General features: G+C 36.7%; 1 long non-coding RNA gene across 2 annotated transcripts; it reads right to left on the bottom strand.

Annotated features, from left to right (window-relative positions):
* Positions 1 to 51,217: 51,217 nt before the first annotated feature.
* On the bottom strand, positions 51,218 to 71,386 carry LOC106558121. Of its 2 annotated transcripts, XR_005382847.1 has the most exons (7): positions 71,330 to 71,386; positions 68,129 to 68,188; positions 66,454 to 66,536; positions 65,612 to 65,824; positions 55,437 to 56,032; positions 52,765 to 52,938; positions 51,218 to 51,577 (listed from the first exon to the last, which is right to left on the bottom strand). It is a non-coding gene; the product is annotated as an uncharacterized LOC106558121 (long non-coding RNA). The 2 variants fall into 2 exon arrangements; XR_005382846.1 differs by having other exon boundaries at positions 51,218 to 52,938.
* Positions 71,387 to 72,089: the final 703 nt, after the last annotated feature.

Here is a 72,089-nt window from a genome sequence, read left to right as displayed (position 1 = left end):
GTTATACTTCAGGGCTTTTTCTTCCCCCTAAGCTCATGTGCCCATTCTCATTGCTTCACTGACCACTGATAGCTCCAGTCCAACTATTTCTAGTATATTCCAGAAGTACTTCAAGCTCAATATTTCCAAACCAACCTCATAAGCCCCATTTTTCTCCTGCATCCCTCCTCTATCAGGGAATGGCATGGTTATCCACGCAGTTACTCCAACTAGGAATCTGGGAGTCCTCCTTGATTCTTCCCTCTCCCTCATTCGTCACATGAATGGCATTAAATTCTTACTGCACAAACTCCTAAACAGTCCGCTTAGCTTTCATTTAGTGCCCAGTGCTGCCACACTACAGTTCTTCCTTCAAAAATCTCTCACCCAGATTATTTCCACATTCTCCTACTGGCGTCTCTCTGCCACCTCTCTTTTTCCCTCTTATAATTATTATAGTGACTGTTTCAAAGTCTTTGCACTGCTCAATACATTTAGATGGCTCTGCATTGCCCTCAGGACAAAAGTCTCTCTCTCTTTTTTTAGATTTTATTTATTTATCTCAGAGAGAGAAAGAGAGAGAGAGAGAGTGCAAGCATGAGCAGGGGAGAGGCAAAGGGAGAAGCAGACTCCCTGCTGAGCAGGGAGCCCATGTGGGGCTCCATCCCAGGACCTGAACCAAAGGCAGATGCTTAAAGAACTGAGCCACTCGGGTGCCCCCAAAGTTCTAACTCTTTAACACAAATGACAAATCCGCTGATTCACTCCCCAAGGTCCAGGGAAACAGATATATTCCTTTTTCTTGATTCATGAGTTCTTCATCTTCATCCTTCCCAGAGACCATCTGTTCTTCTATTTGCCTAGGACACTTCCGTCTATTCTCCCCAGCCCCCATGATTTTCCAACTTGTCTTTATGGGTCTTTGTTCAGCTATTAATCCTCTAAGACAGCCTTTGCTGGGTGCTCACCACCACCACTGTCAAGGCTGAGCTAGGCTCTTCTCTTCCCATAGCAGTTGCTGTGCTGAATTGGACTTGCTGCTCTTGAATCTGTCTTCCTTGTATGTAGGAAGATGTGAGGAAGCTTCACAAGGGCGGAAAGAGTGTCTCTCTCATTCCCTTGTAACCCCACTGCCCAGCATATTGCCCAATATACAAATACAGGAATGCCGATAACCTCTCATCAACCAGCAGGCAGAAGTGCCATTGATTATATAGACTACAGAATTCTTCTATGATGCCTATAAGCATCAAGAAGTTCTAGGTTGATTTCAATTAAAAATTTCCTTTCTTCTCAGTGGTTTCGTCCCTGCTTAACCATGAGACTCATTGAGTCAAAAGCATATACCCAGGGAATTCTCTAGGAAACAGAGCTACATCCATAGAAAATCTTTGCCTTTCAGATCAGTAATTCTGAGTGCTAGAGAGTGTTAGGAAGTTCTCAGTTCTCAGTCTGAAAACAAAGTACTGTGTTCCCAAGTGTTCAGATCTATGATAGTCCCCTTTACTCTGCTGGTTGTCTTAAATGCTTGACCCAGGGCCAGGCATGTAGTAGGTACTTGGTAAATATTTCTTTAAAAGAATGATTTAAGGGATCCCTGGGTGGCGCAGCGGTTTGGCGCCTGCCTTTGGCCCAGGGCGCGATCCTGGAGACCCGGGATCGAATCCCACGTCGGGCTCCCGGTGCATGGAGCCTGCTTCTCCCTCTGCCTGTGTCTCTGCCTCTCTCTCTCTCTCTCTCTCTCTGTGACTATCATAAATAAATTAAAAAAAAAACAAAAAAAAACCAAAAACATCCTCTATAAAAAAAAAAAAAAGAATGACTTAAGACTCAGAACAGATTCACACTTCTTCAGAAAAATCTTAGAGATATTTATTCACATATTCAAAGCCACAATGTATAGAAGTTACAGTTTCTCATCAGATTTTATATGACATTTCCAAAGTTCTCAGCTATTTTGATAGTAAATTAATTTGAAATATTGTAAGAATATAATCAATAGCATATGCAAATTTAAGATGCTTAATCTTTAAATTTATTGCACTAGATTCGTAGTAAAAAATTCAAGATCACTATGCATTATTAGATTTGTTTGTTTTTCTTCTGAGGTCAATAAACATAACTATACATGATAAAGTTGTCATCTATGAATAAGTACTGATCTACATATACACAGAAGTGACTTCTGAACTCTTTTAACCTTGGAAGAATGTGCGTCCTTATACAAAGGAAACAGTGAAAAAAGGGATAATACACATGTAAAAGTTAATTCTACATTTAAAGCAGAAGTTTATCATTCAATTACAATCATCTTCTATTTAAGTGGAAAGTAAAAGATTAGAAACTTTATCTTTGTTTACCTTCAAGAAAATAAATTTTTAAAAAAGCATGATCATAGTTTGAGCATTTTATTTTACAAAACACTCTCTTATTTGTTTATCTTATTCATTGCCTCATTCTAGACATTTAATATGAACATAGTTTCTTATGAACATAATTCCTTATTAACCAAAATCGAACCAATGTATTATTTAAAACACCTTTCTTTTTTGTTTTTAAGGATAAGCCTATGAGTTTGATGGAGTCAACATGAAATGTGTGGTGAAATATGGTGCTTAATATTCCAAAGAAATATGTAATTAAAACTGATAAGATTAAAATCATTTTCCATCGTGGCTGCTCACATGCCATATGTTAAGGAGTTCCCTTTCTGGAAACACTGAGGTCTAAAAGAAATGTGTATCTTGTCACAACCCTCTTAAAGTTTTCATTTAACAAACAAAAAGATACCTGATGCTTGAATTAAAGGTCAATGAAACAGTGAAGGCCCGTGGGTCAAGCGTAAAGAAGTCACAGTGAAGATGAACTTCACTGGTCCCTGACCCCAACTCGCTGTACATAGCCATAGTTAGCATACGCTTTCCACACAGTTGGTAGCAATCAGATACATATTTAATGTGGTTTCATTATATCCTATAAATGCTGGCAATAGAATAATCTCCCCAGGGTATTCAGTGAATAATAGAAAAGAGAAAATGATGAGCACATTTAACACATGCACCCACAACCTCATGATAAAAGGCACCATTTCCCCCATCCAGCACCTGTTGTCATAGCTGCTTTAATTACTTTTCATTGTAGTTGGCAGCCTGAAATATTTATCATGGAGCCTATAATTTCCCTAATCCAAAATTGACATCTACCCAAGTGACTACAGAATTGAAATTTTACTCACTGCTCCTACTGCTGTGCTTCACTGGAAACATCACAAGTGCTAAAGAAAATATCTTCCATGGAAGCTTCATCTGGTGAGCAGAATAGGTGCATCAAAGGATTGTAGGATGTCCACACAGCATTCAAAAGGCAATATATCACATCAAATTTGGACTCAAATAGGGACAGAAAGAATTTCATTATTAAATATTATGGTGTTCAATGTGCTAAAGTAAAAGATACAAGTGGATTTAAAGGTTTTTTTCCAGAGGCACCAACTGAGAACACATTCAGTCCACGCCTAGGACCAGTTCTCCCAACCATTTAATGTGAAGTTAGGTTTGACTTTTGCACTTCTTTCTCCAGTAAGTTATTAGTTATAATTCCCTTGCTTTGACTATGCTCTTTTGTTATTGAATGTCTTGTGACCCAGAGTAAAGTTTGGCTGTTTATTTGAATGAAGGTCCAAATGAATTACTTTTATCTTGTTTACTTAATAAAGATGTATTTATATTTATATATTACTGTACTGTACTGTTGTAATGCTATCCAAATTTGTTTAATCCTCATAACAATCCCATCAGGTAAGCAACTATCATTTTCTCTGCTTTACTGTTGAAGAAATTGAGGTCAGAGAGGTTGAGGAATTTGCCCACAGTCACTAAGGTCAGTTAGTGGCAGATATGATATTTAAACTCAGTTGAGCTTCAGAATCTGTGTTCTTAACCTCTATGCACTAAAAGTCCATTTAGTTTCATTTGAAGGTCCTTATGAATAGAAAATTAATTTTATATAAACTTCATTAATTCATCTTGTGAGAAGACAAGTTCCAATGATTAGCATATTCCAAAGTCAAAAACATATTTTATATAGCAACCAAGTAGATATTCATGTCCACACATTGACACAAACATAGTTGACACAAAATTCTCATAAATTAAGATTATCCTTATTGCAAACATACTGTATTTCATTTTTAAATGCTGCTTATGACCAAGTAATTTGCTTCACAATTTACTAACATAATGTTCTCAGACCCATTAAAACCATCTGGGGAGATCTTAAAACTAAGAAATATGTAAGTCTCCCTTCCACCATCTAAATTAGAATCTCAGGAAAATAGCTCCTTAAAAGTGATTGCAGTCATACCAAGAAGCTGCCATGGTTGTGAATCTCTGCACTATTGAATCTAATACATTTGGTGTGTAAACATGTTGGAGTAGATGAAACTGACAAGATGCATTGCTGTTGTTTTCAGTTGCTAAGGACTTTGGTGTGCAAGACTTTTTTGTTCTTTTCAACAGGCATATCAGTTTTGTATGCTAGAAAGACCTATTGAATTCACAAATAAACATTCATTCTGTAATCTTATTTATACTGGTAACTGCCTTAACAAACCTTTCTTCATTGACACCTTAAAGATATTTAAATCCAGTACATATCTGAACATTACCAGTTAATGGATCTTGACTCAACAAAATCTTTTTAAGAGGCACCTGGCTGGCTCAGTGGGAGGAGCATGTGACGCTTGATCTTGAGGTTCTGAGTTCAAGCCCCACATTGGGTGTAGAGATTACTTAAATGAACAAATAAAAACTTAAAAAATAAATAAATAAAGAGGCAGTTAAGGGACACCTGGGTGGCTCAGTGGTTGAGCGTTTGTCTGCCTTTGGCTCAGGACGTGATCCGGAGTCCTGAGATCAAGTCCTTCATTGGGCTCCCCATAGGGATCCCTCTTTCCCTTTGTCTGTATCTCTGCCTCTCTCTGTATGTCTTTCATAAATAAATAAATAAATAAATAAATAAATAAATAAATAAAATCTTTAAAAAAATAAATGGGCAGTTAAATTGTAGAAAGTAAACAATGGCCCTTTGACCAAGATCAGATTAAAATGAATGCTTTTTTTGCTCACACAAGACACCTTGTCTGGTTAATTTTACACCTGTATTTTCCTCCTTTTATTCATATCTTTCCCCTTAGCCTCCATCTTGTGATTGTCCAATCACAGCTAATCACAAACTATTTTTTAGTTCATTAAGAACTAATTTCAGGTTTGGAGTCTGAACAATGAACTGCCTTATCAAACAAAGGCTATGGCTGCCAAGATTACTGTAACCAGTTCTTGGAAGACAAGACTCAGGTCTGCTGCTGACCACTGAAAGGTGATAGGACTGAAACAGGGGTCACCTCACCTAACATGCTGAAATAGAAGGAAGCCACTGACTAGATGTATGCAGAAGTTGCTAAAATGGGACAGATAGAACAAGATTTAGGTCAGGTGATCGCCTTCAGGGATACAGGTCCCAGATATGTTAACATGACTTTTGTTTGTTTTGATTTCTTATCATTGGTTCTCTTTTGCTGTTGTGACCTTATGGTTTTCAACCTCAAATGGCAACACTTTAATTTCCCCCCAACCAGCTCTCTTCCAAGTTCTCTGCAGAAAATAACTTCCAGACTTTGACCATTTTCATAAAATTTAAGTTAGTTGCATAGCTTCATGGCTACCATTGACCAACATCTTCAGTCTCTATCTCAGAACTCACTATTACTCACCTCCCTGGTTTCCTCTCCCTTAAATCCCACTCACTCACTGTAGATTGGTCTTTCTTTCTCCTCAAGTTACCCTAACTTCTGACTTGCCAAATTCAATGTCCTATTTCCAGTGGAAACTCTCCTTTGCATAATATATCTCACTAATTTACAACTCTTCTAATTTGTAAGTTTTATCAATTATCTTATCCTGAACTAAAAGTTCCTTCATCCAATCTACAAAAAAAGGTTTTGCTGAGCAAATTAGTAGTAAAAATACACATCTGAGGACATTTTAAACCTACTTAATTACCACAAACTATTCTAATGACTTCAAAACATAACTTTTTAAATTACCATAATGCTGGCAGCAGCTCTTTCCACCCACAGGTCCTTTCCCTGTGCTTTAATAAAATCATTTTTTTTGCACACACACAAAATTAATTAATTAATTAATTAATTAATTAAGATAATACTGCTGATTATACCTCAAAACACCAAAACAATTTTCTAGAGCAATCCTTTTTTAGGAGGAGTTTATTAGCATGATTACAGATTACTGTAAGTACTTAAAAGTTCGAGTGCTATTTTTCTTCTAAGTATTTCTTTAATTTATTACAGTCCTTGTCTATAATTAGTGCATGTCAGTGATGCTTAACTGCATTTACACATGTTAAGCTTTTAAATAGAACCGCTTAGTTTTTAAAGAAGTATTCCAAGTAGGAATAAATTAATTTTATGTTTCTTCTTTCCTCGTCCTTCAGATCAGCCATCTCACACATAGTCCTCGAATGTGAGTTCCATTGGAAAGTGGTTCCAACCAACCTTTTTTCCTGGTTGACAAGTCTCAATCACCTCCCAAAACTTGAATACACTTCAGCGAAGGGGAAAAAAAAACACACACACACCCCGGGTGATCCAAGATGTTTTTGGGTTTTTTGTTTGCTGTGTGTGAGAGAATAGGGTGAGGTCCTATAAAGTCAAAGAGTGTACGTTAAGGCAGCAAGAAAGTATATGTTGTACCTTCCTTACATTGTGAGTTTACACTTTCACATATAAGAGAACATTCTGTTCTCTGATCCCAGAGTAGCTCTGAGGAAAACTGTGGATGTGTGGGACTTCTAGTCATTACCTAGCACCTCCAAAATAGCTGTGAATGCTTGGCAAGACCGCAGGACACCAAGACATTTTGGCTTTCTTCCTACCCATCCCTGTCATCATGTGTGCTTATCATCACTCCTGCCCTTCAGATTCCATGTTCATGCATACGTTCAGGGGATTTTCCTTTGCTAGAAGCAGATTCCTGCATTCACCTCACTCTTGATAATGAAGACTATGAGGATGTGCAAACCTGAGAGACAGCTGGTATTAGATGCTGCATTCTAGAAATCAAGAAAACCAAAACTAAGACTATATAGTTGTTCAAAACAATTGTAAAAATTAGGTTGGCGTTACGATTTCAACAGATAACATACATAGGAGAGTGTTAGATCTCTTTCATGGCATTTTGATATCAGGAATAGTATTACTGCAAATTGACGGTTAGGTTTGTTATATTTCCCCTATGTGGTTTTAGTTATTTTATTTTGGTTTGCTTTGGTTTAGGTTTTAACTACAAATTAAGCTACATTAAAGAAGGAAGCTTAAAATACCATCACCTGGGGGTTCCTGGGTGGTTCAGTCCATTAAGCATCCCGACTCTTGGTTTTAGGTCAGGTCACGATCTCAGAGTTGTGAGATGGAACCCCTGCATAGGGCTCTGTTCTCAGTGCCGAGTGTGCTTGTCTCTCTCCCTCCTCCTAATACCATGTTGCCCCCTCCTGTGTGCTCGCTACAATAAAAATAATAAAATCTCTAAAAAAATATCATCACCTAGGTCAGAGTTCCCCAACACTGTTGATACTTCAGACTGAATTGTTGAATGTCTCCTGGGTATAAATTTGCCTCAGTTGAGAAGCACTGGTCTAAGGCATAGAGAAATCAATTGTATAGAAGAATAATCACTTTTTACCCCCACATTCCTTCAAAATCAAAGCTGCCTATTAAAACTGCTTAGGAACATAATTTAGTATATGCAGTACATACATTATTTTATTTTGCATGCATTACATCACCATTATAAATGAAATTGAACTTTCCTCTTTATGTGGATATGGACTTCTTGAATAACATCCCCCACCGAAGTCAGGAGGCATTTATGCTTTCACTTTGCACAAAGCACAGCAGAGCACTCTGAGGTGTGGCACATGGTTATGACTGCCTTTGTTGATAATGATGGTGATGATAATTCTGGGGTAAACTGCAAGCAATGAGCTGTAGCTTGATTTGCTAATATTCTGGGAAATTGCAACTGGCCTCTAGCTTGAAGAATTAGACTTGCATTTTTTATCTCAGGGAAGGGATGGGCTGTACTAGTTCAGTTTAATCACTGCTCTAGACTCCCACAATTGCCTTGGTTTTCCATCAGAATAGCTACAGCAATGGTTTGTGTGTCATTGAGCCCATTAGCTGCTGTTGCTATTGTCAGGCCTTTGGACTGAGATGAGGGCCAGCTAGCAGAAAGAATCACCACTGCTGCCTGGCAGATCTGTGGGGCTTCTAGCTTTCCTAGTAAGAGCCTGCAAAAGCCAGGCGCTGCAACCAGAAGCTCAGGGTAGTAAATACCCAAGGAGACTTTGCCCAGTGGGAGACAGGAGACAGGAGACAGGAAGGAACTCTTCCTCCCTCTGAACAGAGTGTTCAGCCTTGCAGCAGTTTGCACAGCCTCTCTGACTGTGTCCATTGGGACAAGCGATCATTGAGCTAAAATCTGCTGTAGCATCCAGCTTCCTCTTTTCCCTCTTTCCCTGTGTTTTCTGTTCCCATCTTTCACTCTTCTCCATTTCTCCTCCTGTTCCCTTCCCTCTCCCTTTCTTCTCTTTCTAAACAATTCAGTCCCAAATCCATTCCTTGGGGCTGAGCAAGATATGCATTTACACTGGGAAAGATGGGGGATGGGCTGAGGAGGAGGAAGAGGATCTGTGAGGTCCAGAGCAGGGTGCTGGGGCCTGCAGTGAGGAAAGCACAGGGGCGCGGGGCAGGGGGTGGGTGCAGTAACAGAAGACTGCTTACAGACAAGTAGATTGCTCAAATATATTAAGATGATGGGAGCCGGGTTTCTCACTGTCAGAGACAGGAGTTATAAATACAAAAAAATAGATTAAACTCTGTGGTGTCGGATTGAAATTGGAAATATAGAGATGAAATCATGGCTTTGAAGCTTATACATAAATATAGAAATAAATATAGATGTGAACATGTGTATGTATGTCTATATGTGTGTATGTGTGTGTATGTGCATGTGTGCCTTTCCTAGCTCTGGCCACTGAAAGAGCCAAGGAGCTATAGCCCTCTGATAGGGAGAAATACACCTAGCGCTTTTTATTTTTTTACTTTTTTTTTTTTTTTAATGGCTAATTCTCAGGCAGTGGCCAAGAAAGTTCAAGGTGAATCTAGAACGTTTTATTGTGCCAAAAAGTAAAGAAGTTATTTAAAAGTGATGATGTGTCACCAAGACACAGAAGCCAGCTTGAAGACACATAACACTGGCTAAATCTAGCACAAGTTTAGCAACAAAATAAATAACAGTAACGAATTATGACCCTTTGAATAAAATAAATCTAGAGTCCATACTGATAGAACACAAAAATGAAAACATTTTTAATTTGATAAGGCACAGAATAATTACATAATCTCAAAGTCACTGACACCAAAATACTGGCGTTAAGGAGTATAAAAATGTGGACTTTACATTTGGAGAAGATTGACAGGCACCATTTTAATCAGGTGATCAAAATTAACCTCATCAATAAAATTGTGCACCATTTAAAAAATAAAAAAATAAAAAATAAATAAAATGAAGAAGCATTATACAAAAAACAAACAAAAATCCCCACAACAAATAAACAAACAAAAATGTGCACCCTATGTTGACCCTATGACCCGATTTGACTCAAATAGAGTCAAATAGGGTCACTTTTGAGATATTCCTCCAGAAGATGCGTAATCTGAATCTATTCACAAAGAAATATCAGATGAAGATTAAGTAATATTCTACTGGATAACTGGCCTGTAGTCTTCAAAAAGGTTATGGCAGCCCTGGTGGCTCAGGGGTTTAGCATCACCTTCAGCCCGGGGTGTGATCCTGGAGTCCCGGGATCGAGTCCCACGTTGGGCTCCCTGCATGGAGCCTGCTTCTCCCTCTGCCTATGTCTCTGTCTCTCTCTCTCTCTCTCGGTCTCTCATGAATAAATAAATAAAATCTAAAAAAAAAAAAAAAAAAGGTTATGGCCAGAAAACTTAAGGAAAGACTGGAGAACTAGTCCACACTGAAGGAGGACAGAAGCATGGACTTAATGGCAACAGGAGATGACAGGCGAGATCCTTAGGCTCTACAGGATATAGCAGCTGGAGCTGCTGGCATCATGGAAGGGTGTCTCAGGATTAGATGGCAGGGATTATGTACCTGCAACGACTCATTTTGGGGTTTGATGGTTACGTTACAGTTATATAGAACTGCTTGTTGTTTGGAAGTACGCATTAAATCATTTAAGAGTAACAGACATTATACTGGCAATTTACTTGCAGCTAATTCAGGGAGAAGAACGTCCCTTGTTCTGGTCATGTAATCTTTCTATAACTTGGAAATTGATTCAGGATTAATAAAATGCAGAACAGCACAAACAGCAGAAGTAGTAGAAGCAGAAACTGTGACCAGGCTGATAATACTCCCTTACATTTGTTCTCCTTTCCTTTCTGATTCATTTTCTCTTTCTCTTGTTTCTCTCAGGCTCTATCTTCTAGGGAATCTTTTCTAAGTTTCTAGGTGATTCACAGAATCTATACTGGGATGAGATCTCATAATACAAAGTCCAATTGGAAGTCTCTATATTTAAGTATTTGTAACAAAAATAACAACAAAATAAAAATTCAAAGACATACCTTTTCCCTGACAAATTGCAAGCTGTAGTGTCACCAACAAAAAAAACCTGAAAAATGTAGGAATGATGATTCTTATCACTTCCTCCATTTAACTTTCCTGCTTGGCCTATGCAGAAGACATGGGGTTTTGGAGAATGAGAATGGGTTGTTCTTGATCCAATAATAATTTGGAAAATGTGTTTTTTCAGTTCTACAATAACAGAGATAACCCAAAGCAACTTGCATTCACTTGACACAGAAGCCAGTGCATTTTAGTTCCCTAACTCTGGCCTTTGTCACCTTTGAAGATCTTTGTCAAAAAGAGAACTGGATCATCTGATTGTCACGTTGAACAGAACAGAGTCACAATGTGATGATGCCATACTCGGACATGCTAGGTCAGAAGCAGCTTGCAGCCTCTGCCGTGGTCTATAAGGAATCCAGCCACCACTCCAACCACCCTGAGACTCTCATGCTGTGAAGGAAACAATACATACAATATTATAGCAGAGATATTTACTACAAATACTATTTATGCCAAATATTTGTGTGTTCCACCACATTCCCCAGCCAGCACATATGCTCATGGGAGTATGAGACTACTTTTGGCCAGTGAGCTCTAAGTGGAATTAATGCTTGCCAGTCCTGAGCTGAAGCGTTCTGAGTCAGCACATGGCCCTCAATCTCATTCTTCCCTTGCATCAGAAACCTGGAAACTGTGTCTTCCAGATGACATAGCTGCATGATGGCAGCCTTAATCTACGCATCACTGCGGAAAAGCACAGCTGTGCACAGTAAAGAATATACTTTTATATGTGAAACCAAGGAGACTTGGGTGGTGGTTTGTTAGCCAGAGAATAAGTTGGTCAACCTGACTAATATATACGTATATATATTATATATATATTATATCTCACTGATATATGTATATATGTATATGTGTGTGTGTGTGTATATATATATAATCCACTGAACATAAAAAATGCTCAAAGCCAAACAATATATTTTTCCATTTACATAGGAATTTCAGTGAAAGCGACTTGTAAGAAAATACAGTAACAATCATTGTACTTTACTGAAAATGGGGCTAAAGTGGAGTAGAAGAACTTCTGTCTTTTCTGCATCATTTGAGTGCACTTTGACAATTTAATATGTTTAGATAATACTTATGTGATTTACTTTTGAAGAACAATGTGAATGAATAAATAATACTAAAAACAATGAGTTAACAGCTGGCATATTAAGAGATGCTGATCCACAGTGCTGAAGGTTTTTGCCAATTCACATCTCCACAAGTGGTGGGAAGGTCTGTGTCTTACCCCATTCTTACTAATGTTGTTTGTTTTTTATAATTTATAATCACATAAATGATCAATATAATCAAAGAAAAAAGTATCTGGTTTAATTTGTGTATCTCTGAGTCTTGGTAAAGTCAAATACACCTTCATATACCCATTAGCCATTTTAATTTTATTATTTTATGAGTTACATTGACATCTCTTTGCTCATTTACACATGTTAGATTTCTGGTAGCTCTGCTGCTTCATTACAATTATTTTCCTAGAGGCATCTGCCTTTGGCTCAGGCTGTGATCCTGGGGTCCTGGGACTGAGTCCCGCATCTGGCTCCCCATTTGCCTATGTCTCTGCCTCTCTCTCTCCGTGTCTTTCACGAATAAATAAATAAAATCTTTTTAAAAACCTGAAAAACAGATGATTTTCTAATTTTGTACTTTGTCTTCTATTTTTATTTTATTTTCAAATTCAAAGATTTTAAATTATTGCAGTGAAATTACTTTTCTGCCTTCACAAAATCTTCTTTGCTTTAGGTTTTAAGAAGGGCTTCCCAATCCAAGCATCACAGAGATACATCTACTCTACTTTGGCAGGGGGTGTTTTTCACGTGTTTTTACAGTTAACATTTGATTGATCTGAAACGCATTGGGAGTATGACATAATAAAGAAAGTTAATATTATACTTTCCAATCATCTCAGCTCCATTTCTTTTCCTGCTAATTCACAATCTTACTGCTATATAAATTATTGGGTCATCAATTCTGTTCCATTGACCTATCAATTGATTCTTGTGCCCGCCTAACATATAAATTGCTTTAACTTCATAATATGCCATATAGCTTATGGAGTAAGCCCTTCCTCTCTGCTTCAGTTACTCACAGATCCTCCAGATAATCTTCTTTTTCCAAAATTTCAGAGCTATCACTACCTAATTATTTTCTCAGATAAATTTTAGAATTTTATTGTTAAAATCCAAAAACAAACTTCCATGGAAATTTTGAGATTCTGTTAACTGTTTTTCTATTTTTAATTTGTTCATCTTTATTTTCATATCTCTCAATTATATTTGCTAGAAGTTTCTTTTGTTCTTTTTCTTCTTTCAACAGAAGATCATGAATATGTTTTCACATCTATACTCCACCCTTTTCAGTTCATTCAGTCATTCAACCATATTTATAAAGCCCCTGTTATAGGTATGGGAAAATATTGAAATGACAAAGCCTCTGCCTTCTGAAGATTATATGCTAGTGAGAGGAGACAGACAGTAATAGAGGGATAAAATGTATCATATTATATAAGGTAGTAACAAACTATTCCATCATATGGTAGTCTATAATGCATTACTTTCCACTGATAATTGTTACTTGAAAATACTCTGTTTTATTGAATGCTGCAATCAAGCTTCTTCAGCATATATCTTTTTGAACTTGCACAATTATCACCTTAATATGAATTTCTAGAAGTGAGATGCTAGTTCAAATGATACACACAATTTCTGTTTTGATACATGTTGCCTAATTTCCCTCCATATTGTTTATGGTAATTTATACATCCAACAACAGGCATATTTTTATCTCTCTTGCAAAATCTGGGGATAGCACTTTAACCGCCAGTCTGGTGGGCAAAAGAAGGATATCATATTGTTTTCATTGAACTTCTTTATGCTTTAGTGAGGCAGAATGTATTTCCCTGTGTCTCTTTTCTCAGTTGTAAAAGAGCTATTCATGTTGTTCATCCACTTTGCTATTAAAATTCTTGACTATATATATTTTCAGTTGCATGCAGCAACCCCTCTGCACCCCAGTTTAAATACAGAAAACACTTTAAAGGAAGGATCAGTTGGTTTATGGACCTGAGGGCAGGAAGGGTGTACTGGTCTCCTGAATCTTGGACAAGTGTCTCCATCTGTATCTTACAGGTGTCTTCTTTCTCCTGGGTGGAAAAATAGAAGACTACTTGCCTGGTATCATGTATATTTTCTACTTTTCCTCAAAGATCATAATAGTTCTGGACTCTGGGAAGAAATCTGTCCAGGCCAGCAAGAGTTAAGTGCATCCAGAGCATTATGTTTCTTTATGACAGCCTGTCATCTCATATGACCTTATTGTTCCCATACTCACCCTCTCTCCTGATGAGATACAAATACAAAATAGGAGGTGGGCAGAATTAGAAAATCACACAGCTGAATGGAATTTAAAGATCAGCTATCCCATTTCCCAAATTTCCACAATAAAGAAATTACCTTAAAGAGGTGAAATAATTGTCTCAAGGTTTAATTCCCAGTAAGCATATCCAAAAACCTCAGTTCCTCTACTTTCAAGTCTTGTGCTCTTTTCCAAACATACCAGGACTTCTGTCTACATGTATGTCAATCTATTCAAATTTTTTATTTCACAGATTATATTCAGTAAGACTGGCACAATTATCTGAATTTATGTAACTCTTCATAGAATCATATACTTAATATCATGTTCTATTTATATTAATAAGTATCTACTTGCATAACTTAAAATTAGAGCTCATTTACTAGCCTAAGATCTAAAAAATAATATTACCTGGAAGACTGCAGGTTTTTAGGTCTCTTAGCCTAATTTCAAAATTACAGTCATTCAATAACCTATATAGCTGGAATTAAAATTCACCATACAATTATTTAATTATAATAACATAAAATTTCTTGAGTGACACTTATTGCACATAAATCAATTGTCTGAATTGTTCGGTTTTGCTTCATCCCACAGTTTTTTGTATGTACTTGTTAGTAGTTCTGCTAGCCATATGGAATGCCTAAAAAGTTGCTGCAGGGTATGACACAGAGAGCATCTGTAGTTCGATAGTATAAAACACGCCTAGTGATTTGGCCTCTTCAATTTCAACAATTAAATCTCACATCAACAAAGATGATTTTCTTCTGAATAATTGCCATACTCTGATAATATTTAGTTCTGTGACATAGGTAGTTAAGCAGAGAACAGCAACTTAACTTCATCGTTGTAACTAATATATCTGCAGTTTAGAAGAAACCACTCTCATGAGACTAAGATTATACCATTCTGATTAAAGAAATATACTGATATTTTATAATATATTTATTAAAATAAAGGTACACATTCTCATGGATTTAGATTTACATTATTTACTTGGATGAAAGATAAGCATTTTAGACTTCCAACAAGCAATGTTTTTTTTATATTTGTTTTACTTGTTTGATTTACCAACATATAGTAGAACAGCCAATGCTCATCCCATCAAGTGCCCTCCTCAGCGCACATCACCCCATACTCTCGCCCACCTCCCCTTCCTCACAACCCTTTGTTAGTTTCCCAGAGTTAGTAGTCTCTCATGGTTTGTCTCCCTCTCTAATTTTTCCCACTCAGTTCCCTTCCTTTCCCTTATAATCTCTTTCACTATTTCTTATATTCCACATATGAGTGAAACCATATGATGATTGTCCTTCTCCGATTGACTTATTTCACTCTGCATAATACCCTCCAGTTCCATTCATGTAGAAGCAAATGGTGGGTATTCGCCCTTTCTGATGGCTAATTCCCCACTGTATATACATACCACATCTTCTTTATTTATTCATCTGTCAAAGGACACTGTGGATCCTTCCACAGTTTGGCTATTATGGACATAGTGTATTCCAATATGCAACTAACCGGTATGGTTTCCAAACACCTTACTTGTATTTTATGTTACACATATTTTCTATTGCCTAAATAAAGAGTTGTATTTTGAAAGAATCACTTGTTTATAATTTATGAGGTTTTACTGTAGCTTCTCTACACTCCGAGGATTTGAATGCTAGTTTGGGCCTCTCACTTAAATATAATCTTAGCAACTTAGCATATAGGTAAACATTTTTTAAAGTAACTAATTAGAAATAGGCTTCTAGTTTGAGCTCCCTGCTTAATGGGAAGCCTGCTTCTCCCTCTCCTGCCCCGCCCCCACCCAGCTCATTTTCTCTCTCCATCTCTCTTTCTCAAATAAATAAATAAATCTTTTAAAAAATAAAATAAACATTCAGACTTCATTTGCTTCATAGCCATGCTTTTTCTTTTTTATCAGAGATTTAAATTTAACCATAGCTTGTTTGTTTTCACAACAGATTATTTTAGATTATGCCCTGCCATAATCAGAAGATGAAATAAGTAGCTTATCTCTGGTACACTCTTTGTGGCTCTTGACACTGATGTGGTGTTTTTGTTCATAAAATACTTTTCTAGAGATTTACTAGTCTAGAAACCTAATTCAAATGGTTACAAAATGTCTGAAAGACAGAATGCTAATTAAAAGTTTGGACAAATGTTTTAGGCCTTACCACACTTGAGCGAAGAGGGAGTTTTTGGAGAAGGGTGTTCCCCTTATGTAGGTAAAGACTGCTAATGTACATAATGACTCACTCATTAGCAAATTGTTAGCAACTTATTTATAGGAATTTACAAGCAGAGAATTTTGTAGAATTGCTCAGAAGATTCCTAGAGCCAGAAGTAAGCATTATTTTCATATTTACTTACCAGAGGACTTAGTTATCTCCTGGCAAGAAGAGTTATTTGTCTCTTATAGTAACCATTTCAGCATATCAAACTTAACCATTGTGATCTCTTTGCCACTAATTAATGGCCTAAAGCAACAAAGGAAAGAAGCCTGTGTACTATAGAAGCCTTGGTTTTTCTATACAGATTTCTATATTAAAATGATTCAAATTCTTAAGGTGATATAAAATCCTACAACTGCAACCAGTTATTTCTCCATCATCCATTTCAATCACCCAGAACACCTATTGTTTATCTATATATCACTCTCTGTGCTACACATTATGTTAAGTGCTTTACAAATGCTAACGTATCTAATCTTTAGAACAGCTCTATAAAATAAATTCTCCTTTAATCCCCCTTTTACAGATGGAAAAACTGAGACACAATAAGGTCAAATAACTTTCCCAAGATACTCAGCTATTAATGGCAAAGTCTGATACTACTCAGGCCATCTGGCTACAATGGGTGTGCTCCAAACTCTTTTCCATGGTGCTTCTCAGATTCCCTACATTTCTTTTATCTGTTCTTCTCTGCATTTGAGAACACCAAATTCTTTTATGAACAAATGAGAACTTCTATGTCAGAGGTTGGAAAAAAATAGGGGAAGGGAGGGACACATGATTGAAAGTCTCTGATAGAGCCAGGCAGGCATGCAAGGACTCTCCTCATCATTGAATGCTAAGGAATAAAATCCCACTAGGGATACTTTCAACCACAGCCTGTTGCTAATGTTTACTTGAGGCAATAAATGCGCGCTATAACTTCACACCTAGAAGACCTGCAGAAATCATCATGCCTCTGGAGATAAGTATGGTTCAGAGGAGGCTGCTATTGTCAAATATGGGACAAAGTGCCTGGGTTACATCACAGGAATGTGGGAAAGTCGCAGACACTTTTGGCCAGGATGTATAGTGCCCTAAACTTGAGACAGAGATAAGCATAAAATAGATTAAATGTAGTAACCATAAAATTAAGATAACAATACCAACCTATATCTCAGAGATATTGTCCGTAGTAGCAAATAAAGTGATTATAAGTAAAGGAAAGAAGTTCTCCAGTAAATCGGAAAGTAGATGTCTCCTAATAAATATAAAGTCTGAACAAAATTAATACTTTTCTGTTTTAATGAGGAAGCAAGGCAAATTTTTACAAAATATGTAATTGGGACTGCCCAAGGGATATAGGTGGAAGTATGCCATGGGGACATGGATAGAGGTTAGTGAGGGATTAGGAATGAGAATTCCAGATTTGAGGAACAGCATGACATTTACAATACATAAAGCACACACACATACGTGTAATGCCTTCATTTATTTATGTCTGTGATGAAGAAACTAGACTAAATCATTGATTTGCTGATACATTAGGAATAAGTAGGGCACTTGTTAAAAATAATAAATTTCTCGGCCCTACTTTGTAAGTGATAACTGCTGGGATGGGGCATGGAATCTTATTGGAAATTGTTAGAACCTAATGAGCTCCTTGGTATTTTAAGGTTTTTTTGATTGGGGAACCATAAGCAGAATGCTGGAACTGAAAATTTGAGACAATTTTAATGAGATTAAAAAAGAAGTTGAGGCAGGTTTATTTAAAAAAAAAAAAAAAAAAAAAAGCCAAACTAAAGAGCATGTGACTCTTAGTCTTGGGGTCATGAGTTCAAGTCCCATGTTGGGTGTAGAACTTACTAAAAATAAATAAACAAACTAAAAAATATTTAAGCCAAAGAGGTTGTATGTATTTTGGATCCTATAGCAAGCCAAATCCTGATAGAAATTCCATCACATAACCTACATTTTTATATAAATATATAAAGTCAAGCTGACTACTGTTTAAGATATGTGGAAAAGAATATAATATGAAATTATGTTGTTTGTTTATTTTGATTGTTGAAATGGATTAATTACTATTATCTGTCCAAATTGTGCATTTATATATATCAATCAATGGTATTTTGCTACATTCCATCTGCAACTTTTAAAAAAATTTTACTTTAGTACATTGGGTTGTAAATTTTTTTGAAGTCACTCAGCATGTATTATGTACATAATATTCTATCTGCATATTTCCTAAAGACTTTCTGAGAGAAAATACATATAACAACTATATCGAGTGCTTCATAAGCCATATTTTCCGAAGCTAGGCGTGATTTTGTCATTGAAAATGTGATTTAATGAGTGCTGTCTTCAAATGGCATTCTCTAGTGGATGTCATGGAGATATGCAAATGAAGTTAAAGACATTGTCCTCATTCTCAGGAAATTTACAATATAATAGGGGAACAAAATGCAGATGAAAAGATATAACAACACAAGCAAAGATGACATGAAAACAGGTACAAATTAATGTAACACAAAATGTCAATGCTAAGAGAAATGGAATAATGGAATGATCAGTGTGGAGTAGAACTATTCAAGTGGACTTGATGAAGAAGACTTACTTTAACTGGATGTCTGATAGAGGCACAAATATGGATCTAGTAACAAATAGTAGGAAGGATAGTCTATCCAGAAAGCATGGCCAAGACCTCTGGAGAACAAAGGGTTAGAAGAAAAAACAAGTAATTTAATATGAGTGCTTTAAGATACAAAACTGGTGCCCAAATAAAAATGTGATATATATTCTGCTTAGAGTGGACCCTTTTATTCTGTTTAGAGTGGACCCTTATTCATCAAATCACCTATTTTCCATTTTATGTAGGATAAGAAGGCCTGTTACCGAGGAGTCCATGGAATTTTAGTTGTTTCGACATTCACTAAAAACAAGTGGGTAAAGTCTGGAGACATTGATAAAGTTTTGGGAAAAACAAGAAATGGACTTTGACCAGAGATGAATACTTTTCAAAGTTTAATATCTATTTACAATATTTTAAAAATCTAGCTGCATCGCTCTTCGTCTTACAATTGGATCAGCACTGCAGTGATCAGTTCTGAAAAGCATAGATAGCAGTTTTAAATTAAAAAGATTATTTCAAGAAAATTCCTGGAAATTCAATGCAAAATATGAATATCCATGTTTAAAATTAATTTTATTTTATTATGGAAATCTATATTCATTATTTAAAAATAAAATAGCATTAGAGATAGTTGAAGATTTAATAATCTCGTAGACACATATCCTACCCCACCCCCACCTTTCCAATATACTTACAGTACAGTTAGTTGTTCAGTGAAATCAGTAGTCAGAGTTTACAGTATTATGACTTTGTAAATATTGTTTGTTGCCAAGCATACGACAATTACTTTGGCATTTTATATAATTCTTTTCCCTAGTTAATAGTTTACTTTTAATTTGTTTTTTTGAATTGGTCTATTATGTGCCTAACTCTAATTTTCCCCAAAGATTCAAATAGACCTAGCAAAAAAATTCTTCCAAATTTTCTAGTACTTCAGAGAATCTGTCCTGGACATGTCAGTCCAACTCCTCCACTCTCCTGCTCCAATGCAGACCGGCTACTCTTGAGATCCAGGACACAGCCATCATCCTGACAATCCATTCACAGTATCTTCCCCTCTTTTCAAGACTCTGCCTCTGCCTTTTTCTTCCTTTTTCTTCCCTTATCTTAGTGGAACATATACTCCAATCAATTCCTGGGACGGAAGATGAATGAGTCACTTTTTGAGACCCTGAATGTTTGCAAATATCTTTATCCTCACACTGAGCTGAGTGGGAATTTATTTTTCTTTTATTTTCTTTATATTCCAGTTTTGCTCTTAAGGTGTGTAATCCCATTCTTATCTTTTATTTCATGAGCTGTTTTATTTTCAGGAAGACTTTAAGACTTTTTTTTCTTTATTCTTGTTCTGAAGCTTTATGATGATGTACCATGACATAGGTTTTCACGGTGTTAGGTACTTTTCATGAAGAGAAATTCAAATTTCACTACTTCAAGAAATTTTCTTTAGAGTCATTCAGAATTTCCTTTACACATTACTTCAGAAGGTCTAGGAATAAATGAGATGAGTGAGGATCCCATAGTTCAGTATGAACTTTTATTAAATACTATGTTTTAAGCCCTACATCTCACCTGTCCTTTTATTTTTTTTTAAAGATTTTATTTATTCATGAGAGACACATAAAGAGGCAGAGATCTAGCCAGAGGGAGAAACAGGCTCCTTGCAGGGAACCCGATGTAGGACTTGAACCCAGGACCCCAGGATCACGACCGGAGCCAAAGGCAGATGCTTAATCACTGAGCCACCAAGGTGCCCTTCACCTATCCTTTTAAATGACATGTCTCTTAGTCCTGAGTAAAACTCATCTCCCGAGATATGAGAAAGGGTTTATTGATATCCTCCATAATACCTGGTGCCTCCAATTATGAATCTCTTATGGGTTCTGCATGGTGATTATCTACATCAGTAGGTCCGCAACTCAAATTGTTTAGTTACCCCTACCCAATTTTCACCTTCATAAAAAGGAATTGAAATGTCCCGTGCTACTGTCCCATCTCCAATTCTTTTGTCCTTGTTTTAAAACTTTTCTGAACTTGAGCTAATTTGAGGGTTTTGGAAGAAAGAGGAAGAGATGGTTAATCTCTCAATACAGCAAAACAATGGAAAGGGCAAAAATAGTTAGATTATCCACGATACTTATCTATTTCTTCTTGTGGTTTAAAGTTGTAGCTTTTAGATTTTTGCATTCTTATTCATTCCCAAGTATGAAAGCTGTTTTGAATCATGGAGTTAGAGGACTAGAAGAGGTCTTGGAAATGAATTTTACAGATGAGTGAGTGGCAGAATCAGAAAGAATATTAGTGTAAGGATTCTCATTAGTGGGATTATCCATATTAGCATATAATATTTTATAAGTAAACTTGAGGAATGCATGGGTCATGATGCTGATATGATTGAGAAATTTAATTGCCTAAACAGAATTTGAAGGCAAGTGAAATTATATACAACAAAAGACTATAGCTTTAAAGTACAAGGAGTAATTTCAAATCCATTTAAGATACAACAAAAGAACTTTACAACGTAAATTCAGCAAACAACTCAAAACTAAATGAATGTATAAATCAGGGTGAAAGCTAGGGTGCTATAATAAACAGCCCCCAAAACAGTGATTTAAAGAACGTCATTCATTTTTCTCTTTCATAATACTCATGGCTGAGCATGCCAACTGGGCCACAAGGTTTGTTTCACATTATCATTCAGGAACACCATTTCCTTTCATTTTGTAGTTCTGTTATTCCCAAACACATCATCACAAGCTTTTCATGTTCCAGCTCAAAGACAGGGAAATAAAAGATGAGAAAGCAGGCATTGCTTTAAGACCAAGATCCGTAAGTGGCACATGACCTGTTCATGATGCTGAGAATCTAGCCACAGAGTGAAATCTAGCTGCAAGGGGGGGTGATGGCAGTAATGAGGCCTGGAGCTAAGCAGCCATGTGTTGAAGAGGGGATGTATAGATTCATGCTGCCGAAGAAGGGAGGAAGGCATTTTGGTGGCCACTGGCTCCCTCTGACTCAATGAGATGCTACTTTTCATAATTCAAACAAATATCCCAAAATGAGAGTATTCAGTGCTAGCAAATGTGAGCTTAAATGTGAGCCCAAATGCGCATGTCCATAATGGAAGGTTATGTGGTACAATCTTTCTGAAAAACAACTTGGCCATACTTATCAAAAATCTTTAAAAATAACTGTGTCATTAGAGCCATATTAATCCTGGCAAGTTAGGGCAATGTGGGGAAAATCACTTCAAAGGATATTAATTTAAGAATTGTTTATAATAATTAAAATCTGGGAAAATATGAAGAATTTTACTAGTTACCTTAATCTAAGATTACAAACTCATACTTCATATGTTTCTGGTCATAATTTAGCAGATGCTTTTCTGTGACTTCCACCTGCCAATTTGACTACCCCTTTGCTTTGAGGAAAAACTTCCAATGTAAATCCAAATCTACTTAAACATCAGCCAATGAGATTTATTTACCTAATAATAAAGCTTAAAAATAGAGAAAACAAGAAAAACATAGAATCTCAAAGAGAAATTGCTGCATCCACAATTATGGTGGAAAAGTTGACTACCTCTCCTTCAAAAATCATTTGGACTATAAAAATTGGTGAGTTTAGTAAGGTAATTGCTAAGCTTAATCTATTGTATACAGAGTAATTTTTTCACACACTAATAGAACATTTATGAAGATTGTCCATGTGCTAGACTAGAAAACATAAACCAATTAAAATAATCCATCATTATCCTTAGAAAACTTAGTTTAACTCTTATTTTCTTTTTTTTTATTTTATTTTATTTTTTTTTTAATTTTTATTTATTTATGATAGTCACAGAGAGAGAGAGAGGCAGAGACACAGACAGAGGGAGAAGCAGGCTCCATGCACCGGGAGCCCGACGTGGGATTCGATCCCGGGTCTCCAGGATCACGCCCTGGGCCAAAGGCAGGCACCAAACCGCTGCGCCACCCAGGGATCCCTCTTATTTTCTTTTGATTAAATAATTATCATATGTTTAATGTTGAAAATTTGAAAAATAGAAAAAAAGCATAAAAGAAAAGATAAATTGCTCACATAACATTCTAGTTTTCTAAAATGTACGCATACATTATCCAAAGAATACAAAAATATGAATTCAAAGGAATATGTATGTACAATAGCCAAATTAGAGAAACAGTCCAAATGTCAAACTGATAAATGGATAAGGAAGATATTATACACACACATACACACACACACTGGAATATTACTCAGCCGTAAAAAGAATGAAATCTTCCCATTTACAATGAGGTAGATGGAGCTAGAGTGTATTATGCTAAGAAAATTAAGTCAGAGAAAGACAAATAGCATATGATTTTACTCATACGTGGAATTTAAGAAACAAAACAAATGAGCAAAGGGGGGATTTTCAAAGATGGTAGAGGAGTAGGGTCCTCACCTCACCTGGCCCCACCAACTCAACCTGGATAACTTTCAAACTATCCTGAACACCTACGAATCCTACCTGAGATTTAAAGAGAGAGCAGCCAGAACGCTATAGAGAGAAGGGTTTTCGCTTCTAACAAGGTAGGAAGGTGGAAAAAAATACAATAAAAAGAATCAAGGGGGGAGGGGCCCCTCGAGGAGCCGGGCTAAGGCGGGGGGTTGGGGGGGGTAGAGCCTCCGGACAGGAGAGCCCAGCCCCGGAGAAGCGGGAGCTTTAAAAATCTGCACCGGATTCTTCCCGGACCCAAAGGCGCTGAGCAGGGAACTTGGGCAGGATCGCAGGAGGGGCGGAGGGGCCTCCGGTCTCCCGGGGTCACTAACAGAGGAGGTGCGCCCGGGGGAGAGCGCCCCACACCCCGCGGCCGAGCTCGGGAAAGGGCTGGAGCGCCCGGCGGGGCCTCGGGGAGAAGCCGGGGGTCAGGCGGGGGCTCCGGGCGGAGGGGGCTGCGCCCTGCTGCCTTCGGGAGCCGCGGGCCGGGAGCACGATCCCAGCAGCGCAGGCCCCGGGCCCCAGGGCTCCCAGGGACACAGCCGGGATCCTGAGCTCCCCCGGGACAGGTGGAGGTGGGGAGGGCCCAGGACAGCGAGGACCCTCCTGCCGCCGGGTGCCCCCAAGCTGTGCAGGTCAGCACCCCCTGCCCTGGGAGCATCCAGGCCCCTGCGGACTGGGAGCTACGGGTGGTTATTGGGGGAACTGACTCCAGGGCTGGAGACCTGGCCGCCTCCAGTGTTGTTCCTCCTGGTGTCACCCTGTGCCTGGGAGAGGTGGGGCCCCAGGGAACAGGGGCCTCATGCGGTAAACAGCTCCCACTGAGCCATCCATCTAGCAGGGGGTGGGGCATCTCCCCCAGGTGCACACACCTGAGAATCAGCACAGCAGGCCCCTCCCCCGGAAGACCAGCTGGAAGGACAGGGGAAGAGAAAGTTCTTGACCAGGCAGCACTGGAAAGCTCTGGGGAAGTCGAGGGACTTATAGTATATAGAACCAGAAGTTACCTCTCCTTTTTTTTCACTTTTTCCAGTATAACTCATTTTTATATCAGACTAAAAATTTCCAATATCTTTTCTCTTTTCTCACCTTAACTACAATATTTTACCACTTCTTCATTTTTAGGTTTCTTCCTATTTACTTGCATATTTCTACAATTACAGGTTGTAGATATATTTTCCACTTCTAGATTCCCTTCAACGTACTCAATTTAATTTTGGGAGATATAAGAGAGACGGGTTTTTTGTTTTGTGCTTTTTGTTTCCTCTGCATGATTTTGTTCTACAAAGGCAGAAATTAATACCTTCTAAAACATGACCAGCATGTGCCCAGAACAAGTGGAATACCCCGCTTGCTCATTCTGTGAGATTATACTCTTTCTTCATTCCCATTCTGCCCCCCTCTTTTATGTAGTTTATGTTTTGATGGTCAATGGAGGGGTTTTCTACAAGTATTGGTGGCTTATATAAATTTGGGACTGAGCATCTTCTAACATACAGAACTTAATACACGCAGAACCAAGAGGATAACCTTCTAGAACCCCTCAGGTAGACTACATTCTCCCTCCACTACAACTTTTTCACAACCACCATCTCCCAGTACCCTTTTTTCCTTCTCTTTTTTCTTTTTTTTTCCTCTACTTTTGCTTTTTTCTATTTTTTTCTTTTTTCTTTTTTTTCTTCTTATTTGGGATACTAGGCCTTTTATTTTTTGCTACTTAGTTTTAAAATTTGTTTTTCACTTTAGTGGTCATTCTGTTTTATTTTGTTCTGATCTTTGTTTTCATTTTCTGGTGTCTGACCTCATCAGAATCATCTAGGGTGAAATTTGCTTAGGTCGTGGTTGATGTTCTTGATGCATCCCACTCATACAGCCACACTGCACTGAGCAAAATGACCAGAAGGAGGAACTCATCACAAAAGAAAGAATCAGAAACAGTAATCTCTGCCACAGAATTACAGAATTTGGATTACAATTTGATGTCAGAAAGCCAATTCAGAAGCACAATTATAAAGCTACTGGTAGCTCTGGAAAAAAGCATAAAGGACTCTAGAGACTTCATTACTGCAGAATTTAGATCTAATCAGGTCGAAATTAAAAATCAATTAAATGAGTTGCAATCCAAACTGGAGGGCCTAACGACAAGGGTTACCGAGATGGAAGAAAGAGTGAGCGACATAGAAGACAAATTTATGGCAAGGAAGGAAGCTGAGATAAAGAGAGAAAAACAATTAAAAGACCATGAGGAAAGTTTAAGGGAAATAAGTGATAGCCTCAGAAGGAAGAATCTACGTATAATTGGGGTTCCAGAAAGCACCAAGAGGGCCAGAGGGCCAGACAGCATATTTGAAGAAATCATAGCTGAAACCTCCCTAATTTAAGGAGGGAAACAAGCATTCAGATCCAGGAGATAGAGAGGTTCCCCCCCCCCAAAAAAAAATCAATAAAAACTGTTTAATACCTTGACATTTAATAGTGAAACTTGCAAATTCCAAAGATAAAGAGAAAATCCTTAAAGGCACGAGACAAGAGATCCCTAACTTATATGGGGAGAAATACTAAATTCACAGCAGACCTCTCCACAGAGACCTGGCAGGCCAGAAAGGGCTGGTGGGATATATTCAGGGTACTAAATGAGAAGAACATGCAGCCAAGAATACTTTATCCAGCAAGGCTCCGTTCAGAATAGAAGGAGTGATAAAGAGCTTCCAAGATAGGCAGAAACTGAAAAAGTATGTGACCACCAAACCACCTCTGCAAGGAATATAAGGGGGACCCTGTATGTGAAGAGGAAGCCCAAAGAGGTAATCCAAAAAACAGGGACTGAATAGGTATTATGATGACACTAAATTAATATCTTTCAATAGTTACTCTGAACGTGAATGGGCTAAATGATCCCATCAAAAGACACAGGGTTTTGGACTGGATAAAAAAGCAATACCCATCTCTTTGCTGTCTACAAGAGATTCTTTTTAGACATAAGGAAAACTCCAGCCTGAAAATGAAAGGTTGGAGAACCATTTACTATTCATATGGTCCTCAAAAAAAAGCAGGGGTAGCAATCCTCATATCAGATAAATTAAAGTTTATCCCAAAGACTGTAGTAAGAGACGAAGAGGGACACTATATCATACTTAAAGGGTCTATCCAACAAAAAGACCTAACAATCATGAATATTTATGCCCCTAATGTGGGAGCTGCCAAGTATATCAATCAACTAAAAACCAAAGTAAAGACATACTTAGATAATAATACACTAATACTGGGAGACTTCAACATGGTGCATTCTACAAATGACAGATGTAAGCACAACATCACCAAAGAAACAAGGGCTTTAAATGATACACTGGACCAGATGGATTTCACGGGTATGGACAGAACTTTGTATCTGAATGCAACTGAATACACATTCTTCTCAAGTGCACATGGAACTTTCTCCAGAATAGACCACATACTGGGTCACAAATCAGGTCTCAACCAATACCAAAAGATTGGGATTGTCCCCTGCATATTTTCAGACCACAATGCTTTGAAATTTGAACTCAATCACAAGAAGAAATTTGGAAGAAACTCAAACACATGGATGTTTAAGAGCATCCTGCTAAAAGATGAATGTGGGTCAACCAGGAAATTAGAGAAGAATTAAAAAGATTCACGGAAACTAATGAAAATGAAGACACAGCTGTTCAAAATCTTTGGGATACAGCAAAAGCAGTTCTAAGAGGGAAATACATCACAATACCAGAATCCCTCAAAAAATTGGAAAAAACTCAAATACACAAGCTAACCTCACACCTAAAGAAACTGGAGAAAGAACAGCAAATAAAACCTACACCAAGCAGAAGAAGAGAGTTACTAAAGATTCGAGCAGAACTCAATGAAATAGAGACCAGAAGAACTGTAGAACAGATCAACAAAACTAGGAGTTGATTCTTTGAAAGAGTTAATAAGATATATAAACCATTAGCCAGCCTTAATAAAAACAAAAGAGAAAATACTCAAAAAAAATAAAAAAAGAAAAAAAAGAAAATACTTTAATTAATAAAATCACAAATGAAGAAGGAGAGATCACCACCAATATCAAGGAAATACAAATGATTTTAAAAACATACTATGAAAAAAAAATAAAAATAAAAATAAAAACATACTATGAGCAGCTATACGCCAATAAATTAGGCAATCTAGAAGAAATGGACGCATTTCTGGAAAACCATAAACTACCAAAACTGGAACAGGAAGAAATAGAAAATCTGAACAGGCCGATAACCAGGGAGGAAATTGAAGCAGTCATCAAAAACCTCCCAAGACACAAAAGTCCAGAGTCAGATGGTTTCCCAAGGGAATTCTATCAAACGTTTAAAGAAGAAATAACACTTATTTTACTAAAGCTGTTCCAAAGGATAGAAAGGGATGGAGTACTTCCAAACTCATTTTATGAGGCCAGCATCACCTTAATTCCAAAACCAGACAAAGACCCCACCAAAAAGGAGAATTATAGACCAATATCCCTGATGAACACAAATGCAAAAATTCTCAACAAGATACTAGCCAATAGGATCCAACAGTACATTAAGAAGATTATTCACCATGACCAAGTGGGATTTATCCCCAGGATGTAAGATTGGTTCAACACTCATAAAACAACATAATAGATCACATCAACAAGAGAAAAAACAAGAACCATATGATCCTTTCAATAGATGCAGAGAAAGCATTTGACAAAATACGGTATCCTGAAGATTAAAACTCTTCAGCATGTAGGGATAGAGGGAACATTGCTCAGCATCTTAAAAGCCATCTACGAAAAGCTCACAGCAAATATCATTCACAAGAAAAATTGAGAGCCTTTCCCCTAAGATCAGGAACACAACAGTGATGTACACTCTCACCACTATTCACCATAGTACTAGAAGTCTTAGCCTGAGCAATAAGACAACAAAAAGAAAAAAAAAGGCATTCAAATTGGCAAAGAAGAAGTCAAACTCTCCCTCTTTGCAGATGACATGATACTGTAAATAGAAAACCCCAAAGACTCCACCCCAAGATTGCTAGAACTCATACAGCATTTTGGCAGTGTGTCAGGATACAAAATCATTGCCCAGAAATCAGTGGCATTTCTATACACTAACAATGAGACACAGAAGAAAGAGAAATTAAGGAGTCAATCCCATTTACAATTGTACCCGAAAGCATAAGATGCCTAGGAATAAACCTAACCAAAGAGGTAAAGGATTATATATCCTAAAAACTACAGAACACTTCTGAAAGAAATTGAGGAAGACACAAAGAGATGGAAAAATATCCCATGCTCATGGACTGGAAGAATTAATATTGTGAAAATGTCTATGCTACCCAGGGCAATTTACACATTCAGTGCAATCCCTATCAAAATACCATGGACTTTCTTCAGAGAGTTGGAACAAATAATCCTAAGATTTTTGCGGAATCAGAAAAGACCCTGAATAGCCAGGGGAATATTGAAAAAGAAAACCAGAGCCAGGGGCATCACAATGTCAAATTTCAAGTTGTACTACAAAACTGTGATCATCAAGACAGTGTGGTACTGGCACAAAAACAGACACATAGATCAATGAAACAGATTAGAGAACCCAGAATGGGCCCTCAACTCCATGGCCAACTAATATTCAACAAAACAGGAAAGACTCTCCACTGGAAAAGGGACAGTCTCTTCAATAAATGGTGCTGGGAAAATTGGACAGCCACATGCAGAAGAATGAAACTAGACCACTCTCTTGCACCATACACAAAGATAAACTCAAAATGGATGAAAGATCTAAATGTGAGACAAGATTCCCTCAAAATCCTAGAGGAGAACACAGGCAACACCCTTTTTGAACTCAGCCACAGTAACTTCTTGCAAGATACATCCACGAAGGCAAAAGAAACAAAAGCAAAAATGAACTATTGGGACTTCATCAAGATAAGAAGCTTTTGCACAGCAAAGGATACAGTCAACAAAACTAAAAGACAACCTACAGAATGGGAGAAGAGATTTGCAAATGACGTATCAGATAAAGGGCTAGTTTCCAAGATCTATAAAGAACTTCTTAAATTCAACACCAAAGAAACAAACAATCCAATCATGAAATGGGCAAAAGACATGAACAGAAATCTCACAGAGGAAGACATAGACATGGCCAACATGCATATGAGAAAATGCTCTGCATCACTTGCCATCAGGGAAATACAAATCAAAACTACAATGAGATACCACCTCACACCAGTGAGAATGGGGAAAATTAACAAGGCAGGAAACCACAAATGTTGGAGAGGATGCGGAGAAAAGGGAACCCTCTTACACTGTTGGTGGGAATGTGAACTGGTGCAGCCACTCTGGAAAACTGTGTGGAGGTTCCTCAAAGAGTTAAAAATAGAGCTACCCTGCGACCTAGCAATTGCACTGCTGGGGATTTGCCCCAAAGATACAGATGCAGTGAAAAACCGAGACACTCGCACCCCAATGTTTATGGCAGCAATGTCCACGATAGCCAAACTGTGGAAGGAGCCTCGGTGTCCATCAAAAGATGAATGGATAAAGAAGATGTGGTTTATGTATACAATGGAATATTACTCAGCCATTAGAAACGAGAAATACCAACCAATTGCTTCAACCTGGATAGAACTGGAGGGTATTATGCTGAGTGAAGTAAGTCAATCAGAGAAGGACAAACATTATATGGTTTCACTCATACGGGGAATATAAGAAATACTGAAAGTGATTATAGGGGAAAGGAGAGAAAATGAGTGGGAAAAATCAGAGAGGGTGACAAAACATGAGAGACTTCTAACTCTGGGAAATGAACAAGGGGTAGTGGAAGGGGAGGTGGGGGGGATAGGGTGACTGGGTGATGGGCACTGAGGGAGGCACTTGACGGGATGAGCACTGGGTGTTATACTATATGTTGGCAAATAGAACTCCAATAAAAGAATATAGAAAGAAAGAAAGAAAGAAAGAAAGAAAGAAAGAAAGAAAGAAAGAAAGAAAGAGACTCCAGCAAAAAAAAAAAAAAAAATTAGCAAAGGGGAAAAAGAGTGAGAGAAAGGCAAACCAAGAAACAGACTTGACTATAAAGAACAAACTGATGGTTACTAGAAGGGAGGTGGGTGGAGGGGGTTGGGGTAAATATGTGATGGGGATTGAGGATGGCACTTGTGATGAGCACTGGGTCATGCATGGAAGTACTGAATCACTCTATTGTACACCTGAAACTAATATTATACTGTACATTAACTGGAGTTTAAATTAAAAAGATCATAAAATATACACATATATATTGACGTATTCCCTCCCCTAAATTAGAATCATCCGGTAAGTTGACAGTTCTCTACGTGACACATGTTATCTGTCATGAAATATTTTTTTAAACTGTGATTCTTTCTAAATGTCTGCATAGCAGTCCATCATATGGGGCCTCCGGGTGGCTCATCAGGTTAAGCTGCTGGCTCTTGATTTCAGCTCAGATCATGATCTCAGGGTCAGGAGATTGATTCCTGCATCCAGTGCCATGCTCAGTGTGGTGAGGAGTCTGCTTGGGATGCTCTCTCCCCCTCTCTTTCTGTCTGCTCCTCAAAATAAATAAATATATCTTAAAAAAGATAGCCTCCCCTCACAAGCCAACACACACACACACACACACACACACACACCACAATAAAGGATCCTTTACATTTGGAAATTTTAAAAACTCTCTTCTAAAAATCAGCACATTAAATAGAATATCAAAATGAAATTCTTAACAGAGTTATAACCAAACTAGAATCAAAGCACTTCATATTAAATAGAGTAAAAAGGACCTCCTGTTTGAAGATAGCATATTTTTATCATTTCTTCTTCTGCTACAAATTGCTCAAAAGTAACAAGCAGGATGTGAAAGAGAAATGAATTTAATGAACAGTAGGAACTCCAAATCACAAAATTGATAGGAAGCCTGCCAAAAGTGATGACAATCAAAAGAGGGAGGAGCTTCGGAGGACAGGAACTTATGGTGTGCTCTCAGCACAGTTGATCCCAAAAAACTTTCTCAAAGCTAGAATGCACTTTCCAAGATCCAAAATCAGATCCCTTTTTCAAGTGGGTAGAGGGAGTATGGATTGGTGACCATCCTTCGACCTGACTTAGTACCAGAAACAGAAGAGGAAGAGCTGAATGTGAGATCAGTTAGATAAGGCAATTTATCAGAAAGCAGTTTTTGCATAACATTACCTTTCCCAGCTCTGCATAGGCTGGCTAAGAAAGAAATGGCTATGAGAACTCAAATCTATAACGTTTGCTTGTGATGAAAATTTCTTCTAGTCTTTATTTTTTTTAAATTTCTTCTAGCCTTTAATATAGCCCTATATTTTCTAATACACAAATTTTCTACAAATTGTACTCCAAGAGAAACCCATATGAAAATATTTTAAAGTATAGTGTAATATTATAAAAGTATAAATCCAAATGCCTGTCATATTAACAAAAATCTAAACTAACCTATTAAAAGAAGAAAAATATTTCCAATTTTTTTGCCTCTGAAATTTATATTTTTCACTTTGGGTCATTCTTCAATTACACTTTTTTTAAAGTCTTACAAAGGTAGTATGGACATACCATGCTAAGAGCTTTATAAAGTGGCAAGTGAAAGTGTGCGTATGTGCTTGTGTTTGTGTGTTTTTCTGTGGATACAAAAGGTCATGGTATGTGTGTGATATGACCTTTTTATAATATTGCTTTTTGGACACAAGTAAATCTCCCTTTACAGCCATATGTATCTTTATACTGGAGGGGGAAGACTTAGTTGGTTTCACCTGTAAAATGTCTGAATCCATTTTAAAATGAGCCATTTTGTATACTCCACATTTTTATCCAATTATTTTAATCAATGAACTGAGTATTTAAAAAGTCAGTAGAATTAAATGTTGGTCTGTGTAAAAACTTTGGCAATAACTTTTAGGAAGAGGTGACTTAGGTCAGGAATCCACTGAAGTGCCTGAAGCCATGATGGACTTGAATGGTTTGCCCTTAATATCATTACACTGATTTTCATCATGGGAATCATCTTGGCCCATCTTTCAAAATATCCTTTACTAAATCTTGAAGATTATTCTCATGGTAACTGGGCTTAATCAAATGCCCTGACTTCCAGCCTTTAAGGATGCCAATTTATTAATGTGAAATATCAATTAAGAAAAAATTCCAAGTATTTCTTTTTTAAAAAACGTTTTATTTAAATTCCAAGTAGTTAACTTACAATGTAATTTGGAGTTCACATGTACCATATAGTGATTCAACACCTCCAGACATCACCAGGCTCTCATTACACGTGCACTCTTTAAACCACATCACCCATTTAACCCATCCCCACTCACACTTCCCCTCTGATACCATCAGTTTGTTCTCTATAGTTAAGAATCTGTTTCTTGGTTTGCCTCACTCTATCATCCTGATCACACCAGATCTCATCTGATCTCAGAAGTTAAGCAAGGTCAGACCTGGTTAGTACTTGGATGGAAGACCACAGACTTCTAAAGAGAAATCTTGGAGAGGCTCTGAGTTAATTTGTTCTGAACACTTACTTCTCTTCTATGAAAAAGGTTGTGATAACACCATGTGGGTGGTAAAATTTATTTTTTGTTGAATGGATCACTGATCATGGTCTTTCTAAATCCATTGCACCAGTCTACTTTTCAAAAACAGATTCTCAAAACATCTACACCCAAATGCAAATGTGAATCTTCAAAGGAAAAAAGACAACAATTACCGAATTTCATGCCTAAAATGGGTATAAGATTGAGGAAATGTAAACTACAAATTGGAATTTGTGTCCAGGACTTATTTTATCCAGAGTTCTGTTTCATGTTGCAATTATTTTCTCAGGAAAAGAAGTAATAAGGATGCCTAGTATTAACATTTTGACCTATGTTACCGTGTTAAAGAGCAGTATTTTGGGACACCTGGGTGGCTCAGCGGTTGAGAGTCTGCCTTCCGCCCAGGGCGTGATCCTGGGATCCAGAATCGAGTCCCACATCGGGCTCATTGCAGAAAGCCTGCTTCTCCCTCTGCCTATGTCTCTGCCTCTCTCTCTCGGTGTCCTTCATGAATAAATAAATAAAATCTTTAAAAAAGAAAAGAGCAGTATTTTATGGTTTTCTTTTTTTTAATTTTATTTTATGGTTTTCTTAAAGAATACATAAATAGTAGGTCAACATTTTGAGCAATTTAGCCATATCATGCGATTCTTTTCCTGTCATTGATAAAATTGAGTATACTAACAAAAACCATATATTGACTTTTTAATTAGATTAACAGTAATTTTTTAATCTTAAAACTTAATACAGTTTTTCACCCTATTTTATATTTGTACTTTCTGGATTTATCAAATAAATAATGCTCTATTTCTCACACAGTCTTGTGAGGCCCACAGAGCCAATGTTATTTTCTCCCATTACCAGTGAGTAGGGGGCTGCTCTCAGCATTCCAGAGCTAAAAGCAAGATTCCTGGGTCCTTCCCACAAGTCTGGGAGCTTTTCCCTAAGTGTTGTCTCTCTCTCAAAGCTCATGAACTTGCTACAGCCTATCCAGAAAGTTAATACATGGTACAAGTTTGAAACAATTCTTAGGTCCCTCAGGAAAAAGTAGAAGCAAAGAAAAAGCAAAATAAAGTATTGTTCCTGATCAAGGAGGAAATTCAGTACCGACAAATCTTTGAAACACAGACTCTCACAAACAGAAGCGTTTGTACCCTTGCCATCAATGGTATCCAAGCTACTTCTTGTTAAAAGGCCACAGAGTGAATCATTGCAGACTCAGTGAGGGCTGTAGCATTCCTTGGCTGTTCACTTTGTACAGGAGGTTAAGTGAAAGATCTAACCAGCAACAAATCTGTATCTACACAATATATCGGGGGCTGCTGAAATTTTCTTACAGATATTTGAATGCATATATTAAGACAAATATCTAAATTGCACTTACTGCCTACCAAAGATTTGTTATCAATTTGCTTATTTTCTTTTTCTTTTTTTTTAATTTGCTTATTTTCAATTCCAACTTCAGAATGGGGAAGTAAGATTTTTCTGTCAAATTATTATATTTAACAATTCTGTATTTTTCTCTTTTATTTCCTAAATTGACTTCCTATTTAAAAATGACTTTATCATACTGTTCAAATCGGGGACCAGGATGTATATCAAGGCAAAGATTATATTAACTACTAGTTGAGGGAAGATTTTTAAATTTAGGGCAACCTCTCCTACGTCTAAGGATGAGAATTATGGGTCACATTTGACCATACCTTCTTTGTTTTGGGTTGAATCATTTGAATGGCACCACTGAGTTATGAAACTACAATGTGACCCCTACTTTTTGTCCTTCAGGACAGCTGTAATCAGACTATTCGTTTGTTCATTTAGTGTTTTAGGCCAAAGCTACCTCAGTAGAGCTGGTTACTAGGAAGAGGTAGATGAATCTGTGTGATGAAGTTTCAGCTTCCTGGGACTGAAAAAAAAAAAATGGAAGTGTCAACCCCTACTGTCTCTACTTCTCAAAATTCAGAGTTGAGAGGTCTTGCTAGTATAGAGTAAATCACATAGGACTGATGAAAGAATTAAGTAAAATAAATGTGCCCTGTGAAATGCAGGTTTCTGGGCCAAAGACTGGAGTTTCGCCAAAAGGCCAAAGACTTTGTCAAGAAAAACTGTCATGGGAAGAGCTTCTAGATGACATTGGCAGCTCCGAGGGACAAAGTTAATCTAACATGGTTTCTGGGCATTAGAGAGCAGTGGCTGAGTGGAGGGATGTGAAATGGGGAGAGCTATAATGTGGAAGTTCAATGTGACAACCATGGCCTAAAAAGATCTGGATCAGCAAAGACCACCCAACAGCAGTAGACTAAAACTCATTCAAACCCATCTTTAAGAATGACCATTCTATGGCAGGAAGAAGTTAAAGCAAGAGAAGACTGATCAGACAGCAGATTTCTTTTTTTCTCCTTAACAGCATTTGGAAGAACACTGAGCTCTGATTGAGAAAAAGTCCTGGGAATTCTTGAACAATTCAAAAATAGAAGGAGTTTCAAGAGAAACTCTTGAACTGGTATGCAGAGACCAATTAGTTACATTTAAAAATAAGAATTTTCACATAAAATTATTTTGGAGAAACAAAAGTACTCTTGAAAAAAGCATCTGAGATCCTGCAACACTGAGCTCACATTCTGGTTATAAATAACACACAGAGGTAAATACCAGCTACCCTCTTTCAAGGTGGTGTATATACTCTAGGTCCCCATAGTCTGTTTCATTCTTGACTTTCAGCAAGAGTGACACTTCCCATTTTCATAACAAACTGTGCTTCTGGTCATCACACAAGTCCTGTTTTTTTGTACCCACCCCACTTATTTATGATACTTGTGTAGCACTGAGCCAATGAGATCAGTCCTCGTTTCTGTCCCTCAGGTGGTATTTACCTTCTTAATTCCTAATACCTATTTCCTAGTTCTCAGCAACACGATGTCCTGCTGAATGAAGCCCATCTGGTTTCTTCTCTATTCTACTCTTCTCCTCTCTTCTACTCTAGTTCACAATTGCTGTAACTGCTTAACTAAAAAGTAAGTGGTCCAGTGATTTTGAAAGGTCCCCCAAATTCTGCAGAAACTACAAAGCTAAACAATGCAAAGTAATTATTGGAGAAGCCCAGGAAAAAGAGCTGCAAGTCTCTTGAAAGAAACACAGACTCTTATTTCCTTTTCTTGGCCATGCTCTGAAAGTGGGGAAGGACCCAAGAAATACCAATCATAGTAGTGAGAATTTAACTTTTAACATTTTGTTCTAATAAAGAATAAAAATTTTCTCTTAAGAAGTTGTGACTTCAAGTTGGAGGAGACTAAGAAGATGTGAGAACTAAATACAATGTGGTATCCTAGAATATATCATTAGAACAGAAAAAGCATATTGGTGGAGAAAAAGAGGAAATTTGAATAAGGCTCCCAATTTAGTTGACATTAGTGTACTATCACTTCCTGGTTTAGATCATTGTACTGTGTTTATGTAAGATGCTAGCATTAAGGGGAGTTGAGCACAAGTTATATAGGAACTCTGTACTGCTTTTGCAACTTTGCCTAAAGTTATTTCATACTAAAATATTTTTAAATTTTAAAGAAATTATGGTTTTTCTTTTGATGTGGCTATTAAAAATATACAATTATAGTCTGGAAAAGAGTGAATATGTCAAATACAAACCCCTATGTAGCATTGCAATAGTTAGGAAAAGACACCTGTACCTTTGTCTAGAAATCCTCCCATGACTGCATATACCATCCCCATGGCATATATTTCATTAATAGTTGTTAGATTACCCATGGACTGACTGTCTGCCTGGATTTCCAAGTAACCCTATAGCCTAACCACATGTTGGATGGTTGTATTACTCCATTTTAGTCTCCTATTACTATCTCCCAAGTCCTAAGATGGCCAATAGCTCTTGAACACTGTGCAAGTGTTCTACTTGTGTGTTCTACTGTTCTGTGTTCAGTTGCCCAAGCACCTGTCTCACCCTAATAGGGGGATCTAGCTAAGTCTGGCTGGTTTCATGTACATGACACTCTGAAGGATACTACTTTTTCTCTTGGAGTGCCCATACCCTGGTTAACCAGGTCTCTTTACTCTGGCATTACTGTCTGTTCTCCCTATGTCTTCATTCACTCAACAAATACTTATTGAGCACCTATTATGTGTGATGCACTAGTCTAAGCAATGAGAATACAAAAAGAAAGTATGATATTGATCTTATTCTTATGGCACACACATACTTGTGTTCACACATACATAGTAAACAAACAGTTGGGTATTTTTTCTCTTTTTTCCTTCTTTCTTTCTTTCTTTCCTTCCTTTTTTCTTTCATTTCAGATCTCAAATGATAATTTCTCTGTTTCCTAAAAATACTTTTAAACATTTATTTCAGATCACCAATTTATTGTGTAAAAGAATCCTGATTGTTTATAAGGTCAACTCTACTTTATTGGCATCTGTAACTTTTGTTCTTGAAAAATATTGCATGATCAACAAGAGCTATTTTATATATTTTGCCATCTAAAAATAATATTCGTATATTTATGAGTATGGGTATAAACATGCAAAGATTTGGAGGATTTGAGTCTTGCTCTTTTCAACAGACTGCTTCCATGGCAACAGAACCTATTAGAAGCAGCCTTGTTACCACAAATTTAGGTCCAAGTAATTTCATAGGAAAGATAAAAAGGTATGTGGCAACTCTATCTTGCTCCATTTTTTACATAAAGTAATTTCTCAGAAATATGATCAGCATTTGAGACAAGTGATTAAAAATTAAAAGGCCCTGAGAGAGAGAAAAAGTCTATTCATAACAAGGATTTTGAAAGCTGAATGAAAGGTTGAAAAAAACATTTTTTGCACAGTGAACAATCCAAAGCTTAAAATGTGAAGATCTAGATCATCATTCGGAGACTAGAATGTTCATCTATAAGAGTTTGTACTTTAAGGCCCGTGAAGAGCAAAAAACAAAGTTTATCCATTCAAGTTAAAGAAATCTATATTTATAGTGTCATTTATTACTTGGGCCGGAAAATTAAACATGAGTACAAATACTTCATTATGTTTTTTGAACTTTGAATGTCAGGACACTTTTTCCAAAACCACTGTACTAATTTTACTGACAGCAAACAAAGGCAAATTATTTGGTCAATGTACCCCCTTCAGAGATAAGGATAGAATAATTTCTGTAAAGAATAATAGACACAGTCTTATCACTTGATATTCAGTTTTTAAAACTTATTTATCATTTAAATAGAAATTATACAGGTCATCAATATCTAATATTATCTGATGTCTACAGCAGTATATATACACATATGCAAATTTATAAGTTGTTTCTTATTTTGAAGAATGTGTATTCTCTCTATGGAGCCTTTAGGACTCTCTATTTTTATTTTGTGACTTTCAAAATACATGAACAAATTTTAAGGAGTTTAGATCTATAATAAACAAATAATTATTTGTCATTTATTGTGTACTAGGTGCAAACTGGGGGAAGATACAAAGACAAAAGAGAAAGCAAATCTCATCTCTTACTTGCCTATTAGGGGAGATGCCCTTACAACACAAAAGTAAGGGATAATGAATATAGAGTAAATTGGTAGATTTAGGATTTAAAGTTAGAATATTAGGACTTAAATTTACAGCACTAGAACCAAAATTGCAATACTTTTAAATTCTGCCCCAGCAGCCTAGTTCGTGGTAAAGAGCTTTTAGTGGCAGAAAAACCTGTTTGTAGTCTTTTTTTTTTTTTAAATAAATGTCTTTCCCCACCCAGAATGCAAACTCCAGAAGCACAGAGACTGCATCAGCATCTAACTTAACATAATAACTGGAAGAGTGGGGGATCCCTGGGTGGCTCAGCGGTTTAGCATCTGCCTTTGGCAGGGCGAGATCCTGGAGTCCCGGGATCGAGTCCCACGTCGGGCTCCTGGCATGGGGCCTGCTTCTCCCTCTTCCTGTGTAGAAAAAAATAAATAAATAACTGGAAGAGTGTAAACATTTCATAAGTAACTGTAGACTGACTGAGGAAAACTGGCCAAGTGCAAAGTCCTCCTTCTCTGTTCAAATTCTATTAACTTCTAATTGGAGAATTTTTTAAACTTTCGTTTTGAAATAATACTAGATTTACCAAAAAAGTTGCAAAAGTAGGACAAAGAATCCCCATACACCTTTTACCCATATTTCATAAATGTTATCTTATATAACCATGACACTATCTACAAAATCAAGAAATTAATGTTAGGAATTGGCTTTAATATCAGGCAAGACTATTATCTAATTTATAGAAATCATTCGGATTTTGTCAATTTATCCACCAGTGTTCTTTTTCTCACTCAAGATCTAATCCCCCATTACATGACATATTTAGTTTTCCTGTCACTTTACTCTCCCATAATCTGGAATAGTTCTTCAGTCTTTCTTAATCTTATATAACCTTGACACTTGTAAGAATGCTAGACAGTTTCTTAAGACATTGCTCAATTGGGATTTCCCTGATGTTTTCTCAGGATTAAACTCTGATTATTCATTGTTGGTAAGAATATCACAGGAATGATATTGGGTCCTTCTCAGTACATCATATCAGAAGGTTCATGGTATTAACTTGTCCCATCATGGATGACATTAATTTTTATTGTGTGCTAAGGATAAAGAAGGGCTACTTTTATTTATTTATTTTTTAATAATAAATTTATTTTTTATTGGTGTTCAATTTACCAACATACAGAATAACACCCAGTGCTCATCCCATCAAGTGCCCCCCTCAGTGCCCGTCACCCATTCACCCTCACCCCCCGCCCTCCTCCCCTTCCATCATCCCTAGTTCGTTTCCCAGAGTTAGGAGTCTTTATGTTCTGTATCCCTTTCTGATATTTACCACACATTTCTTCTCCCTTCAAGAAGGGCTACTTTTAAATCTTATTCTAGCAGCATTAGAGAGTCTTGCCTAGGTCTAGAGACATGCTCTACTTAATTTTTCAGATCCTTCTACAAGGCCTTCAAAGTCCTGTGTTTGGTGTCAGGGAATACCAGAAAAAAAAAAAAAAAGACATGGTGCTTATCATAGGATGACAGATTCATAAGTATTTATAACAAGCTGTGAAAAGCACAATGCCAAATATCTAAGATGATATAGGAGTAAAGAAGAAAGTATTTGTGCCTCGACAGGAAAAACGATCAAGGAACACATCACACAAGTGGTGACAATTTAAGAGGGGACTTGAAGGACAAATAAGCTTTTCTCTGGTGGAGGAGAGAATAGAAGTTGATGGACTTTTGTAAGCAAGAACGAAGCAAGGTAATCATGAAAATATTTGCAGTAATCAAAGAGTAATGAGAGGTTTGATGTAGCAAGTGCATGTGAAAGAGTGACTAAAGCTAGGTAGGGTAAGCCAGGAGGTCTTTCATGCTATAATTATAAATTTAGAGTTTACCACATCGATGCTTGATGAACCTTTGAAAAAGTTTTCATGGAAGGAGAATAAAAAGTTTTGGTGTTGGTGGTGGTGGTTGTTTTTAACACAACTATGTTGGCAATGAAGAAAAAATGTCTACAGCTGAGACAAATGGATGTTTGAGAATTTTTGAAATGTGAGCCAATTGTGGTAGTCCAGGTAAACAACAAAGAGGTCCTGATCTGGAAAAGATGCACCCTAGAATTAAAGGTAAACGATAAGTATATAAATTTTAAAGGGGAATTGATGCTCCATTCAGAATCATCTTACTCCTTGAAATTGGATAAACTGGTGCCAAGAACTAACTTAGTCTGATGGAAGTTGAAAATGTAAGAAAAAATAAAAATAAAAATTGGATTTGAGTTGCTATTGGTGAGAACCATTCAAAGATAGGCTCCCTATAGATAGAGCTGAATACTTCTTCACTGACATCGTGATAGCAATTGACTCAGTGCAGCCACTACGTTATGTACAAAGGTGAGCAAATGGAGTCCTTCATTGTAAATGGTTGGAAGGAGTCATATTGCTGGTGATAGTATCCAGAAGCATCTATTAGTTTTTAACGAATTTCTTCTATTGAATAAACTATTATCATTGAAGGTAACTGTAGTTATTCTTGTCATTATTTATTAATAAATAAGGAAACGCCATGCTTATATTGCATACTTATTTCTAATAGTTAATAGCTGCATATCTATTTTGTTTTTTTCAAAGATGAATTAGTAGCAAAACGAAAGCAATCTGTTCTGTTTTATTATATTCTGGTACTGCTTGTCCCCCAAAGTACTTCCATTCTATTTTTATTTTTAAAGGGAGGGAGTGGAGAGAATATAAAACCATAGCATTCTCAGTATCTGAGGCAGACATACCATTAAATTAGTAGAGAATGTGACAAATACAAAACATGGAGGTTTTGCCTAAAATTATCCTATCACTATTTCTGTGGCCTAAAATGTGGAGAAATGGGGAAAATAATATTATTTGAGAGGGAGTAGAGAAGCTGTCCTGCTAGGCTTGGGAAGTAAACTATCTTATTGTGAGGGGGTCTAAAGAGAGGATTGGAGGGCCAAGAACTGTGGGCAGCCTAGGAACTGAGCAGTCCCAGCCAACAGTAAGATAATAGGGATGTCAGACCCACATGCACAAGGACAAGAATCTTGCCAACAACCTGGGGAGCTCAGAGTGGATCTTTGCTTAGCCTCTAGTAAGACTGCAGCTCTGGTCAACAGATGGATTCCAGCTTGCGGAGACCCTGGAGCAGACACTCCAGCTGTGTTGTACCTCGACTCCTAACCCATGGAAACTATGAAAATCATAGATATGTATTGTTTTAAGCTATCAGCTTGTCATCATTTGTTATGCAGTATAGAAAATTGATACCTGCAAGTACAAGGCTGCTGTCACAAGGACCTAACACAGCAGAGCAGCTTTGGAGCTGGGCGGCAGGGGGAGGAGCATGATAGAGAAAGCCTAAATCACAGTGAACACACTGTTCATAGAAATACGGACTTCAAGGACACTGCCACCGAGGGCTCAGAGGAAATGGTGAGCCACGTCCCAGCAAACTGGAGAAAGGAGCAAATGTATTATATGGTGGTTGGATATTTAGAGATCATGTCTCTGTAATTATATGGAAAACAGGATGTGTAAGTAGTATATTTGGTTATAGTGTGAGGGAGACTTTCCTTTTTTTTTTTTTTTAATTTATTTTTTTTTATTGGTGTTCAATTTACTAACATACAGAATAACCCCCAGTGCCGGTCACCCATTCACTCCCACTCCCCGCCCTCCTCCCCTTCTACCACCCCTAGTTCGTTTCCCAGAGTTAGCAGTCTTTACGTTCTGTCTCCCTTTCTGATATTTCCCACACATTTCTTCTCCCTTCCCTTATGTTCCCTTTCACTATTATTTATATTCCCCAAATGAATGAGAACATATAATGTTTGTCCTTCTCCGACTGACTTACTTCACTCAGCATAATACCCTCCAGTTCCATCCACGTTGAAGCAAATGGTGGGTATTTGTCATTTCTAATAGCTGAGTAATATTCCATTGTATACATAAACCACATCTTCTTTATCCATTCATCTTTCGTTGGACACCGAGGCTCCTTCCACAGTTTGGCTATCGTGGCCATTGCTGCTAGAAACATCGGGGTGCAGGTGTCCCGGCGTTTCATTGCATTTGTATCTTTGGGGTAAATCCCCAACAGTGCAATTGCTGGGTCGTAGGGCAGGTCTATTTTTAACTCTTTGAGGAACCTCCACACAGTTTTCCAGAGTGGCTGCACCAGTTCACATTCCCACCAACAGTGTAAGAGGATTCCCTTTTCTCCGCATCCTCTCCAACATTTGTTGTTTCCTGCCTTGTTAATTTTCCCCATTCTCACTGGTGTGAGGTGGTATCTCATTGTAGTTTTGATTTGTATTTCCCTGATGGCAAGTGATGCAGAGCATTTTCTCATATGCATGTTGGCCATGTCTATGTCTTCCTCTGTGAGATTTCTGTTCATGTCTTTTGCCCATTTCATGATTGGATTGTTTGTTTCTTTGGTGTTGAGTTTAATAAGTTCTTTATAGATCTTGGAAACTAGCCCCTTATCTGATATGTCATTTGCAAATCTCTTCTCCCATTCTGTAGGTTGTCTTTGAGTTTTGTTGACTGTATCCTTTGCTGTGCAAAAGCTTCTTATCTTGATGAAGTCCCAATAGTTCATTTTTGCTTTTGTTTCTTTTGCCTTCGTGGATGTATCTTGCAAGAAGTTACTATGGCCGAGTTCAAAAAGGGTGTTGCCTGTGTTCTCCTCTAGGATTTTGATGGAATCTTGTCTCACATTTAGATCTTTCATCCATTTTGAGTTTATCTTTGTGTATGGTGCAAGAGAGTGGTCTAGTTTCATTCTTCTGCATGTGGCTGTCCAATTTTCCCAGCACCATTTATTGAAGAGACTGTCTTTCTTCCAATGGATAGTCTTTCCTCCTTTATCGAATATTAGTTGCCCATAAAGTTCAGGAGGGAGACTTTCCAACAACGTGTTGAGGATGCTGTTTTTTTTCTTACTGCTTGTAGTAAAATGCAAGAGGAAAGAGATAGATTGAAAAAAGGATTGAAAAAAGGAGCCAAGTGTGGATGATTTGGGAAGTTTTCAATCTCTCCAGACTGCAAAAGATGCTAAAATTTTCACTGTCAGGAAAACATGTTCTAGAAAAATGCTAAGGTTCTGACTCTGCAACCTCTTGCTAAAAATCTCAGATCAAATAATCAGAGTATTTAGTCATACAAAAGGTGTTTCAAGAAATTACAGGTGTCCCATATGGACCCTCTCCATCTGACTATATGCTCTCTAGGAAGCTTAAGGCCATTGTCCCTTAGCCATATATGTAGGAGCTGGAGAAAAGATTACCTGAAAAAAAAAAAATCCATAGATATGACTTGCATTTAATGGAGAGAACTCCTTTGAGATCCAGAGAAGACCCACAGAGCTCTTTTTTTTTTTTTTTTTTTTTTTTTAGATTTTAGTTAGTTATTCATGAGAGCCACAGAGAGAGAGAGAAAGAGGCACAGACACAGACAGAGGAGAAGCAGGCTCCATGCAGGAAGCCCGATGTAGGACTCGATCCCGGGACTCCAGCTTGGACCAAAAGGGATGAAAAATACAAAACAAAAGAGATTCCCCGGAATCCTGCTGCCACAAAGTAGGAGGATAAAACAACTCAGCTGCAAACATGTACTACCTGTAATGAAAAAAAAAAATTATTCAAAGGACAGGACCACGAAGCCAGAGGATGGCGCCAAGAGCCAAGGAGGCCTGGAAATCCAAACCTTGAAGCCCAATGAAGGAATACTGGCTGGAGTTTGGCCAGCTGGATTTCAGTCCTGCTTCAACCAATGACTCCTTTTTACCTCTATTTCCCTTTTTATTTTAGAACTAGAATGTCTTCAGCTGTTAGCCTATACTCGCACTACCACTAACTTTAGCTTCATATCACCTTTAGTTTCACAGTCTTACAGATGGAGAAGAATGGTGCCCCAGGAACTATACTTCATGGATCACACTTGGGAACCTCAGCCATACCTGCACCCATTTTCTCTGGACTTTGAGCTGAAGACATAATGGGATGAGAGTCTTGAGAAACTTGGAACAGAGTGAATGTATTTTAAATGCGAGAGGGACATGCGTTGTTGGAAGCCAGAGGGTCAATTACAGTCGACAGAACCAACGGGCCCCCATGTTGAGATCCTATAAATCTTTTGCCTTTGAATGTGAGTTCTTGCTTCTAACCAATAGGATATGACAGAGGTAATAGGGGGAAAGAGAGAAATCACTTTCAGATTTCTTCTTTGTGCTTGATAAAAGAAATCTAAGGAAAAAAATTAACTTCTGAAACTCCTCTATTCATTTGCTAATCTATTTCATCTTCATTTAAACCCTTCAATTTTCTCTCACTAAATTATAGAACCTATGTTCTTTAGTTTTTATATTCTCATCTTCACTTTCAATGGTAGCCTCAAACTCTTTTTAATAGGAAAAGGGTCATGTAATCTTTTTTAACATATATATCTCCACCTAGGAAGATTCCTATATGTGAGGGTATCTATAGACTCAATTCAATAAGGAAGGCCATGTAGCTATTGCTCTGCATACAGTTATGCCAAGCCAGAGAGCATCAAAGTCTGGTAGGACATCCTACCTGATTCCATCTCATCTCTTCTTTTTTCCCTAAGCTAATGGAAAATTGGTTCAAAGATCTTTATGTTTTTAACTGAACCTGTGTTCAGCTATACTTTTAATCTGATTGTTTATTTTCATATACAGCCCATCAATGTTGCGTCTTTTTTCCCCTGACTTCCTTACAAACATTCATGTCTAAACTAACCAATAATCTGAAAAAAAGAAAAACTGACCTTCGGAAGAGGGGAATGTAGAGGACACAAAGACCCCACATATCTATAGGAAGGAACTCCCCGGATTAAATACCTAAGTAAGTATATAGCACAGAGAACACATTTTCCTTTGGTGTATTCCAAAAATCCTATTCTAGAGCTTCTTTCATCAGAGTAAGATGTTAGAAAAAGCAACCTTTGATTGACCCACATTTTGTGTTTCTCTTGTGCCATTTTTCATCTTTTTTATCTTTTGTCTTCCTCTTCGAGCAGTTTCATCCTCCTTTATTCCTCATTCAAAGATTTCTTCGCAAAATACAAACAATAGCAACTTGATACAACTAATTTACCCAACTTTTCTATTCCAGAACCCAAATCTCTTCCTGCTTTTTAAACAGGCCCACATTCCTTGAAATAAAGTGCAACCCTAGATGCAACATTCTGGAACTTTCACAACAGTTTAGTAATCTTATGCAAACCTGATTGCCACCACTATTTTAGGAGCAAAAGAAAAAGCTAAAGTGAAAAATAATAATTATTACTAAGCACCACTTTGGGTAAGACCTTTATTTATATAATTTGCAGACTTGAAGTATTCATGGTGAACTTCATATTTAAGTAATATTTGACAAAAAAAGCCAAATCTATCAAAATCAGGTATAAAATGCCAATAGCAATCTGAGATTGTTTGATATCCTATTACTATTATTTCAGCTATCTCAAAATAGCATTTACACTCAAAATTACTCTGAAATAATTATAGTTATTAGATCTACTAATTAATCCGATTATTTTGGGTGTTAATAAGAAAGTACATAAAATACTATAACAAATATTTTGATAATTGTATTTCAATGCAATAATTTTCTATTGTAATCTTGTATATTTTTCTTTATGCATAAATGCACATTTGTGCATTATTCTGAAAAGGGTAGCTTCTCTTCACTTCCAGAGAAGGTGCTATCATCTGAACAACTGTGTCCCCCCAAAACTCATATGTTGAAATCCTATTGCCTCATATGATAGTATCAGGAGGTAGGACCTTTGGCAGGCAATTAGGTTATGTGGGTAGAGCCCCCATAAATGGGATTAGTGCCTTTATAAAAAAGACACCAAGGAGAGATCCCTCACCCTTTCCACAATGTGAAGATACAACAGGAAGTATGCAACTCAAAAGAGAGTCCTCACCAAAACCACATTGACACCCTGATTTTTATAAGATTGATTGATTGATTGATTGATTGATTGATTGATTTTAGAGGGGGAGACAGGGAGACAGAGTCCCAAACAGACTCCTTGCTGAATGCAGAGCCTCAAGCAAGGCTGCCAATGTGATTGGACTGAGAATATATTTAGCTCTTGGTGAAAAAGCAGTCCTTCTTTTTTTTTTTCTTTTTAAAGTAGGGTCCACACCCAGCAAGGAGCCCAACACAGGACTCAATCTCACGACCTTGAAAGCATGAACTGAGTCAAAATCAAGTGTTAACACTTAACCAGCTGAGCTACCCAGGCGCCCCAGCAACCTGATCTTTGACTTCCAACCTCCAGAATTGTAAGAAATAAATGTCCATGGTTTATAGCTACTCAGGCTGTGGTATTTTGCTATAGCCACCCAGAAAGACAAAAGGGATTCACGGCATACACAAATACATTAAGACTGTCTGATAAAATATCAGGTATGAAACAAAGAGGAAAAAATGTTCTTATAATCAATTGATAAATTTATAAAAATAATACAGCTCTTCAGATTTTCTGTTTTATTTTGTATAAGTTTTGGTAAATTGTATTTCCCAAAAAATTTATCCACTTCATCTAAGTTGTTAGATGTAGGTATAAAGTTGTTCAAAAAATAAAAATAAAAAAATAAAAAATAAAAAAAAAGTTGTTCATCTATTCTCTTATTTTTCTTTTAATGTCTTTATAAGATCTGTATGTTGTTATATCTCCCCTTATTCCTGATATACGTATAACTTATGTTCCCTTTCCTCATTTCTTAATTTCTCTTGGTAGGACCCTAACCATGTTGTTGATCTTTTAACATTGTTAAATTTTTCCATTGTTTCTCTACTTTCACTGGTAGTATATCTTTCTTTTTTTCCACATGAACACTTCAATGTATAAATTTCCCTCTAAGCACTGTTAGCTTCATTGTGCAATTTTTGTAATTTCGTGTTTTAATTATTGGTTTAAAATATTTCCTAAATTCACTGATGAGCTCTTCTTTCACCCATAGTTATCTATCAAAAAGACAAGAAATAACAAGTGATAATAAGGATGTGGAGAAAAAGGAATGAACATTCACACACTGTTGGTGGAAATGTGAACTGGTATAGCCACCATGGGAAACATTATGAAGTTTCCTCAAAAAATTAAAAATAGAATACCAAATGACCCAGCAATTCTACTTCTGGGTACTTACTCCCCAAAAATGAAATCAGTAACTCTCAGAAATATCTCACCCCAGGTTCTTTGCAGCATTATTTATAATAGCCAAAATATGAAAACAAGTGTCCATTAAATAGGTAAAGAAATTATGATACATTTTTTTCTAACTAGTTTAATGAAAAAGAATTATTAGGAATTAACATTTTGCTTCATGTTAAGTAATACATATGAATTATATCTTAAAACCATTATTTGAAATCTAATGTTAAGCATCTCTACTTCACTGATTCAAAGTTGTTGCATGCGTGGTATCTGAATGAATAAAATATTAATAATAGTAACACATTTATTAATGCTTCAAATACTCTTCTAAGTGCTTTATATATATTATCTCAGTGAATTTTCACATTAACATACAACTTAGGCAGTAGTTTCATAGACAAATAATTCTCATTTTATAAAGGAGTAAACTGAGACCCAAGGACGTTAAGTAATATATGTATACAAGTGACACAGGTTGTATATGGTGGAATTTAAAAGCCCATATATATAAATATAATGCTGTATTGCTTCTTTTATTTAAGAATTTTATTTATTTATTTATTTATTTATTTATTTATTTATTTATTTGAGACAGCCATTACAAGCCAGGGAAGGGGGAGAAACATGGAGGGAGAAGAAAAAACTGACTCCATACTGAGAGAGCATCACATGGGGTTTGATCCCAGGACCTTGAGATCATGACCTGAGCCAAAGGCAGATGATTAGCTGACTGAGCCACCCAGGTGCCCCTGCTGTACTGCTTCTTAAAAATACAAATCTTTGTCTCAGGCATTAACTTGGATCTTTACCACAGAAAAAAATATTATTTACATAGTTACATTTGTCTTATTTTGCCTAATTTTTAACGTGCTGTGTGAAGTTATTAGTAAGCAGAAGTAAGCATTGTAATTACAGAATTTTATTAACTAGAATAGCTTATTTCAGAATCAAAGTTTATTTCACAATTTGTGATCTTTTCAGTGTGTATGGTTGACATATCAGAAAATCTTTTTTTTCTCTTTACATTTATTATTTTTAATTTATTTTTTATTGGTGTTCAATTTACCAACATACAGAATAACCCCCAGTGCCCGTCACCCATTCACTCCCACCCCCGCCCTCCTCCCCTTCTACCACCCCTAGTTCGTTTCCCAGAGTTAGCAGTCTTTACGTTCTGTCTCCCTTTCTGATATTTCCCACACATTTCTTCTCCCTTCCCTTATATTCCCTTTCACTATTATTTATATTCCCCAAATGAATGAGAACATATAATGTTTGTCCTTCTCCGACTGACTTACTTCACTCAGCTTCTCCGACTGACTTACTTCACTCAGCAGAAAATCTTTAATGAAAAAAAAATTAAAAAAAAAAAGAAAAAATTTTTTAATTCTTTAATGCTTAAAGAACTTGTACAGTCTCTTTTTTTTGTTTCTTATCTGCAAGAGAAGAAATTAGATTCAATCTGATTAGTGCATACTCTGCAAATAGTTACATCATTCTTTAAGTTATAACCTTAACTTTTATCACTGAAAAGAAAAATCCCTTTTTCTGCCTCCTTCCCCACCCTGAGTCTCTATCTCAGCTGTTTGCTCTTATCATAAACATGACATGCTGTAAGACATGAACGAGTGTGTACCTAAGCAAAATAGTTATTTCCTTAACTTGACTCACCAAGGCACCCTAGAGATTAATACTCTTAGTGATTTCACAGGTCTCCTGTGCATGTGAATTTCCATGAAATTCTATTCAACTGGAGTAACTAAGAAGAAAGAACAATGTTCCTCTATACAAGGTGGGTTTTGCATTGTCCCACACATAGCCTGCTGATGGCCGTGGGATGGCAAAGTCATCTTCATTAGACGGAATTTAATAGTGAATCAAAGTTCTTGTGGAGAATAGACTGATCTAAACTTTAGCCTCCCTTGGGTCTTGCTGAAAGATTAGAGGGAAAGAGTAGGGCCTTAGTAAGTTGAATGTATCAGATTGTTTTTCACTAATAGTTCTCTTGTAAAACTCTGAAAACCACCCAGTTTAACCCTTAAAAAAAGGAGAAAGCAAAAGGAGTGGGACAAGGGAGGGGAAAAACTCAGGTAGCATACCACAGGCATCGATTTCATTGATTTTTGAGATGTTCTGTTATCCCAGTAGCAAGTTCCACAGTTTGGAGTATGTATAAGTGACCAAAATTTGTCCATCAAAAGTAGAACAGTTTTCTTGCTACATATACTAACCCATGGCAAATGTCACAATGCTATCATTTAATAAAGAGTTTACAAAATTTAATTGCCTTTTAGTTTTGTTCTGTGATCGGAGATTCTGAGTCTCAATTCAAGAATGTAGTTCTTTGATAAAATCTTTTCATAAATACTCTGAATCCAGGAAGAGTTAAAGGTAGAAGAAAAAAGAGAAGCAGCACAGGGAAAATGTATCAACCAGCACCTGTACAGCAGGATCAGACATAGTTAACAAGAAAAAAGGAAGGAGAAACAAATGTGTTAGGTGATCTTTAGTTTAAAGAAATCTCTGTTGGGCAACTGGGCATTTTGCTCCTTGCCTTTTATTTCCAACTTCCTTTCAAAGAATTCGTTAAGTGAAAAGAGAGATGATGGCAGCTCAGTATATCAAAGCTCAGTTATCAGTTGGCTTATTCTAGTATCTTTAGTCTTTTGTGGATGCCTTATGATGTGTTTTGTGGTGACACTGGAAAGTCAATCTTATACCAGTGATTGCCACATAAACATTAAGGAGTCTGAAAAAAAAAATCACAAAATAGAAATAGTTGCTCTCTCAGGTATAAAGTGGCACTGATAAGAATTAATGTATCCAAAAAGATTTGGGTAAGTTTCTTTTTTCTTTTTTTGGAGGGGGGAGGTGCAAAAGAGATTGACTTCTTTTTCAGTAGGGTGAGAAGGAAGGCCTAAAAGAAAGAAAAAGGCATAATGGAGACTGTTGCATTGTCAACTCTTTAAGTACTGGCCGTAAGCAGGTTGGCGTGATTATTGACAAAAGTAATTAAAAAGCTTACTACAGCTACAAAGAAATCTGTTTCCTTTTTATGTAATATCTTTATTTTAAAAAATTCACAGAACTATTAAACTTCAAAATCAAAGTACACCTTCTGGGGGATAAATGTACTTTTGCTGATTCTGTAACAAGAAGACTTTATAAACTCTTGAAAGATGGCATACTAGTCAGCAGGAGACATTCTCATCGGGAGCATGAAGAGAATTGAATAAAGGTACTATTTTCAGAGTCACCTGCAGGATTAAAGGAACCAGTAAAAGATGGTGAGTCAGCCAGGAAGTAGCAACAGCAGGAACCCATTACCGCCCTAAGGCTATTTGGGCAAATGGAAGAAGCAGTGTTTCCAGACCAACTGAGAATTCAGCTATGTGAGAGGGACACAGCCCCAGAGCCAAAGCCAAAGGGGAGAGAAGAAATCTTACCTTCTCCTCCTGCCTATTTATTTCCTGCTGTGCCTCTGATAGCCAAACCCCTCCAGAAGCCAGAATGAGCTTAGGTGCCCCCGTCTTCGAGAATAAGAACCTCCTCTTTCACTGGCTTAGGGCACAGATCAAAGCAAAAACAAAAAGAAAATTGATGGTGGGGTTGGCAGATGCATGACCAACTGAAGTATTGAAAGAAAAATCACTGTAGGAGGGTCAAGAAAGCCAAGAGAGCCTGAATTGCAGTCTTCGATGTATGAGAAGTCAATTTCCTGTGGCTATGACTTTATTCATGACTGTAGCTTTAGTAATGATCTTTCAGCTGTAATAGACGACAGGAGTAATGCAATTCACCTTTAGGAAAGATGTTTTAGAAAGAAAATGTAAAAAACACAAAAACAAAAACAAAACCCAAACAGCCAAACAGGTTGTATGAGAAGATTTTTTAGGGTGACTTCATTTGCAACAATGACAGGTATAATCCATTTTATTCTAGTTAACCATACTAATTCTTATTTTCATTTTGGTATATCTATATTGTAGTGTCTTCATTTTAGCATATCTGTATGAAGTAGCATGATGTATTTCCTTCAAGAGCATTTTGACTCCTCAGAATGTTTTAACAATGAGCAGTGTTGTACATCGATTTTAGTCTGAAATCTCTAACAGGACAAACACCGCAATGAAATGAACATTCATGAGAGAGGTTCCTCAGGAGATAGCAAACACATCATGCATTAGAACATTTTAGAGCTGAAATGAACTTTTAAAGATCAAATCTAAAACTTTTATTTTACGGGTAAGGACAAAAGTCTAGACATAGCTGTAGTCTCCCCTTAGCAACACAATTCTTGTTCTCAGCAAAGTCAAAATGAACCAGTCTTCCTGACTTCCTCTCCCACATATTCCTTTACCTACTTCCCCATGGTGTAGTTCCTATTTATCCTCCTATTCTGTAGTAGAACCAATCTTGTTTCAAGGAAATAGAAATTACTTCCTAAAACTGCCTGTACAAAAATGCACTGAAAAGATGCACCTACCACCTTAGTATTTCTCAACCAAGACTTGAAGACACCATACATGGTAAGGAGGGGTGTCCTTGTGGATTACCAGAAGCTCTGGGAGCTGCCTGCACCCATTGTCTCTCTGTGGACCTTAGTTCTATCATAACCCTATTAGCCAACTGTGCATTCAGAGGCTCAAGCTCCATTCCCTCAAGTTTTCTCCAACAAATTGAGTTCATCATTTTGCAAGACCTGAAAATGAAAGAATTTTACCTTGCTGCATTTCAGCTTCATGAAAGAAACTGTCAGAGCCCACAGAGAATTTCCTGGATATAAATCAATTTATTTGAACTTTGGTTCTGTCTTATCCTTTCTCTATCACACTATTATTACTTAATCTCATCATTTGCTACTCCTATTTCCTCTTTAATGTCTATAATTTTTAATCTATGGTGTCTTGCTTTATTATACTTCCCTGTGGTGAGTTAAAAAGAGGGCCCAGCCTTTCAGGCAGGTGTGTGCTTGCTGTGTGCTTACAGATAGGTCACTGAAAGTCCATGCAAATTAGGGTACTTCACGGAGCAGCAGAAGTTCATCTGGAGTAGCAGGTGTGTTGTAGAGGAGAACTATAAATGACTTGGTTCGAATGATGGCTGTTGATGCTCCTCTGCTTAATCTTGCAGTTCACCTCATGGGTCATATTCTTGACATCTGAACCCCACAAAAAAAAAATGGTCATGGAAATCTCTTGTCTGATGTTGCACTAGATGGGACATTAAACTTTGTAGGACAAGAAGATCACCAAGCGTCCCGCCTCCATTTCTCTCAACATAAAGATTTGAAAATTTTATAAATAATTATTCAAGGAATATAGGAATTTAAGTTAAATGACCTCTGACAATAAAAGCTTAGGAAAGTTTTAGTCTTTTACTATGAGAGATTATAAAAGTAAAATAATTTAGTATGTACCAAGGCAGGCAGTATTTGACATGAATTTAAAAAATCTCTGTAGTCAGAATAGTATTACATTTTGGGGAGCTCCTGGGTAGTTCAGTCAGTTAAGCATCAGCCTATAGCTTAGGACATGATCTCAGGGTCCTGGGATGGAGCCTCTCCCCATCAGGCTCTGCACTCAGCAAGGAGTCTGCTTGCTCCTCTGCCCCTCCCCCTGCTTGTGATCTCTCTCTCTCTCTCTCTTCTCTCAAATAAATAAAATCTTTAAAAAAAAGAATAGTATTACACTTTTTAAAAATACCATCATAGATTTTAAAAAGTGAAATAGATCTCTATCTTTCTAGAATATCTTAAACTTCTTGCTTTTTTAAAAGTAGATTCGAAAATCTGTAGTTCTCAACTGTTTATCTGTGGACTAGGGCTAATCTATGAAAAAGAGTCAATATTGAAAAGAGAAAATAATATTAAGTACAAACTAAAGAGTGTGTGAGTGAGTGAGAGAAAGAGAGAGAAATGTTTGTAAAATGCCAGCCTTCCCTTCTTATGGAAAGACCCAGCTTTCCTCTGGGATTTTGCCATTCCTACTCCAGGAGAGTTAAACCACTATGATAATAGATGGTAGCTGAGTTTTAAAATGTTTCCTGGGGAGCCTGGGTGGCTCAGCAGTTTAGTGCTGCCTTTGGCCCAGGGCATGATCCTGAAGTCCCGGGATCGAATCCCGCATCGTGCTCCCTGTGTGGAGCCTGCTTCTCTCTCTGCCTGTCTCTGCCTCTCTCTCTCTCTGTCTCGAATGAATGAATGAATAAATAAAATCTTTAAAAAAAAATGTTTCCTTACTTAACAGAAAATACTCAGCAAAACCATGTCCATCTTCTTCTCCACTTCCTTTTTTTAAATTGAAAACTCGGGATCCCTGGGTGGCGCAGTGGTTTGGCGCCTGCCTTTGGCCCAGGGCGCGATCCTGGAGACCCGGGATCGAATCCCACGTCGGGCTCCAGGTGCATGGAGCCTGCTTCTCCCTCTGTCTGTGTCTCTGCCTCTCTCTTTCTCTCTGTGACTATCATAAATAAATAAAAATTAAAAAAAAATTTTAAAATAAATAAATAAATAAATAAATAAATAAATAAATAAATAATAAATTGAAAACTCTTTACTGATTTGTAAAATGTAGGCATCTAGGAAGGTTCTTAAGAAGTCTTAGGTTGCTGAACCTGGTTCTCTGAAAGTGCTGATCAAATTTGGCTGAACTATTATTCTGATTCATCACAACTGTTGTTGCCAATTCTAAAAGCCACAGACAACTACAACATATCAGTCTCTACAAATCTGAAAGTGAATTAGAAATTTTTGATCTTGTTAAAAAAAATACTCATGCCTAGTTGGATTTTCATTATTGTTCTCACTCTGATCTCATTACCTTTATTAACTTTCTCCTTACTACCCAACATGCCTTCTCAGCTGTCTTTTCTGTCAAATATTGACATTGGAACTTTCCAAATGATTCCAAATCAACACACACTGCTTTTATTTATATTACCTAACAGACCAATCCTCAAAAATTGTGAACAATCATCTCCAAACCTATTGCACTGGAGAACTGAAAGGCTAACAACTCAAGAAAGCTGGTGGTATGAGATTAAGAAAGTAGCTTTAGGGATCCCTGGGTGGCTCAGCGGTTTGGCGCCTGCCTTCGAGCCAGGGCATGATCCTGAAGTCCCGGGATCTAGTCCCACATCAGGCTCCCTGCATGGAGTCTGCTTCTCCCCTCTGCCTGTGTCTCTGCCTCTCTCTCTCTGTGTGTGGGTGTATCTCTCATGAGTAAATAAATAAAATCTTAAAAAAAAAAAAAGAAAGAAAGAAAGAAAGAAAGAAAGAAAGAAAGAAAGAAAGAAAGAAAGAAAGAAAGAAAGAAAGTAGCTTTACTAATCATTGGGGGGGGGGAAGTACTAAGGCTTATGTATAAAGAATTATCTCCAATTTCCCTACTGTGCTGGGACAAAATACCCTTGAGCCTTTTCACACAGAAATTAATTTGTATAAAATTATTGATGGTAGAAGAGAAGAATAAGTAGCTCCAGGCATGATTCAGGCCCTGAGTGTCTGTCTCCTGAGGCCTGAACAGAGAAGTAAAAGCCTTGGATTGCCTTAATTCTTTGGGCTAAAATCTCCTACAAGTAACTTCTCTACCCCCTCTGAATCCTTGGATAGCCTGCACAGTGCCAGGGCCAGGTTGACACTAATGAGAAGAAACTCACTCTTAAGCCCCTGCAGGTTTGGGGGTGAGGGGTGTCTGCTCTGAGCCTGCCCCCTTAAGCTTAGCCCTCCAGGTATGCCTCATCCCAGTCCTGGGCATCAGACCACACACTAATGGACTTGAGATCTGACAGCAAAACCCCCAAACAGCAGCATGGGGTGGGAGTAGGGTGTGAGATTTCTCTCTGCCATACCTGAAAAGAAAGGAAGAATGAATTTAGGGATGCTGACTGGTGAAGAATGAAAGAATTTCCCCCACTTGTCAATGAGGGGACTATAAAAAGAAGTGACACACTTTTCATACCTTTTAGGCATGTTTCACAATACCTTTTCTTAAAACATCTTTTCTTTATAGTCTTAATAATTGTCGCTAGGTAAGCAACAACCTCTTTTAAAATGATGCAAAAGATACCATTTTTTTAAAATGTGTCTTTTTCAACTCCATCCTCTCTGCCATTAAGGACTTTTGGACCACCATCATTAGCAAACCCTCTTTGGCCTTCATCCCTGTGCAGGCTCTGCAGATATTTGCCTGAACTGAAGTCTGGTAATGAAGTCCTGGAGTCTGTTCTTATCTGTCTTCTTCTGAGAAGTAGACCTACAATGGGATTAAAGGAAAGAAGACTTTCTTAGGGATAATACCTGGGTAAGAGAAAATGAGGAAGGAGCCAGAAAAGACTAGGAGAGTCACAGGACTGCGATGCAGGTCTGACACGAATGAAGGTGGGCATGAGGGAAGCATTCTAGACTGTTCTTGTGCAGTCTAAGGATGGGTGAGCACCATCCAGGAGTCCTTGAGGCAAAAGCAGCCATCAAAGTGGACTCACGTCTCCCAAGAGCAGTGTTGCCTTAGTATTCCTGCCTCACTCGGGAAGCGCTGGGGGTAGCATGTGGGAAGCATGGCCATGGTGCCAGAGCAGCAGCTGGGGCCTTTGGTAAATTAATTTCCTTGGAGTCCGAGGTCTGCAAGGCACATTCTCCTGGCCACCACAACAAGTTGTGGCTTTTTAATCTTTCACACCTCTTATACTTGAGAATTAGGACTGATATCCCTTCCTCCTCTGAGAAAACTTTTGGACCATTCCTCCTCTGCTTTCTTTTTAAGAACAAAATAAAACCCAAGGACAAAGGCCAGCAGTTCTCAGGCTCCCACCCTTCAGCTAGTCCATCTTCTGAGCACTCCCCCCAGTCACTGAACTTTGCTATCTCCTATGATCTCCTTCACTCTAATCCTTGCCAATAGGTCAGTTAAATTCAATCCCTGGGGCTCTCAGTTCCTCATTTTCTCTATCATCCACGATGTTCTCCTTTTCCCCTCTTCTACACTCCCTTCAAAGATTTGCTCAAATAGCACATTCTCACAGAAGCCTTCTTAGAATCCCAACTATAAGTGATCAACTTCATACTAGCACAGTTAGGGGCCATGGGAACTAGCCCCAAGTGAAAAACATTACATATCTGGGGAGCTTTTTTGTTGGCTGTTATTGTTAAACCGTTTTCCTACAGGGCACAACCAGAATGCAGCCTGGCTGCATATACAAGGCCCCATATACAAGCCAGACTGAAGACAGAAGATTCTAGGTCTCCAAAAAGCACCTGTGCGCTGCCTGAATTGCCTGAATATCAACCAATAAGGACAAGGCCCTTCCAATCAATCAGAATGAGGCACTTATATCCCCTTTCCCATATTAGCATACTGGTCGGAGTGGGAACCTAAGCTGGAGCTCTAGCCCCAATAAAGCCTTGCCTATGCCTTTCACTATTGGATCTGGTCTCTTGTAGTCTTGGGCCAGAGAAATCAATTCCAGTAACAATAGCATCTAATCTGTTCATTCAAAGCTCAGTGACAAAATGTATCTATTTATCCCTGATAATTGATTATTATCTTTTCTCTACCATAGACTCTAAGTTCCATGAGGGCAGTTAGGTCTAGTTTGTTCATCCCTTTCTTCTCAGCACCTGCAAGTTACCTGACATAGTAGGTATTCAGCAGATATTCCTTATATAACTATATGATTAAATAACTATAAAAACAAATGAATAATCTGAATTGAGATGAATTGAATAGGCTATGTTAATAGATATTGCTGCCAAGGCTTATGTTTGTCTATATTTGAAACATATATAGTTATCAATGTAATTAAAAACTTCATAAGAATTTAAAATTTCTCTCATTATTTTATATCCTATGACAAATTGTATCATTTAAAAAATTACACTTAATTTTACCGTTGAAATCACTTTGGGTAAATATCTTGAACACAGTACTTTATAATTCATTTAAGACTTCCTTGAAGATAGTAACACAGGGTCTCATACATAGTAGAAATTATTATATATGGCATTAATTTGCAATGCATTAATTCAGCTTCTCTAAATTCAGATATTTTGTTCCTTCTAATGAAACTAGCCATCTGTCTGATTTCTCTTTCCTCATTTATTTTCACTGAGAAACATAGTTAACTTGACCTTTATTTATATTTTGAGATTTATTTTCATCATAAGACCTTTTTAAAGAATGCAACCAGGGCTGTCTGGGTGGCTTCATCAGTTAAGCATTCAACTCTAGATTTCTACTCAATCTATCATCTATCATCTACTTCTACTCAAGTTATCATCTCAGGGTGGTGGGATTGAGCCCCACCTCTAACTCCAGGCTCAGCACAGAGTCTACTTGGGACTCTCCCCCTCTCCCTCTGCCCCTCCCTGCTGCACACACACACACTCTCTAAAATAAATAAATAAATAAATAAATAAATAAATAAATAAATAAAACTTTAAAAAAGAATACGGCCATCTCTAATCTTTTTTTATTTTTGCTTGCTTTTTATTTCTGAGTTATTAGGCTTTGATTTCTGTTTCATGTTTATCTTTTGAAGGATTTAATTATAATTAAGCCCCTGGGGTGCCTGGGTGGCTCAGTCAGTTGAGTGTTGGACTCCTGATTTCTGCTCAGGTCATGATCTCAAGGTTTTGAGATCAAGCCCCGTGTCAGCCTCCAGACTCAGCCTCTACTTCTGCCCCTCCTCCTGCTCATGCGAACTTTCTCTCTCTCTCTCTCAATAAAATATAGGTGTGCCTGGGTGGCTCAGGTGGTTAAGTGTCTGCCTTCAGCTCAGGTCATGATCTCAGGGCTCCCTGATCAGTAGAGTCTGCTTCGCCCTCTGCCCCTCCCCCTGCTCATGCTATCTCTGTCTCTCAAATAAATAAGTAGATAAATAAAATGTATTAATAATAATTATAATTAAGTCTAAAGACAAATATCTCAGGAGATTATCTCAGGATGTCTCAGGAGATTTTTAAAACACGGGTAGAGTAGAACACTATTTAAAAAGAGTATACTACTTGTCAAAAATTCAGAAATAACAGACGTAAAACCAGTGAATCACCAAAGTAGTAATTAGTAGAAATTGATTATGCACACACTGAAGAGGCAGTTTACAAAGTGGTAGTACTCAAGCCAAAGCATGGAATGAGACTCAGGTATATTGGTTATAAAGCAGCTTACAGTGAAAAAGCAGCAACTGTTCATGCTTCACAGCTATTGACAGAATTTCCTAAATGATAGGGAATGCTCAGTGGTTGCTTCATATCAACCTTAGAAAACCGTTATGTTTATGATTTTCAGAAGCATAAGCAAGAAATGACCCACATCAAAGTTAGCCTTGCAAAATAAACTAAATTAAGCTTTGTTTCTATGACTAAACTAGTTTTGTCTGCTCAGGGAATTTTCAAGGCTGGCTCTCTTTTTTATTTTAACCGTATTTTAATTGGTTTCCCCACATTTAATTTACATTTTCTGTTTGAAGTTATCTTTTTAACAGTTTAATTTACATATTAAATCAAAACCCTTAACTTTGAATGGCATGTCAAAAACTATGCCTTTGAAGTAAAAGTGTTTTGATCTTTATTATTCTTGGGGTTTCCCTGCAGGTTTAATGGTAAAGTTATTGTTTTATCTTTCTGTTATTTTAATCTATTTTCTCCTTTAATTTAGTCCAGCATTCCACAATATTTTTGTTCTTAGGACCTCTTTATACTTAAAAAGCATTGATGATCCCAAAGATCTTTTGACTATATGAGCTATATCTATCCATATTTATGATACTAGAAATTAAAACTGAGAAACATTTAAAGTATTCATTCATTTAAACATAACAATAAACTCCTTATATGTTAACATATATCATTATTTTAACAGAAAATGAGTTATATTTGGGGTGCCTGGGTGACTCAGTGGATTAAGCATCTGACTCTTGATTTCAGCTCAGGTCATAATCTCATGGTCATGCAATTGAGCCCTGCTTAGTGTATTACAATACCTACAATATTGTATTATATGCTTGAGTTTCTCTTTCCTCTCCCTCTCCCTCTGCCCCTCCCACTGCTTGTGCTCTCTTGCTCTTTCTCTCTCAAATATTTTTTAAATGAGTTATATTTTCCAAACAACAACAAAATAGTGAGAACAGTAGTATTGATTTACATATTTAAAAATTTAAAAATAAGACACATCTGTCTCAAGAGACAAGCCTAGTGGTTATGAGGTGCTTGAAAGTAAGGGGAAATGGGAGATGTTGGTCAAAGAGTAGAAACTTCAAGTTATAAGATTAATAAGTCTGGTGATCTAATGTACAGCATAGTGATTGTAGTTAATAATATTGTATTATATACTTGAAAGTTGCCGAAAGAGCAGATCATAAATATTTTTGCTATAAAAAGAAATGGTAATTATGTGTCATGAGGGGGGTTATTTGCTAAATTTTGGTGGTAATCATTTTGCAATATGTAAGTGTATCAAATCAATACATCTTAAGCTTGTACAATGTTATATGTCAATTATATCTCAATAAACCTGGGGAAAACAAAACAAAAAAAAAATAAGTCACTAATGTTAAAAAAAAATACAGCTGTTTCAAACCATGATACAGGTCAAGCAAAATTAGGAATAAGTATTGACCATTGAGTTTAGCAACGTGATTCTGGATCACACTGGTAATTCTTCAACTCCTCTCTCCCAAGCAATTAAATTTTCAGTTAGGCAGATCAGAAATACAGGAGATGTTTTAATCCAACAGAATCCAATACCATAATAATCTTGAGATCTGTCCTCACTTCTATTTTCTCTCATAAAGAAACATTAAGAGAAAAAGAAGTCATAAGCCATCTAATTACCAAACATCCAGATGGTTCTATATTTCTTATAACATTACTCCTATTCTTGCACAACTCTCCTAGCGAGTATATTCCTAAAATATTAGTTCCTTTTTCCCTACATATAACTAATAGTTCAATCCTGTTTTTTGCTAAGGCATTAAGATGAATGGACTTTTGACTTACTTTTACATTATGCAACCTTATGAATGATTTTTCTATGGATTATCATAAAACATAATTAAAAATTACATTAAACTTACATTTGTTGAATAACAAGATACTTCTACAAATAATTACTTTAATTACTCAATTGATATTGAATTTTTTAAGTAAGCAAAAAATAAGAAAATTTTTTAACCCACTTTCATTATCATGAAAATACTCTTAAGAAAATGTTTTCAACAGTTTTTAAAAATATTTTATTTATTTATTCATGAGAGACACAGAGAGAGGCAGAGACATAGGCAGAGGAAGAAGCAGACTCCCTGCAGGGACCCCAATGTAGGACTCAATCTCAGGACCCCAGGATCACGCCCTGAGCCAAAGACAGATGCTCAACCACTGAGCCACCCAGGCATCCCTGTTTTCAACAATTTATTAATAAAGCATCCAAATTACCAATAAGGTAAAAATAATTTAAGGCTCATCAAGTTTGTGAAATACAATACATAAAGCTCATCAAGTTTATGAAATACAATATATAATTGTACGCAATTCTTTTAACTTCTTAATTATTTTATTTGTAAAATTATTTCACAGTTCCAGGGTTTCTGGCTAGCTCAGTCAATAGAGCACACCACGCTTAATCTTAGGGTAATGAATTCAAGCTCCAAGTTGGGCATACAGACAACTTAAAAAAATAATAAAATAAAAATTTTATAGTCCTTATATATTTACATAGAAATATACCCATAGTATATTACTGAGGGAAAAAAAGCAGGTTATAGAACAGTATAATTAATAATAATAATAATAATATAATTATTCCACTCAGAACTTTAAAAAATCTATCTATATATATACTTATAAATACATGGGAGAAAATATATGTCAAATTATTGACATTTATAGTCTAAGGGATTTAAAAAAGGGATTGTATTTTACACACTTCTAATTATTTGGGATTTGCGACTAATAAATACTCTTATATTTTTAAAAAATACATTTAATTATAATAAATAGTTTCTGCTTTTACTTTGTCGAAGTATTTATATTAGTATATACATGTTATAAATTAAACTATATATAATTTTTACATATTAGGAAATATATTAGTAAATACTCTTAGTAAGAAGATTTTATTTTTAACAAATTAGAATCCAATTTTAGGACTTGATTCTCTGGATGTTTAAATGATTACAGTGGCTTATGTGCAAAAGCCACAAGACTATGAATCAAGACTGATCACTAGAGACAGTCTGCATATTTCTCTTAACATAAAATTCTATTATGTAATAATACTCTGCTGTTCTGTGAAAATTGAAAGAAAATCTAGTTGCAACAATTTAAGTTTTAAAGGTTTTTTAGTCCATTGCATTTTCCAAATTTATTAGCTGGATTGAAGTAAATCAGGATTTTGCTTCATGGCTTTTAGTTCTACATGTTCATTTCCCAACGTGTTGCCATAGGAATGATGAGGAAAGAAAGACTTTATGTCTAGTGCCACTTTGTTCTAAAAAATGAACCTAATTGTCATAAATACATATAAAATACTTCAAATTATGGATTACTTTCACCATACATCCAAATATATTTATTGTGTATTCTGGTTTGTTCTTTTTTTGAAACAACGCTCATCTTTACTATCCTATATAAGAAAGAAACTGTTTTCTCAACTTTTTTAGGTGACCTTGAAAAAAACCTTGTGTAAAAAGCAAGGTGAAATGGCTAACAGTTCATATTAACCAGGACAAAGCAGCATCTCACAGAAAATCTTTAGCTTGCACAAAGTCAACTTGCATCCATTCACCTGTGAGAAGAGTCAACGTGTCTGATGCAAGAAATCTAGCAGGCAACAAGAACCAAGCACAATTAGAAATATACCAGAGAAAAAGCATGCAATCCACTGTAACTAACCATCTTTTCAAAGAAGAGTTACTTTGAATTACAATCAAGATAGCTCTGTCTTGCAGACTGGGGGTGATTTTGAGGGGTGGGCTCATTTAGAGGGTATTACTAACCCTCTAACTCACCGTAGTGGACCTCAATAGACTAGCCTTCCATACCACAAGACTCTGACTAAGCCATAGTAAAGTTATTTGTGTTTCAAGCTAATTAAAATAAGTTTGCAACAGCAATTTTACTGAAATTTTAGCTAATCTAAAGCAAGAGGAAATCATAATATACCATTTTCTTACCTAATAAACAGGAACCTAAGCCATTTCTAGATATGTTATAGTGCTCAGAACATTGATTATGCTCCACAAAGACAAATAATAAACATTTTTAAATTATTTCACACTAAGAATATTGCTCTCACACACCAGATTTCACTGAAAAGAAGCAAGGTACTTTTACTTTCTTCTTTATAGTTAAATCAATAAACATTTACTAAGTATCTATGGTATACAAAACACTCTGCTAACCATTGTATTTAAGTTGAGGGTAAAAATATTTATGGTTTTTCATTGTACCTTTCAAATATTTTTATCAGGAGTATTTTTGTCAGTTCAACATGGCCTAGGTTATCTTTTCAGAACATTTATCTTGCAAATAATCTCTTGCATAAAAAGAAAATATATTCTTCTTATAAGTGATCTAATGGCAACTTGTGATATTTTCACCTTTCTCCCCTTTTTATGGGGAGGATCTACTTCTATTTTGGAGATACTGATTTATATTATTTTCTAGATTGTGAAGCTCTGATTTTAAACACTTGATCATGTCAAAATCAGAAATAAATGTACTAAATGGTACCCTGCTGCCTATTTCCTTCTCAGAATGCATCAGTAGGAGTTTCGTCAGGAAAATAGTTTGGAAATCAGAAACAGCTCTAGGTGTTTCAATCAGGAAACAGGTCATTCTTAGAAAAAAGGCTCAGAGGAGACTGCTGCAAAATCTCACCTCTACAAAAGCCCATAAGTCTGCCTGCTGCTGCCAGAGAAAAGAAAACATGGTTTCCACTTCTCTGCCACCTTGCAGATTCCATATGAACACATCTCCTAGCAGAACCTAACCCAGAAAGTGGTGTCAGAGATTCTGGGAATGTAGTTCCCAAGTGTCCTGCCACCGCCACCAAAGGAGAACATAGAAGGAGGGAACCGATGCTAATGTGCTAACAGATAATGTATAGGTAGGGGGTGGGATTGAGCTAAATTCTGTCCCAGTGATACCATCTCAAGAGGTTTGAGCTGTAATTGAACAGCTCATGCTTACTACTGAGGTGAATGATAGTTATAATCCACTCTTGGTTACCCTTTAAGAAAATTTTGCTTTTTGTTCCTCCCACTTTTATTTCCTTGACCACTTGGATAGGAAATTTTAATTTCTTAAATTTCAATGATTTAACAGATAAAAAGAATACATATGAAATCTTGACATATCTGATCTGCATCACTATATACCTGTGAAGAGCATACTAGGTACAAGGCATTGTGTAGGAAGTCACTCTGTGGGGGTGCAAAGATGGTCCCTGACTTTCAAATGTTCACAATTATTGGGAGGCAAAGGGAAAATACAATCAATATAGCTCAATTGTGTTGTGTGTACAATTAACAAAGGGCAGAGAAAGAATTAAAGCCAGAGAGACCTGTAGGAGGTGATAAGGAGTGACTGAAGAGAACCATGGGAAGGAAATGCTCTCTGAGGTGTAACCATTCCTGACAGATGGAAGTGGAGTGAGGGGTGTGGTGACATGAGGGGCCAGAGTGAGTAAAGTGAAGAGGCTGAAGAACTTGCTGCAATTAGACTAGAAACAGATACCACAAACTCAGGTGCATATAGGGGCCAGCAGTATTGCAAATGAAGCAGCCCATGTGAGGACTTCAGCCAGCAAAAGAATGATACACCAGCCACCTCAGGCGACATTCCTGGTGAGACTGTTGGCCCAGTGCTATCAGAGCTTCCAGTTGTTCAAAAGAAGGTGAAAATCCATATTATAAGGTAAAATTCCTATTTTAGAATATTAGCACCTAATTTTAAAAAATGAATAAAAACAAAACTAAAGCCATGTGTAAATTAAAGAAAACTCTGGCCCACATATGCACGAGTGGTCAACTATTTGCAGGCTCTAGGAGATGCTTTCTAAGGTTCCATCCAAGCAATTCTGGTTTCAATTGTGAACCTCATTCTCACTGAATAATATATTCATCTTTTAATATGCATATTAAGCATTGCCTCAGAAATTTTCTTCCTACGAATTGTGTGTTCTTAATGCTCTTCATAAAGAACTGTAGAGTTCTTAAGACTGGCTTGCAAGAGGCCTACAGTGAAGACAAGTGACAAGAAGGGGAAAACAGAAAGAAGACCATTAGAAAATGTCAAGGCTATAGACATTTACCAGTGCAACCAGCCTTTATCCATCTCCGAGACTGAAGACTACTGCTGTCATTTCTCTTTACTAGCAAGGAAATGATAATGAAAAATATTTGTAGTAGAGGAAATGTTGACAGGAGTCAGAGCTACCTTAGCGAATAATACACTCAATACGTATAGTTATTTAAAATCCAGTCTATTATAATGTACAAAATATTCTCTTACATTTGTGGATATTTTTTTATTTTTTCAAAATCACTAATTATTTCTCGAAAACTGTGATCATATCTTTTAACAAGACAGGAAAAAGGATAATGATAACAGGGCACATATCAATTAGTAAAATCAATGCCTAAAAAATAGTCTTAGTGCTGTCTTGCTTTACAAACAGTTTTAAACTGAGCTCAATGCTGAACCAGTGAAAAATATTGGATCTATTTTTTGCAAGAAACTTAACCAAAAAAAGCAAATAATAACACAAGCCACTATATGAAGTTTCTACTTTCAATGAAACAGGCCAATGTGAATATTGAATTATCTGTGTTAATACCTCTGATCACATAGTTCTTCTACATGTGATCTGCCACCAGGGGAAATCACATTTATCCATTTCAAGGTAGGATTGGGCTCCTCCGGAGAATCTCCTTTAATAGGACGATTACGTACCCTTAGAAAACATTTCAAACTATTCAAGAAACTTGGATAGATATTTGAACGGAGCTTTTCCCAATAGTGGTGCTTTTTCAATAACACAGTAGAGTACCTAATGGAACATAATGAAAAAGATCAACAATAAAATTGACAATTTCAGAAAAAGAAAAAAAAACCCACCTGACAATGTTCTCCTTGCTTATGAGTTACCGCTTCACAGAGCAAGCACTACAGCGTGTACGTAAGCACACATAGTTTCAGCTTCAGCACAAAGAATAAAAGTCTAAAAAGGTAAAAATGAAAATGTGTGCTGCCCTGCTACCATGTAGCTGAGAGTTATAAAGGCCCCCTGAACAATATTGAGTTTGCGGTGGCACAATCACATCACAAAAGATTTACCTTCACTCTGCAAACTTAATATAGGGCAATAACAGTCGATTACAAGCAGAGCAATACAACATCAAAGGAATGTTTAAAAGAACTGGACAGAACCTTTAAATCAACACAATTGAGTTATCTTCCCCCAAAGGAAGCACCATGGGAGAGATCATAGCAGGGTTTTTCAAGAGGTATTACTAATTTACCATAAGTTATATTTAATACACTTTCTAAACGTGGTTTGTAATCTCTCTCCACTTTTTAGAACACAGAGCAATAAATTAAAAGAGAAATGGTCCCCAAAGAGCAAAAGACTGGAAGAAAAAAAATGACAATAGTTTTCTTCCGGAGAGGAGGGTTAACCTTTCAAATAAATCTTCCATAGCTGGAAAGTCAGCATTGGATCTGTCCTTTCCCAATTTCAGGGAGATTCTTCAAATCCGGACCTAGAGAAATAATAGAAAAGTTCTATTATTTATATTTATAAAACTAATCAATATTCAAATTCCGTTAAGAACAGCAATATTCACCATAGCATTTTAGAAGAATGGTAAGAAATTCTTTTTAACATCTCCCATAGAGAAGAAAGCAATTTTACTCCACCTTCTTATGGCTGAAAGGAACATTGGAGAAGTTGAATTTCTTGTCCAGGTCATGTCAGAAAGGGGTAGAATTTATTTATTGCGGAGTAGTACTGTTCATTGTTGGCAGATCTTAGATATTTTTTTAGCATTTTAACTATTTCCGCATAGGTTTCTATTTTTAATTTATATAATAGTGTGCTTAGTTTAATGAAGACATGGTATATTACTGTTTTACATATAAAAAGATATTACTTTTCTACATGCATTGCAAGGCTTATTGTTACAAATTTTCATCTAAAGCCATGCATTTATTTTTCCCAGGAAGATATTGGGTATTGCCAAAACTTTTCATCATCTTTTAATGTCTGAGATTTGCATACATAAAATCATAAATTTCTATATGATGCTAATAGACCTGTTCCTTTGATTCTTTCAAAAGTTATAACCTTTTTTGCCTTTTGTTTAGCACTCTTGTTTTGGTTTAAGTTATCTTGATTTATACCAGATATGTGTATTCAAAAAGGCTTTAAATTCTGGATAATTTGTATCTAAAATGACTTTTCAATACATTAATTTTCTAGTGCTGAAAACACACCCACAACAGGTGCATGAAACTGCCTGTAACACATGCCATATGGGGAAAGTACTAGGGTTTGTCCCTTTTGATATAGAATGGTTTTATTGGTGTCATACTGTAAGCTTTTACAATAAATCAGATCATATATGGACTTATCCTTATGTATCTGGCGTTAGAAAATATTTAATTCATGTTTATAATGCTTTTAATTTTACAACCAGCTTCCTAAATTTCTTTACAGTTAGCCTTTATGTCAAGATTATTTCATTTGAAATTGTCCATTACCAGATAATCTTTTTCAGATATTTGAATTAGACTGCTGTTTTTCTTTTTTGTAGCATGTTCTTTTTCAAGTCCACCAACTTCTTCATACTAATATTGTTAATTTAAAGGCAAAATTCTGATGCATTAGTTCTTACCTACTCTTGGTAAATATTTTTGGAATTCATTATTTGAAATAGTTGGTGTGAATGTGACAGAATTTTTTTTCGTATTTTATATCAATGTGATTAGAATAGGTGATCCCAATATGTGTTTGCAGGTCTATCAAGGTTAGCTTGTTTATAATTATAAGATTCAAATAGTGACTAGGAATTCTCATTTTTTCTCCTATCCATTCAACCTACATTAATTGTATCACTAAGATGCAATGTCCAACAAGAAGTAGTTCTAATGTCATAAAAAATACCACACTGATGTTTGTCCACTGGTTGATGTCAGCAAATGCTCTAATGCCTTTCAATTAGTATCATGAATATTATAAAGTTTTACCCAACCAAGGAACCCACTGGCTGTGATAAAACCAAATAAGAATGTTTACTTTTGTGCAGAGATTAGAGAACCAAAAGCTAAAAGAATAGGTAATCTGTAGTCAAACCTGACTTTGAAATTCTGCTCATCTGGTTAATAGTTGTGTGACTGTGCCTCAGTTTCTCTTCTGTAAAACAGAGATAATAATGTTTATAGATTGCTATAAAATTAAATCAGATACCACTTATAAATTCCTAGCACCATGACATACTGCATGCACCCAAGAAGTGTTAGCTATTTATATTGGAAAAAATATGTCCAGAAATGCTCTAATGCCTTTCAATTAGTATCATGAATATTATAAAGTTTTACCCAACCAAGGAACCCACTGGCTGTGATAAAACCAAATAAGAATGTTTACTTTTGTGCAGAGATTAGAGAACCAACACCTGTTGCCTAACAGTAGTGGGACTTATACCAGAAATCAATGAATGAGTAACCACCCTCAACAGCTATCAGAGTCATAAGACAGTTGGTTCTACGGTCTAGACCTGCTTAAGAATTGAACAAAGTCACCTGCTGACTATAATAGCCATTCATAGGAGTGATATAAAATTTAATGTTAGTGATTATCTGTTGTGATATGACATCATGTGCATATTGCCTTTCCAGTCTGGCTTGAAGGACATTTGAGAAATAATATTTCAGAGTATTTTTTCAATATTAGAGGTTAAATACCATCAATTTTCACTAAATCTTGGCCTGTAAAAAAAAAAAAAACTACAATTCAGTGGTATCTAGGTCATTAGTACTTTTAAGTAAGGTGGCAGAGAGAATATGACTATTGTCAGAAAGAGACAATTCATAGCAAAGATAGCTTGCCAGAATTTTTTTTAAATAGGAAGATCATTCTCTTTCAACAGTGAAGCTTCAATCAAAAATTTATAATAAATCCCTATTAAAATTTTATTAACTTTCTTTCAACATTTGGTATTAATTGGCCAACATTGTCCTTGAGTTTTATTTGGAAATATTGGTGCTTCTGGACTCGTATATCTCTTTTTGTCCTTAATTACTTCCTATAAAATAGCAGCAGTAGACAATCCTTTCACTATTTCCAGATGGATTGTCATAACTTGTCTATGATCCATTAAAAGATCAAGAGGTCTTTGGGACACCTGGGTGGCTCAGTCAGTTAGGTGTCCAACTATTGATTCTGGCTCAGATCATGATTTTAGGGTCATGAGATTGTGCCCGGTGTGGGGCTCTGTGCTGGGTGTGGAGCCTGCTTGCAATTCTCTCTCTGTGTCTCCTTCTGCCCCTCCCCCTCACCCCTTCTCACTCTCATAAAAAAAAAAAAAGAGCAAGAGATTTTTAATGGCCTACTTCATTTCCTACTTTATTTATTATTGAGATTATAGAGATTGAAGCCTTAAAGAATTGATAATACTTCGCCATGTTTTCAGATACTGAAATATGTGAATAAGTAAGCAAATATAAATAAGTAATGAATTAATGCAGAGGACATTTAGGAGAGTTCCAGTTTCTGAAAATTATAGCCAATTAATGCCAACTAAGAATTTCTAGTCATTAAAGCTTCTTGGCCTTCTCAAATACAAAATGAAATGTAAGTATTACATTACCTTATCTCTCAGTGGAAGTTGATCAGCAAGTTTAAGTTTCTACTTATCCCCAACCTATAGACTATGCTGATCAAAAAACAAGTCCAAGGACCTTATACTTCAAGTGAAATGTAGTCAGTTGCTTAAAAGAACCAATTCTGCATCTAGAAATCTTGGGTCTGAGAAACATATGGGATTCCTGATGTGTTAGAGAATTACCTCAATCTGGGAATTAATCCCACTGAAATCCCCAATATTCCTTAAGATTAGACCAATCTCTTGGTATAATTTGGGGTGGGATGCTAAGATTCTTCAAATTAGGGTGTGACTATGCATACTAGACCGTTATCACTGCTCCCACAGACTAAGTTGCCAGCCACACAGTGGCACACGATGGTACATGGTAGCCTATTCCAGTTACCACCTATATCCTATCTACTATCTTTTACTACACCTCTTAACAAAATTTTAGGCATCCTTCAGGATATGGCTAAAATATTATCTCTTTTCTCAGTTCTTTCAGGAGTCATTTCCAAACCTGACCATTCATATGCCCATCACTTCCTTCATGAGTTCACCCATTTGTTTATTCAACAAATATTTTTTGAGAATCTGTTATGCACTAGACACCTTTATATTTGGTCTGAGCCAAGCAGATAAAAATTCTTGCCATTATAGTGCCTAACTTCTGATGAAAGACTAATTATTCCTTCTATATTCTCTTATTACTTTATTATTGCATTTGTCACATTTATTTTAGGTAATTATTTTTGTGTATCTCTTACTGGATAGCAAGGGCCACATAACATTTATCACCAGCACTCAGAACATTCCCTTGCCACATAACATAAGAGAAAAGGCAAAACAAACTTTATAGCTTGGAGGCTCTCTAATAAATTTAAATTTAATCAGTATTTCTGTTTTGGTTATCTATTCTTGTTTAAGAAGTTAACTGAAAACTTAGTCATTTAAAGCAATGTTTTTGCTTTGCTCACAATTTTGTAGGTCAGAAATTTGGGAAAGGCTCAGCAAGGTAGTTTAGCTCTGCTTCACATGGCTTCAGCTATAGTTATGGTGGCTGAGGCTGGAGGATCCTCTTCCAGAATACCTTCTTTATTCGTATTTTTGGTACTTTGCAGCGACTTGCTTCCTTCCTTCTTTCCTTTCTTCCTTCCTTCCCTTTTTTATTTCTTTCTCTTCTTTCTCTTTCTGTCTCTCTTTGTCTATCTCCACATAAGTTCTCATCCTTCAGGGCCACTCCATGAGATATGGATTTCCACACCATGGTGTCTTGGTGTCACACTTCTTACATAATATATGGTTTCTTTTTTATTTTTAATTTATTTAAATTCAATTAATTAACACATAGTGTATTATTGGTTTCAGAGGTAGAGCTCAGTGATTCTTCAGTCTTATATAACACCCAGTGCTCATTACATCACATGCCTTCCGTAATGCCCATCACCCAGTTACCTCATTCTCCCACCCTCTTCCCTTTCAGCAACCCTCAGTTTGTTTCCGATGATTAAGAGTCTGTTATGGTTTGTCTCCCTCTCTGATTTTATCTCATTTTTTATCTCATTTTTCCTCTCTTTATCTCATTTTTTCCTCTCTTCATCTATGATCCTCTGTTTTGTTTCTTAAATTCCACATATGACTGAGATCCTGTGATAATTGTCTTTCTCTGATTGACTTCTATCACTTACCATAATACCCTCTAGTTCCATCCACATCATTGCAAATGGCAAGATTTCTTTTTGTTTGTTTGTTTTTGATGATTGAGTAGTAGTCCATTGTATATATATCCCACATCTTCTTTATGATATATGGTTTCTAAGAGGCAGAAAGCAGAAACAGGCAGGCAGGTTAGGGCTACACCAGGAACTGGAACAGTATCATTTTACCATGTTCTTTCTAACGGCCAAAGCAGCCATAAAGACTACCCAGATTTAAGGAGATATTTCAGATACCATCTCTTGAGAGTGGAATGGTAGGTAGTACAGAAGGGCAGTTGAATGAATGACATTTTTGTGGCCATCTTTGGAAAATGCCATAATTTGTGATAGCTATCTAATATGTCCAATCAACCATTATGTGTTTAGGGGAAGCAGATCAGCACTGAAGTAAAATTTAAATTCTTATTAAACAAAAAAAATCCATTTTCTTATAACAAAAGTTTTATTTTAAAATGCTAAATGAGGGACACCTGAGTGGCTCAGCAGTTGAGCGCCTGCCTTTGGCCCAGGGTGTGATCCTGGGGTCCGGGGATTGAGGGCAACTTGCATGGAGCCTGTTTCTCCCTCTGCCTGCGTCTCTGCCTCTCTCTCTCTCTCTCTCTCTCTGTGTCTTTCACGAATAAATGGATAAATAAAATCTTTTTTTAAAAAAAAGATATCTATAAAGCATTAAACAAAATAATCAAAAAGCATTCTAAATTAGCCAAATATTTATTTCCACCTCAGTATT

The sequence above is a fragment of the Canis lupus genome, chromosome 32, assembly GCF_011100685.1.
Source record: "Canis lupus familiaris isolate Mischka breed German Shepherd chromosome 32, alternate assembly UU_Cfam_GSD_1.0, whole genome shotgun sequence".
In the NCBI taxonomy this organism is placed as follows: Eukaryota; Metazoa; Chordata; class Mammalia; order Carnivora; family Canidae; genus Canis; species Canis lupus.
This window is presented reverse-complemented; position numbering and strand designations above follow the sequence as displayed.